Source organism: Haliaeetus leucocephalus, unplaced genomic scaffold (assembly GCF_000737465.1).
Source record: "Haliaeetus leucocephalus isolate CR32 unplaced genomic scaffold, Haliaeetus_leucocephalus-4.0 Scaffold229, whole genome shotgun sequence".
NCBI lineage: Eukaryota > Metazoa > Chordata > Aves > Accipitriformes > Accipitridae > Haliaeetus > Haliaeetus leucocephalus.
Genome location: NW_010972665.1, coordinates 7,087,846 through 7,159,220, shown reverse-complemented (window position 1 = coordinate 7,159,220; position 71,375 = coordinate 7,087,846). Strand labels below are relative to the sequence as shown.

General features: G+C 38.6%; 2 protein-coding genes across 2 annotated transcripts in view; one reads left to right on the top strand and one right to left on the bottom strand.

Moving 5' to 3' along the window:
* The first annotated feature begins 16,519 nt into the window (after positions 1-16,519).
* LOC104831998 (rap1 GTPase-GDP dissociation stimulator 1-like) lies at positions 16,520-39,441 on the top strand. The gene is given in 16 exon segments (XM_010567934.1): positions 16,520-16,559; positions 18,054-18,164; positions 19,012-19,134; positions 19,297-19,422; positions 21,689-21,817; positions 23,066-23,191; positions 23,838-23,981; positions 24,770-24,789; positions 24,791-24,860; positions 24,863-24,901; positions 27,922-28,056; positions 31,249-31,374; positions 35,727-35,866; positions 36,770-36,896; positions 37,937-38,065; positions 39,308-39,441. Coding segments are annotated over 16 exon segments (1,719 nt in total).
* A 5,265-nt stretch (positions 39,442-44,706) lies between these two features.
* The window catches only part of TSPAN14 (tetraspanin 14), a 39,832-nt gene continuing 13,163 nt past the window's right edge, over positions 44,707-71,375 (bottom strand). The window contains exons 2-9 of the mRNA XM_010567847.1: positions 68,950-69,047; positions 59,192-59,242; positions 53,616-53,762; positions 52,598-52,768; positions 49,736-49,861; positions 48,056-48,100; positions 47,400-47,519; positions 44,707-45,515 (exon numbers count right to left, since the gene is read on the bottom strand). Coding sequence (XP_010566149.1) covers positions 45,444-45,515; positions 47,400-47,519; positions 48,056-48,100; positions 49,736-49,861; positions 52,598-52,768; positions 53,616-53,762; positions 59,192-59,242; positions 68,950-69,030 — 813 coding nt within the window. The 5' untranslated portion in view covers positions 69,031-69,047 and the 3' untranslated portion in view covers positions 44,707-45,443. The remainder of the gene's footprint in view (positions 45,516-47,399; positions 47,520-48,055; positions 48,101-49,735; positions 49,862-52,597; positions 52,769-53,615; positions 53,763-59,191; positions 59,243-68,949; positions 69,048-71,375) is intronic.

Here is a 71,375-nt window from a genome sequence, read left to right as displayed (position 1 = left end):
AGTGTGGTGGGTTGACCCTGGCTGGATGCCAGGTGCCCACCAAAGCCGCTCTATCACTCCCCTCCTCAGCTGGACAGGGGGGAGAAAATATAACAAAAGGCTTGTGGGTCAAGATAAGGACAGTTTAATAAAGTGAAAGCAAAGGTCATGCGTGACAGCAAAGAAAAACAAATTATGTTATTCTCTACTTCCCATCAGCAGGCGATGTCTGGCCACTTCTCGGGAAGCAGGGCTTCAGTACGCGTAGTGGTTGCTCCAGAAGACAAAAATGCCCCCCCTTTCCTCTCCCTTTACTTAGCTTTTATATCTGAGCTGAAGTCATATGGTATGGAATATCTGTTTGTTTAGTTTATGTCCCCTCCCAAGATCTTGCCCTGCCCCAGCCTGCCATTGGGGGGGGACAAAAATGTTGGAGAGACAGCCTTGATGCTGTGCCAGCACTGCTCAGCAGTAGCCAAAACACTGGTGTGCTATCAACACCGTTCTAGCTACTGATGCAGAGCACAGCGCTATGAGGGCTGCTATGGGGAGTATTAACTCCATCTCAGCCAGACCCAATACTCTTTTGGGGCTTCACAGTTTACCATGTCTGCCCATAAAATGCTAACATTTACACCTCTTGCTTGTTTTTCAGAAATATCACAACCGCTGCCCATGCTGACAGCATGTGGCAATCCTGCTTAGGACTTGATCTGCACTGTAACCTCAATAAACAGCAGTACCTTTGATACCCAGAAGTGGTCAAGAACCAATTGATCTTGTCAATCCATGAACTGGCAAGGAAGGTCTCACCATATTGTGACATGCAGCTTAATCCACAACTGATCTTGGCCCCTTTTAAGCAAGCACACATGCTATATTTCTCCAGTATCTGCAGAGCACGTGTTTTGTGAATGTCACAACACAAACAATTGATATACCTATGTCCTGGTTTCAGCTGGGATAGAGTTAACTGTCTTCCTAGTAGCTGGTACAGTGCTATGTTTTGAGTTCAGTATGAGAAGAATGTTGATAACACTGATGTTTTCAGTTGTTGCTCAGTAGTGTTTAGACTAGAGTCAAGGATTTTTCAGCTTCTTATGCCCAGCCAGCGAGAAAGCTGGAGGGGCACAAGAAGTTGGCACAGGACACAGCCAGGGCACCTGACCCAAACTGGCCAACAGTGTATTCCATACCATGTGACGTCCCATCTAGTTTAGGAACTGGGAAGTGGGGGGCAGGGATTCGCCGCTCAGGGACTGGCTGGGTGTCGGTTGGCGGGTGGTGAGCAATTGCCCTGCGCATCATTTGTACATTCCAATCCTTTTATTATTGCTGTTGTCATTTTATTAGTGTTATCATTATCATTATTAGTTTCTTCTTTTCTGTTCTGTTAAACCGTTCTTATCTCAACCCACGAGTTTTACTTCTTTTTCCCAATTTTCTCCCCGAGCTCCTGGGGGGTGGGGGGAGTGAGTGAGCGGCACGTGGTGCTTAGTTGCTGGCTGGGGTTAAACCACGACAACATATAAGCAATTTCCCCCATTACAGGATGTAATGTAGCAATCTTTATCTTAGGACTTTTATTTTCCAATTAATTTGCAATTTTGCAAAACACACCATTACAATTTAAAAAAAAAAAAAAAATGCCAGAAAGTATTCAGTTCACCCTCCCTCTCCATCAGTCCAGCCAAAGGGACCAGCTTTTTAATTATCTAGCAAGAGAGTCAGTAAAACATCCCAACCTCCTTAACAGGATCCTCAGGCTCCAAACTCATTATCAGATTGCTTTTTATCTTTAAGAGCCAGCAACTTAAACTCCCTCCAGTGTTATAATCACCACAACAATTATGGCTCCACAGTGCAGCAAAGTTTTGGAATGCTACAGACATGGAGCCCACTGCTACTACCACAAACACCACAACACACAGCCACCGTCAGGCAGCACCACACTGGGGAGCTCAATCTGCTTACTGGAACAATCTTTAAATAGTATTAACTGGCAGACAGTGTTTCCTCTAACTCATAGTGCAGCAACACTAGGGGGTTGTAATGCATCCTGAATAGAACACAGCACATAACTCATAAGCCATCCTATAACTGGCTCTTATTTGTTATAGGTTCAACTCTCCAATAAAGTGGGCTGAAAAAGGCAAGAGGAAAAAAAAAGTACATTTTTGAAAGTATTGCTTGAAAGACAGCATTTTTTTTCATAACAATTACCAAAAAAAAAGGAGAATATTAAAAAAAAAAAACACATTCCACTTGATCAAAAATAGTAAGCCAGAGATGGCAGCTTCAGGCTCTAATGTTATCTTTATGGAAGAGAAAAGAATACTCCCATATGTTTCAGACACAAACTTGAAAGGTGAGTGAGAAGTGGAATAAGATTAGTTTGGAACACGTTTTCTCAAGCGCTTAGCACCCACCAGGTCAGATTCAGGCATTAATATAGTTTGGCTAGACTTTAGAAGTACCTTCCAGGAGCCAAACACTTTCCAAACCTGTCTGGTGTACCTAGATGTCAATGAGGGATCTGGTGTCTCTTGGAAATCTGTTCCTTATTAGATTGAATAATCACTCTTCTGAATGACAGTAGAGGGAAATTCAATATAAATTATTTTGAAGATCTGAAAGGTTCTCTCCCAGCATGATAATTACTGTGTTTCCATTTCTGTTAATGACATCTAAGAACTGGAAACACAAGCAGTGGCAGAGGATTAAGTAATTATGGAGTATTAGATACATTTGAAGAGCAGGGTCACAGACAAAGAAGGAGAAAAGAGAGTGAGCATGCTGTGGGCTGCTCATCAGCTTGAAAGCTATAAAATATCCCCCCTTATTCACAGCTTGCTAGCTGTAAAGGACAAAGGCTCACAGTACAGATCAGCTATTCTTCATTTTCCCCATTCTGGAGAGCTACTGCTTTTATGGGTAAGTAAAGCTCTTTAATTAGAGATCATATCTATCTATAGTTAACATGTGATTAATTTTCTCTCATATAGGAATTGCAAATATCTGTGATAGAAATAGAAAACTAATTTAGGATCATTTAAATATAGAAGTGTAGTTCTATGATAAATGCAGTACTATAGGTGACCTGAAATTCTTGTGTGTCCTATTTCAAACAATACTTAACACTTAACATCACATGAAAATTAAGGTTTGTTTAAAGAACACTAGCAAATTATGAGAAAGACAATGACAAATGAACTTAAAGCATTGACAAATTATGAGTTCTTATGAATTTAAGTATTTTGAAGGGAACTAAAATTCATTGCTCTCTATTGACAGTACAACATACATCAAAGCAAAGCTGCTCACATATGCCTCTGCATACTCATTCCACTTTGTCAAGCGCTACTGAAAAGACCGGAGCTGCATTTAAGTGGTCCAGCCTTTGAATATGTTTCGCTATGACTCAACTCTAAGCCTAGGTAAAGTTAGAGTGTAAGCCCTTAGCTATGATTGTTCCATGTGAAAGGAATGACGTTCATACTGGATTTAAAATACACCTTTGAGATTTTAACTTCCATTATTCTCCAGATCATTCAAAGGTACCAGGTAACTGGATCAAAGGGTTCAGCCTTCCATCTTCATTCACATGATGGTAACTTACTCCACAATTAGACCTCATGACATCAGTGGAACTAATTTTAGTATTACTCAAAATGTTTAAAGGGGAAATAATCTGTCTCTAAGTAGAGTATGACAACTGAGCAGCCATTTAGAGTAACTACCTTCCTAGTCAATTAAATAATTATTCAAGTGAAGTTAAACATCTCAGTAGTTTTGGGACACTGATAAAAAAGCAGGTGAAAATTTAATTTAAAAGCACCTTAAACAGAGAGAGACAGGTGGACTAAACCAGTATTACACAAGTATTGCTTCTAGCTAAACCAGCTATATTCATACAGAATTATTTCTGTGGGACTTCCTATTGCGATTCAGGTGGAGATAACTGAACTTGGTGGATTGTTTCTTCTCCTATTCCTACATTAGTTATGTGTACATGTCCTACTTTCCAAATGTTCTGTTCAGAAGGCTTATTCTTTTGAGGTATTTGCTGATCGTGGCTCAGAGTTTTTATTCACATTTTTTTGTTAGTGCTCTTTACAGCATGCATTTGGTCACACAGCACTGTTTCTGCTCCCCAAGTATGAAACTTTGGACAGGAGAATAATAAATGACAAACCAACCCATACACTTCTACATATAAATTTGTCAAACTTTGCTTTTCAAAAGAAACATTCATTCATGTAAACCCATGTAATAATTCAGGCAATTTTTAGATGTAAGCTGTGCTACCTTCCTTACAACTAAAAATATTAAAAACAACCTAGACAATATTACAAATTCCTTGTGTGCACGGTTCTCAACTTTCTCCACCATCTTGCCATTTGCTTCAAAAGCATTATAAACTTAATACATCAATACCATAGGGAAATCCCACAGCTGCTGCTTTTACTTCAAGCTTTTTTTTTTCTTATAGATTTTTAAAGCATTGTGTCAGATGCACTTAAATAAATTGGAGTCAACAAAGCTTGTTGCTTTCCAGTACCTAATGGAAATTCAGCCACTTTTGTTCTGTAGGATTAGAATCTAGACTGCAAAGTCAATAAAGCTATCCTGACCTACATGGGCCGAAGAAGGGGAGACAGGGTCCCAACTCCTCAAAGTCTCTCAGCACCATTTCAGCTAGATGTTCTTTGTGAAACAAAGCTCTTGCACTTGAGGAAAGACAGTTAGTGAAGTGCTACTGGGTATGGGCCTTCAACATCTGTGTTTCCATCTTTCCTTCTTTGTTTCTAAACATTTGTTTGTGTCACAAGGTCACCAACAATCTGAAAAAAACATCTTTTTGCTTTGTGACAACCCAAGTAACTTTTAATACATGCTCACCTAAAACCATTGTTCCTGTGCTTTGGGATCCCCCTACCTTCATTAAAAAAAGCTTAAATTAAGTAAATAAAATATAGTGCCATTTGGAAAGAGCTGAATTATCTTTTCACTATTCTAATATCAAAATCCAATTTTATGGGGAGCTTTTTTTCTAATGAAGAGCTGATTTAAAATAAAATCTATACAGAAAAAGTACTTAATTCAGGACTCAGTCCTGCAAAAGTATACTGACAGTATATTCCTATTTATGACTGGTATATTGACTTTGCTAGGGTCCTTTGTAGATTAGAGTGTAAAATTACCATCCTGTTTAGTCTAAAAATATTTGTGGATAAAAGCTGCTCAGCTTTACTGAAGACCTCTAGAAACTCCTTCAAAGACACCAGTGCCAGAAAAAAAAAGTAAATGGTTATCCATTTAAGAGAAATTAGCCCATGTTACAAATAAAAGAATATTTTACTTTTAAGATGCTAAGAAATACCACAAATAAGTATTTGGAATCAGCACTGTTCAACCTATTTGTTGAAACATTGAGCACTCCAAAACTATTTCATCAAAAGCATTTTATCGTTCTTTAACTTATCTATGCAAGAAAAGTAGAATAGGAAGAAATCTAGTTACAAAGCACTTAGACCAAAATGTACAAGTTCACCACAGCAAAAGAATCTTATGACTTGTTCACAGACACTTCCTTCCCCCCTTGATTGTTTCCTTTTTTTTCCTTTCTCCAAATCCCCTCCCATACACTTTGATATATGTTTAGATATTAAAAGACTGACTTATATAATTTCTAATGATTGTAAGCATTTCTTCCAGGCAAATAAAAGTGAGAGAACCTGCAAAGACTTTTGAACCTGATAGTTCTAGGTACTCTCAAAAAAGCTTGTAGAGCATTACGTAAACACAAGGTTGCGCATGAAAACCTTACTGTGATATGCAGCCCAGGAAAAAATACCCAAGATAGAAGTTATTCATGTTATCTTGCATAGGCTGGAGCTATTGTAGACATGAACGCTATCTAAAATGCTTTACAATTGAATGTGTGCTAACTGCTTTAGTGAATTTATTTCATTAATACAACCAGGGTTTTCTCAAGTTGTCAATCTGTATAAGCCTGCTCCCAGTACTGTTTGGTATAATCACCCTCTTACATTGGCAGCAGAGAACAACTACTGGGAGGTCCCAGAAGCAAGTCCTCTGCAGAGCTCAGGCTGCATTCCAGTTCTCCCTGCGTGCTCCCCCTTCAATGCCCAGGCAACGCCAACCCACTTGTGCAGCAGACCTCAAACCTATTTGTACAGCACAGGTAGCATTCGGTCAACATAATTAAGTTAAAACAAAAAATAAATTACCCAAAACAAATTTTCAAAAATGTTAGGACACCTGTGCCTGTCTACATACCTTTAAAATCTGATCTTTCTTGCTCGACTGGGAACAAGCACAGAAGTAACACTTCATAAGTATCAATGAAGTGATGTACCAATAAGCAGATTCTGCTGAGCAACTCAAGTTTTGGAGCAGAGCTCTAAAATATAGGTCATATATTACAGCAGCATGATACTTGCATTAAGCACTAGCAGATCTTGTAAGGCCGTAATTTTTAAAATGTGTGTGTGACCTCAGAATGATCCTTTTTTCAGTATGAGGTATCTTATACTGCATAAAAATAGACAAACACACACCCCCGCTAACTAGGAAAAAATATCTCTAGCATGTCCGTTATGCAATCAACTTTGAGGATATCTTCCAAGGATCTTCTTCACAGCCCTACGAAGTTATAAAATGGGTCAAATATGTGTCAGGATTATAATACTGTAATACTGAGCACTACAAAAGCTTTGGACAGTGCCCACAGAAAAATTGCCAGAATTCATGCAAGTTCCCACTGCAGTCTGCTTTATTCTTGAAAGCTCTAAGATTAATAAGGAGCCTCGCTAACTGCACCATAGATCAGTGGCTTTTTCCAGGTCTTGGGTGGAGTCATACAAGCAATTAGTAAGGACAAGACAGGTGCCAGTAGAGGATGAGTTGCCGACAAAAGCTGTGTCCTTTCCAGAATTACAGAAATACACTTGGTGGGGGGGGGGGGCATTGTACCAGGGAAGTAGAAAAGAAAGGAATGTCCTTTCAAGTGTGGCAACATAGCTTTGTACTATAGCCTCCCAAATCTACACAATACACCCATCTCAAACAGCATCTGTCACACACAGGTGGAACAGACAAATGCTCAGGCCTATGAGTTCCCTTGCACAGACAACAAACATTAATTAAACCCCAGAATTTCACGAGTGTTAGTCTGGACTGTGGGACCTTTGTGCTGTGCCTATTTAGGCGGAGTCCAGGCACAAAAGGCCAATAATTGCATTTGCCTCATTACTTGTCATCTGTCCATGTAGCTCCCACACTACTGGGCTCCCTGGTGGGGCCTCCTTGCTCTGTCAGCCATGCCACACGGCTGGTTTCCCAGCGCAGCCAGTCCTGTTCTGCACCTGCTGATGCTCTCTTTACTGCCGACACACATTCTGGCTTCAGTTGTGCATCGCCATGCTCCAGCAATACCTGTACACCAACCAGAACGCCTACAACCAACCAGATGGCTTTGCAACAAGTCCCTGAGAAGAACCAGATTACATACACTGCCATGGCCAGGGATGAGACTTCTCTGCTTCACTGCAGAGGCTGCAGACAGCTGGAAGTCAGGGATGGCACATCTTCCCAGCTCTCCAGCCCACCATTCGGTGGTCTACCTCCAACTCCTGTCAACAACTTTTCTTATGACAACACATGCTGGGGTCTGGACACCACCAGCTTTATTGTCACTGTCTATAGTCTCTAACATCCACCTACACTCCCAACAGACTGTCTAGCAGGGATAGTTGAGGACTGGGCTGATGCTTTGATATCACAGTGCAAAGGCTTATTTTTTCACAGCTGTTCTTTCACTTGGCTGAAAAAAACCTTGTAGGAGTTGTCAGCCAAAGGAAATTAGTGTTTTCTCTGCTATGGAGTCTAATTGGTTTTTCCTCCACTGACAGCTCTTCAAGCTAAATTTAGGGAGCCAGGGAAATTAGACTGAATGCTACTTGGCTGAGACTACGGCCTACTTCCCATACACACATGACCAAATGGAAGGGTTCCTTTAATTTACCTTGTGCTGCAAAACTACAGAATGTGAGCAAATAGCAAGCCCATCATATAAAAGATAACTACTTAAGATGTATATTAACTGTGTGATCAAAGGTACCTTTAGAGACCAACATCACTCAACAAATGGAGGAAACGAGATATCCAGTAAGCAAGCAAGAAAGACAGAGGCATTTCATTCATTTCCATAAATGAAGTCAGTCAATTTATACCCAGCTGTCACAATTTGTCCAATTGGTTATCTGCTCACATTGTTGTAGTCAGCATGTAGCTTCGCCAGCTCTGATGATTTACCCCTGTGTTTCACAATACTTGCTGAAATCAACACCTCCTAGAACTAAACAACTATGGAAAAAGCCGAACTTTGATTTAAACCAGCAAGTTTCCTGACCTCTTGTTTACAAAGAAAAACCTGAAAATATGACCCAAACACAAACTGTTCATGGAGGAAGACAGTAATTTTTAGGTGCGTTACTCATTGCTTTTGAGCATAGTACCTCTGTTGCTATTCTTGCAAGTCTGACTTCTAAACCCAAAACCTGGTGTTCCCCTTACCTTCTGTGAGGAGTTAAAAGCACCTGGGACCTCAGGCTCAGCATTAGCCTATGAAGCTGGAATATGTCAAACAGACCTATTCCATAAGCACTGGGCGTCAGAGTTAAATTATCAGGCACGTAAAAAGGTGCATATTTGTACACGAATTTACAACATTGATTCCTTTACATTAAAGTGAATTTTATTCCTATTCTCCATCCCTCAAAAGAGAAGTAAGTTTAGCAGAGTACAATTAAGCAGCTTTTCATGCTATGGGTCATCTCTTCAGCACATACACTCTCCCTGACAGCACTTGCTGGCTTTCTTCTGACTTATCTCACTGACCTGTTTTAGGTTATCCTAGTATAATCATATTTTTCCTCTTATGTTTTCAGTCAGGGTTCTGCAGCCATTTTTCTTATTGACTCTACAGGGCACAGCATCAGCTACAGGCCAGTAGGATCTGCTTTCTACCCTTAGCTTTACACACACACACACACACTCTTTCCTGTATTCCCTCCGTTGTGGAATTCAGGTATCCAAAAATAATGTCGTGGTTTAACCCCAGCCAGCAACTAGAGCACCACGCAGCCGCTCACTCACTCCCCCCCATCCAGCGGGATGGGGGAGAAAATCGGGAAAAGAAGTAAAACTCGTGGGTTGAGATAAGAACGGTTTAATAGAACAGAAAAGAAGAAACTAATAATGATAATGATAACGCTAATAAAATGACAACAGCAATAATGAAAGGATTGGAATGTACAAATGATGCGCAGGGCAATTGCTCACCACCCGCCAACTGACACCCAGCCAGTCCCCGAGCGGCGATCCCCCGCCCCCACTCCCCCCAGTTCCTATACTGGATGTGACGTCCCATGGTATGGAATATCCCTTTGGCCAGTTTGGGTCAGGTGCCCTGGCTGTGTCCTGTGCCAACTTCTTGTGCCCCTCCAGCTTTCTCGCTGGCTGGGCATGAGAAGCTGAAAAATCCTTGACTTTAGACCAAACACTACTGAGCAACAACTGAAAACATCAGTGTGTTATCAACATTCTTCTCGTACTGAACTCAAAACATAGCACTGTACCAGCTACTAGGAAGACAATTAACTCTATCCCAGCTGAAACCAGGACAAATGATTTGCCAAAAAAAAAAGTTGTTCTCCCCCTCCCAATCTCCATTTCACAATCAATTGCTATTTTTCTCACTAGTGACAATGTATCAATTTGTGTTACCACAACGAATATCAGTATCACCTTTTTCCAAGACCACCTCTTCTGAGCCTGAATTTCTCTACTAGTTTTCTGCAAGTATCATCTTCTGATCATGTGAAGCATAGCTGAGTCTCTTACCGTTAACAACAAAAAAAGTCTTTGTTCACGCACTTACAGCTTTGTACTTCAGTCATTGCACTGTGGAACTCTAAGCTTCAGCCATGTAATTCCCACCCAAATAATGCAACATTTCTACATCTCCCTTAACTGCTTACATTTTCAACTTCTTCACTCATGTTTTGCTCAAGTTAAAACTATGCACAGGTTCTCAAAGGATAAATGTTATCGAATAAAACACCCTCCTGCATCAGCACACTCTCTTCTTTTTAAATCAGCCATATAACAAAGTTGTCCTTCACCACTCAGGGCATTCATATAGTTAGTAGAACTCTTGCTCAGAAGCCAACCACCCTGACCCCCCATCTGTTCTCTGATACCCACTCTGAATATGCCTGGAAAGAAGCCTTGGCATCAAAGGCCAAAGAAGAACTATGCTTTCTGAAACGAACTGCAGGCCAAACAGCAGATGAATGGTAGGAAACCCTTCAGAAGTAAAGGCAAAGTGGTGGTGATCAACAGCTGAGAGATTAAGGAATAGTCCAAGGCCAGCTGATGGACATATTGTAGACATACGAACACCACAGTAAACTCCCTCTAACACTTTCTGCTCCCCACCCCCTTGTAGTGCTCTTCTGTCTAATGGTTGGTGTTCAGGCATTAAAAATTCAACACTCGGTATCCAGCCATGGCAACCAGATGCTGACCCATTTGTGTTCTGTATCTGTTTTCTTTTTCTAGTTTACTGCTAGGTGGTTCCTGTTATTCTTTACCTCATTTTTTGACAAAAATTAATGCCATACATGACACCACATCAAAGAATGAGTATTTGTGGCTGTCCTGGCTGATCTATGACAATTAAGATAATTTTAGACATGGATTAGAGAAAGTTTTCTTAAATGCCTGCAATTAATAGGAGAACATTAATGTAAGTACTAACCAGTCAGGTTTAAATTCCTGTTTTCATCATCCTTTCAACCTGCAGCTCAGGCGAAACAGTAAAAATCTCCTTAAAAACCCGCTGCATTCTCATGTTCTTTGAACAGTAAAATGTTCAAAGGTGCATCCCACAGGATCATAGGCACTGAACAATGCTCTAAAGAGTTCAGAATGGGTCAGTGCAATCCAGAAAGGCTGCAAAAGCAATGGGCAAAGGCTAGTTTTTGTGGACAACACAGTGGGCTTTCCTCTACTTTCCAGTTCTTGGCAACAGGCGTTTTTAAAGCATGCTTAGAAACTGTACGCATTTGGCCATTAACATTGAGAATATTTACCAGTAGTCTAGACCAGGAGAAAAGAATATTGAGGAAAGTATGGATGGTCCTTTTCAGACTCTGAAAGTGGGCGGAAGGAGAGATTTCAATTCCCAGATAATGATATGGCTCCAGCCTTCTAGGACAACCTATACTAGCCATCCATTCCTACTCCTTTCCTCCTTGAAGAGGGTTACTGAAGGATGCAGGGGCAAGAAGAATACAAAGGCTATATATGCCCACATGATCATAAACTACAGGACTGCCCAGGCTGAACTAATTCAGAGTAGTGTTGGGTACCATTCCAGACAACATCTTAGCATTCAACCCCATCCTGCCATAGACATTGGATCAAGCCTTAAGCTCAGTTCAGCTTAATAAAACCAAGGACATTCCAGTGAACATCCACCAAGAGAACTGCAAATTAAAATGCTGTCTCAAGGTTTCAAAAATGTTTCAAAATATTTCTTCCCCCTTTTCTAATTTTAATAAAGCAAATGTGTCCAGAAAGCAGAATTCATTTTTTGCCCACAGACATTTTCTGTCAAGTAACTTCCATGCAGAAAAAGTTAAAAAAAAAAAAAAACAGTCAAAGGAACCCTTAAAATTTACTTTTACTGTGAATTCTTTATGGCTACAGAATAGACATGAGTAATCTAAAACACTTTATAGAGAAACAAGAGCAAAAAAAAAATCAGGTGAGGAGCTGTTCATAATTATATCCTGTCATGCTTAGAATATTGGTTTTAAATTCTCTCCCCAGCTCCTTTTTAATCTAATGATTTTTCTCCTACATCTCATCACCCGAGTGCAGTGACAAAGACACAAAACATATCTTTTAACATGGCCGTAAGTGGCTTTTCATGGAGACATAGATAACAGCTTATCTGATTTATATGACAATTTTCTTGCCATGGGTTTGAAAGTCTGAAGAGATGGAGGATCTGTTCCTCCAATACTTTACTTCATGCACCAAGATAAGATAGTTCTATTGGAAAGAATATAAGTCAGCCCAGTCCCAAAACAGCTGCATGCCTTTCTAGAGATGGAATATAATAACTCACCACTGGAGAAATTCAAAAACCCTTCCTCAAATTGAATTGCACCTTTCTCCTCCTTTCCCTATGGGGCCACTGAAGTAACCAAGGGAAGCAAAAGCTATTTTTTTTGACAGCAAACCTGCTATAATCATATAGCTGTACCATTCACCGTCAGCAGGAATGTATTTGACCTTATGGGATTTATTGGCTCCTAACACACATACACTCACCAGCCCTTCTAGATTTCTCCATCTCCAATTAAATATAATATCACATTCCTAGACAAGGAGACCTGGAGCCTTACCTTCTACTACTATTACTAATTCTTCTACTTGGCATGCAGGCATATTTGTTCCCATAGGTTTATATGGGAGATGCAATAGACCAGGAATTATTTTTGTTATTTTAGGGAAGAGCATTAAAAAATACTGTGATCAAATGGAGGCTTACAGCTACATGATTTTGCAGGCAGCCACATGAATAAGAATGCAGGTCAACTTTTCATTTTTTTTATTATTAAATTGCTAGACAGACCCAACAGCTATTTTCCAGTATTATGACTTGAAATTTTAGTTTTTTTCAGGACTCTTCTTATGTCTTTCAGTTACTCTTGACCTATAGAACTCTAGCAGCTTATCAACATGGACTCTTATCTCTCAGCTGTTACACAGGATGCATTTAATAGAGACTTATGTTCCCCGCCCTGGTGATGACTACAACAAGAGAAAACAAGAATGCATTATTTTCTCTCTCAACCCAAAATTACTTTGTGGAATTCATCACCAGTCTATGTTCTGGAAGCTAAATTACAAACAAGTTCAAAATAAATAGTTTCATGAATTTAAGTGCAATTAAACAAGATGAAACTTCCGGCAAAGAAAATCCCTAAGGAGTTGATTACTAAAAGTTGAGAAAGTAGAAAAGTTGGTAAAGGATACATAATGTCTTCTTTTACTGTTCTTTAATGATCTATTACGAGAGATATTACACTGAGCAAAATGGACCTCTACTGCAAACAATTACCACATCTTTATGTTCTGGAAAAACACATTAACTTGTTTTCCAGCTTTGAATAATAATCATCATCATCATCAAAGTCGATGGAAGTATACTAAAGGTAAATGGCAGAAGAATAAGTTTAGTAAGTGAAATTACTGAAGGAAGAGGAAGCAGCAGACACACAAGGCTACACATTCGACTGGAATGAGTTGTTTCAAGCCCTCAAACAAATTTGATCATACTGACTTCACACTGCTCAGGATCCACACAGTAATAAATAATACCAAATGTAGCATTTGGTATTGCAAGATAGGATCTATATTTCCTCTAGAAAAAATAGAATATAGTTCCTACACATGTGAAAGGCTATAAAATGAGGAAAAAAAAAATCAGATAAGGCATTGCCATTTTGGGGGGGGGGACGGGACACACGACATATCAGTCACTCAAAAATATAGAGATGTGTGGGACTACTTCTTTCTCACTCCCCGAGGGCTTTATAGGTCAAAACTTGTGCTGGGAATTGACACAGCAATGGTCCAAGGGATCCAAAGAGCTCACACCTCATGGCTCTTTCCCCACTGCAGAAAAGACAGATGAAATCTCCATGGTGCAGCCTGTTTTCTGCATTATTATTTCTGCTCTCATCAGGATGATCAAAAAACAACTCCCACAGCAACAGTCTGGTTCCTATGCCTCTACGCGGTACCTTATGCACAGATTTATGCGTGAATTAATAATCTAGCCCTTCAGCTCAGGAGAAAAGCCTTTTGTACTTCAATCTCCAGAGATTTCTAAATTCAGACCCTGCAGGTAATCAGTGAGAAAGTAAAATTAGAGCTTTCCAGACCAGAGAGCCCAAGTCCATTTCCCCTACTTCTACAGTGAATTACTAAAGCTGATCAACAATATTCTGATAAAAATGCTGATTCAAGAGAACGAAAAATATTCCTCGAGAATGTGTTTATTCTGCTAAAACCCCCCTTAGAAGCCAGGCGGGCAGGCACTCCTCGCTGTCCAACCAGCTGGGTAGCCTGGCTGGCTTCTTTCCAGCTTGCCTACCAGCCAGCTGGGCAGCAGGCCAGTGTGCCAGGCAGCCCCCAGCTGGGGAAGAACCACATTTGCAAAAAAACTGAAACAAATTGTTCTGTTTTGCCTGAAGTTCCACCACATCTCGGTTCTGTTCCAGCATGGGATACAACAAAATATCAACAACCCAGAATTTTCCATAGAACAGAAATACCATTTTCCAGCCAATTCTAGTCACAATCTGTATGTGTGCTGTTATTATTGCCTCTCCACAAAAATAACTGTGTCTTACAATGTCTGCTTCAATTCCACTTCAAAAGCATAGACTTAAAGACAATGAGTAGTGAGGAATCAGTCCCATGTTGATTAATCAAGTTTTTATAAAAGAAGTACAACACAATAAAATTCTGAGTATTTGAGAAAAAGGTTCAGTATTTTAAGACTGTTACAGTTAAATACTGCCTTCTGCAAGATTTCTATAAAAATAGCTCTTTAGTCAGCTACTTGGTCAATTCTGCTGCTTATAGTACTAATTCCACAACACTACAGACTGTAACCAGAGGGGTATTTTGCAAGGACTTTGTCATCATGCATATGGTGTTATTCTACTGATCTATTCCCTGGAGAAATAACAAAGCACCTGGATTTCTAATTACCACTATACCAACCTAATGAGTGACCAGTAATGTAGACTGTTCCCTGCTATTTGTAAAACAACCTCCTCCAACTTAAAAGATATGGTCACCTTTTCATCTTTCTATATATCCTAACCATATTAGAAACGTAGCTGCAAATATCACTATTGCTCTAATTAGAGGACAGAGTACTAGAAGTGAAATGCCATACCTCATGCCAACACATTTTGGGTCTTGATAAGGATGAAGTCAGAGTTCAATAGATAATTCATTCTCACAGGCTCCTAATTTATTTCATGTTGCTCTATCAGCAGTTGTAACCTTCTGCCCACTCCCACTAGATCTAGTTTAAGATCAAAGCTGATTCAACTGTCTGGCTGAATTTTTTCAGATGATTCCCCCCCCCCCAAGAAAATTGCATTCTACCTGTACTTCTTTCATAGAAAATCATTTATTCAGCAAATTGTGGCAGAAATGGACAGAAATGGAAACCAGACTAATGTTAATTTTTTAAAGCAGGTCAAAGGATTTCATTCTTGTACATCTATCTATTCCAGGAGTTTTCAGCCTGTTTTTATTAATAAGGTAACAAATCCAAAGTAATCTATTTTAAAAAAAGAAATCTCCTATCAATTTTATGCTTGTGCTCCCTTAGCACATGATTTTGAAGAGGCCATGAAAAGACAAGCACAAAGTCACTTTAAACTACAAAGCCTTTCCAAGAGACATCAATACATACAGCCTCAGTTTCTCACTCAGAATAAAAAATATTGAGGTTCCCCCATCTATATTTTTAACCTGATAGATCCAGCCATTTTTCTAAAGGTGACATCTTGTTTAAACCACAAAACCAAAATTGTTGTTGGTCTTACATACCAGCTTTTAATTTTTAAAGCCAAAGAATTTTTCTTCTCAAAGGATTATAACAGCCTTTAATTATGTTCTACTTCCCCTCCCTTTAATTCATCCTCTCTTCAAAACAGCTCAAGACACTTCTGGTTTCTCTGAAGTAAATTCCTTTATGCACTAAATTCATGCATTCTAATTTAAAAAAAAATAATCTCACAATAACTAATGGACACATTAAGGAAAGAGAAAATAGCGAATCCATCAAACAACAGAAATAAATGATGAATTATTAATCCTCGGCTGAAGAATTTCTAGGCCAAGACTCATGACTCATCTTTTTCAGTGAAATAGTTTTTCAGTGAAGTAGAAATGCTATTTTACTACAATTTTGGTAACACCTTAAGTTATATTCTGCTATAAGTTAAATACTTCAGCCATCAGTTTTCTGATGGCATTATTTCTTACATTCATTTTAACCACTTTAGATCTTTTTTGTTTTCAGGAAGTAGATGGAGAAACCTTCAGATTGAAAGAGCAGAGGATTTAGAACAAATCAATAAAATAAATGGTAACAATTGTCAGGACTAGATGTTATTCCCCAGAGTTTATAAGGAATTAAAGAAATGAATCATCAAATCATTATCTGTGACATGCAGAATGCCATTTAAATCAGCTACAGGATTAATAGAGTGGAAAGCAGTAAGAGTGGCATGAGTTTACAAAAACAGTTGCAAGGAATGCAGGGAATTAAAGTACAGCAGTCTGATCTGTGCATAGGTAAACTGTAAGATTATAGTAAAGCACAGAATTACTAAACATAGATACGATGAAAAAGGAGAGAGTCTATATGACTTCTGTGGAGGCAAGTAATGCTCAATCTCTCTCTCTTCAAATATATTTTTAAGGAGCAAGAAGGTGAATAAAGGAGATACTGTTAATGCATTTTGATTTCTACAAACCTTTCAATAAGGTTTATCATCTAAGCTATTTTGGGATATGAGAGAAGGTTATCTGATGAAGTCTGAAGAGCGGAATAAAGACTGCTTTCACAATCGAGAGCCATAATTATTAGAGGTTACCTTTGCTGGAACCTGTGTCATTCAATATATTCATAAACTATCTAGAAATGGCAGAATGGTAAAGAGTTTTGTGATTATCTGGAGTACTCAAAATTAAAACCAACTGTAGAGAGTTGCAGAAAAATCTTACCACCCTGTATGACTTGGGATAAAGAGGCACATCAAGTTCAGTGTCTGTAAATGTAGAACAACATACATGGGGAAAAGATGACCTAATTATGAATAATGGTGGGGTTTAAATTAATTCCCTCTGCCCAGAAGAGATAGAGTCATTTTGAGTAACTGCACAAAACACATTCTCAAATAGACAAACAATTAAAAGAGTAGAAAACAAAACATTACAATCTCTGTCTTAATCCCAGTCCACCTGCATCTTGAAAACACTTTCAAATTCTAGTTCCTCACCTAAAAAAAAAAATAAAAGTGAACAGGAAAAAGATTGAGACAAGTTACCAAAGCTTCTGTAGAGGAAATATTAAATGAATTGGCAGAAAAATTATGAAGGAGGGATATAATAAAAATCCGTCTAATCATGACAAGCATGGGAAGAGCAACTAGTGAAGGATCATTCCTTTCTCTTACTACAGAAACTCAAGGGCCATTAGCTTTGAGCTTTTTGGTAGATATTTTAAAACAAAGGGAAGTATCTTCCTCTTACAACAGAGAAACTGTGGAACTTAATGTCACAGTGTGCTGTGGAGATAAAAGGTATGAATTATCTTAAATAGGTAATTAAAAATTTTATAGAAGTCCATCAAAATGTATTAAATACATTGACATAAATATAAGGTATGTTTCTAAAGGCCAAGGTTGCCAGAAACTAAGGGAGAAATATGTTACCATATCTTTTCATTCTGCACTCTTTCAGTGCCTGCTACTGGCCACCATCAGAGTAGATACACAGCTAGCTGAACTGCAAGTACTAGCTTTATGATAAAGAGGTATTTAGAAATAACAGGCTTGATTTGGGTTCTCTAATTATTCCTCTCTCCTCCTCACCTCAAACTCTGCCACAGTTATTATACATTTATCTCTTTTTCCACATAGAATTTATCTCTGCATGTTTATGCCTGCACAAGAGCTATGTGCTGTCTGGGAAGTGGACCAAGCCTTTACCCTCGTGCTCTTGGATTAAATGAGTTATTTAATGAGCATATTTAGATCTGGACCCTTCAGGAGATGATCTCATGGTCAGCCATTGTCACTGAAAAGAAATACCAGCAAGAACTCAAAATATTTTCCATACTGGTTCACCACAGTTTTCTATCCCATTCTGTTTAGAAACTCTGAATCAGCACCTGGAGTACCTTCAGCTCTGGGGAGATGACACAGAAGCTGAAGATCAGATTCTTGAAAGTCTGAACGGGATTCTCCTGGCTCTTACTGAAGATAGCTAAGTATCACTCCAGATCACTATTTAACCATTTGCACAATCCAAAAGCATTCATTGGAGGTTTTTGTCTATTGTGATAATCCATATTACAGGAAGTGATTGCTGCTGGAACTATAGCTGTCCTGAGCCTGTTTTGTTGTTTTCCTTTCTCTTTATATACTTGCAAATCTACCTGTGACCAGATAAAGCTACTGGTCACTGAATCACCTGAAGCTGCAGAGAGATTCCATATTTAATATTCTATTTACTACAAACTCCTAGGATTAAATTGGGGTCAGGTCATGAATTTAAAAAAGTAATTCCCAGTCTCATAAGAAAGTCTTTAAGGTCTCTGCACGTGGCCCTGAAATGACATAAACCTGCTTTTATTTGAGTCTCCTGGCAGATGGTGATTTACTACCTTAAGGACAATTGGCCATATTTTTGATGGAAAAAAAGGCTAAGGGAATTTACTGTTCTAATTGCTAGTCTAATAAAAGATGTTATGCCTACCTACAAAATTAATTGCTAGGCCATACCTCAGGAATAGAATCTTAATCCCTGACTTCCCATGCCTTACGCAAGCATCCTTTTATAGTCAGAGAAGATGAATCTGCTTCCCCCTTCGCTTTGCCACCCGTGCTTCAATTCGGCATGAAGCAGAATAATCGGCTGCAACTATACTTACTGCAATTCAAGCAGATGACTGTTCCCATGTATTTAGACTGAGATAGCCTTTAAGTACCTTGTTAAATCAGAACCTTGGATCCCACAGATATCCACTCAGAACTCTACAAAACAAAGCAACATGTAAATAAAACAGTTGCAGACCTACTGCAGGTATTGTTAACACTCTTATCATTACAGAGCAGAGATCCTCCAGCCTATTCAGAGACAGTGGGATCTTCCTAACTTTGGCAAAAATCCTGAAGGGCAATCCACGATGTGCAGTGAAAGCAGCCCAGGTGCTTTCAGAGATAGCTAAGAATGGTACGTTGTACAAAAGTGTTACTACAAGGCATATTACAGCACATTATGTATGTTTCCACTCTTGAGTTTTGTTTCATGGCTACCAGCTATTGGTCTTGCAATTGCAATTGTTTTATTTCAACATGGCAAAAAAGCACAAGTCCCTCTCCTTTACCTACACAGAGGAAATGAAGAAACCATGTATTGAAGCAGATTTGGTTCTAACTTTGATACCTTTGCTGGAGAGCACAGACGAAGAAATGTTGCTTCATGCTGGGAGGGCTATTGGCCGTATCTGTTATGATAATCGTAAGTATCAACTTGAGAGAATCCTATTTTCCCTAGCTGTAAGGCATTATTTTGTAAGGCATTGTAACCTGTAACTAATAATAATTTTATGAGACCTGATCACACAATGCACTTCAGCCTCCAGCTAGATATACAATTCACACAGTTCACAGACACCAGGCTGAAAGCATCCCAAACACCTCCTAAACTCTGTGTTTCCCCCTTATTTTTGACTTCAAGGTGACACACCTTTGTCAGAACTGCTCTGCAAATACAAAAGTAGCAGAGCCTCGTACATATATCAATCAATTTTGCAGAACTGCCTTGGACCCAAATCCTGAATGGCTTTGCCTTCTTCCAAAGTAATAACAGCATCTATAAAGCAAAGCATATGTTTAAAAAGTATGTCAGAAAAAACATACTCTAAAAAATAAAAAATACCGAGATATTTATCTGTGCAAGGAATGGTCTTCTCTGAGGACCATTGCTTGCATATAGGAGATCTTTGTGCTCCAGATTTTTCCATAAAGTTAGTACGCTAGCTTGCCTGCTGGTCTCACAAATTAAAACCCTTTTCATTTACTTGCTCCAACAGTTTAAGATTTTTCTTTTACCTTTAATTCCCAGACTGACCAAAAATATTTAATGCATACTGAAGGCAACATGGAACTTTTCACCCAGCATCTTCTATCCATTTCCCTCTGCCTTCAACCCACCTTCTCTATTTTTTCTAGTGTGGACCTGTGTAGCTTTATCTAGAAATCTATGTGTTTGCCTCCCTGCATTGTTCCTATGAAATACAAGCAAAATAGGTACCTGATATAGATTCTACTAGCCCCCTGCAAATTATATGTATTTGCCAAGGAATGCCACATAATAGTTTAAAAAACACTTCTCCATATGATTACATGCAGGGCTCATGCAACTACTGTACAACATTACTACAGCATATGGCCATACTGCAAATCTGCTTCACTTCTGTCAGAACACAGGCCCAGCATAGATTTGACAAGATGACTGTGACTATAAGATACATGCTTTAATAATTCCTATTACTAACACAGCAATAAATACATCACAGAAAAGTTAATGTCAGTGATTTCCCAATTGAATTACAATTGTATATGCTACAATAGCACCCACTTTCTGGTGTCTGTCATATACGTTGTCATTCAAGTTGCAGCCTAGCCCTCAGCAAGATGCTACTGCAAAAGCAGTGTCATTGTACTGTTAAGCAATCATCCCTGTCCAACTTTGTATTTCATAGTTCTCGGCATTCTCAAAATCATTTTAGATATTCAGCTTTCATTCATTACAAGACAAACTACAAAAAGAAAAAAAGTTACCAGTGTTTTCCTCAGCAATTCTGCATGTGGATAGAGAAAACTTTAGTTAGTATATTAGAACTGGGACCAAATTAATTTTTCTACTTACTGTACTTTGTTGAATTCCCTTAAGTCACACAAATTCACACCTGCTTGAGAACCTTACTCAGCCTATAAAAATTCTAAAGATGCCTTGAATTCAAGCACTCTAAGACTCCCTACATGCTGAGCAACTAACATTCAAAAAAATGGAAGAGAATGAATCCCCCAGATCAACTTTAGAGCAGTCTGTCTCTCAGTGGTATCTTATAATAGCCCAGGTATTGGTAAAGTGTCTTGTTTTACAAAGAAGGTTTGTGGTTGGTTTGGTTGTTTTTTTTTTTTTTTTTTTAAAAAAAAAAGAATCATTATTTTAACATGCAAAAAGCAGACATACAGATATTTGCTATACGAGTCAGAATACTGCTGATCCCTGAAAGCAGATTCATCACTGGCCTATGCTTTATCTTCGGTTTCCAGTCCCTTCCATCTCCCTGCCCTTCAGAACAAAAGAAGCCATAGGATAATAAGGCTGAGATTCCCATTCCCTGAGAGAAATAAACCAACTCTCTGTTCCTCACTCAATTTTCAGATACATATGAAGAGATACAGTCCATCAGAACTCACTTTAGAAGCTGCACTAGTAGTAGAGATGCTCATGCAATTGCCCTTATATATTTTTACAGTGGCTTAATTCCTCAAGTCAAAGTAGAACCAGGAGGTTCAGCAAAACTCTGTCCTGAAACCTGCATTTCTCACACACAGACATTAGCCTGAAGCCACAGCACAAAATCTGTACAAATTCTAACAGTGTGAGAAAGGACCAGACTATCTTGCTGCAAAGCATCTCAGTTGAACATTTTTTACTGATTTAATTAGTCCCTATTTAATCACCTTTAACTTTTATGCTTACTATTAACCAGGGGATCTTCAGGAAGAGCTGGTGAAGGTAGGAATAATCACATCACTAGTCCGAATATTAACCGATTATGCAGAGAGTGAACCACTTGTCCATGTTGATTTATTAGCCTTATGCAATCTTGCAGACCTTGGTAAGTAATGTTTTCGTATCTTAGCAAAATATCATCTTCACACTGTCACTGCCTTTCCATGTACATGCACAACGACCACAAGTTTGGGGGGAGGGAGGGTTGTTTGGTTTGTTTTTTTTCTGGGGATTTGGTTTTGTTGGTTATGGGAAGGTGCTGGTTTGGGGGTGAGGCAGGGGGTTGTTTGGTTTGGGTTTTGTTTTTTAAACACTACTGATACCTAATCAGGGACTGGACACAGTATCTGTGTTGGAGAAGTAACTACTCTTTCCTGGAGTATCAGCAATTGCTGGTACTATATTAAAACAATGAAGATTCAATAGACAGCTTTTGACCCAGAAAAAAAGTATAGAGGGCATAACTTCATGTGGTAAATTGACAGTTTCAACTATTTCAGATGCGGTATATTAAGTACTCATTTATTTAAAATTTATTTTTATTTAATAAGTTTATATACCTTGATGAAACAGTTTCCCTTTTCATTTACACAATTTTCAAACCGAAGGCATCTCCACTGATTTAAATTACATCTGCCCTACTTTACACAAGTTGTTAAGTAGTGACAGAAGAAAAAGACCAAGGAGAAAATTAGTAACACACTTTGTATATGGTCTGACTACAGTTTGATCTACTGCTTCCTGCATTTAGGGGTAGAGGCAGGGAAGGGGGTATGGTATCACACACACTGTCACATCATCCTCTAGTGAGGTCTGTCCTTTATAGATCTCTCATATTACTTAATACCCTATTCCATTCTAGTTCTTTTATATTACTTAATTCCATTCAAATGTGTTCTATGTCAGACAGCAGGAAGCTTTAAAAAAAATCTGATCTTTGTTAACATGCATCTTGTAGATGTTTAGGATCCCAGCAAGACTAAAACCATCTAATCAAGGCAGAAAATACACTACAGCAAACTGGCATGTGCCAATTTGATATATTAAATAATCATACTACAGATGGATTCATAAGAGTCAGTGGAATTAAGCCAGGATTAATTTGACAGCTATTATAAGGTCATAGGTACAGGAATTAGACAAAAATAGTGTTAAAGAAAGAAGTAGCGGGGAGAAGGGGTGGAGCAGAGTTTTGCTGCCTCAGTGCTGTCCAAAGGGGCAGAAGCATCTATAAAAACAGAAAAAGCATTAAAATACAAAGTTGTGTCTAATCACTTCAGATTATAGGGAGATATGCTTTTAACATTTAATCCAATAAAGAACATTCAAAATCCTGACTTTACCATATACACAGATACAGCCAAGGAAGCTCTAAGCAAGACAAATGTTGCTGAACAGCTGGTGAAACAACTGAGAAGAGCAGAGAACCATGAGAGGCTAGAAATTGTCCTTGAGGTCCTGCAAGCACTTGCAGAAAATGGTAAGGCTCCTTTCAGCTTGGGGGAATGAGGAGAAACAGGGTACTGGTACTTAGCTTAAGCTCTGGGACCTGAGTTTGCCATGGGATCCTACTAATGGAACCAGCAATCCCTTCAGTGGAAATAAACCAGAACATATGAAATCCTGGCCTGAGCAAGATTTTGAAGCATAATAGGTGAGGCAACAAAGAAAGGAGGGAGAGAATAGCATTCCACTCTATTTCAGTAGATCCATAAGATAGCAGATTCAAACTCATATTCTCCATGGTGCGCAACAGGAAAGCAGACTAGACAGATTGGTCTTTTATTTTAAAAAATGACAGGCAAATATCATAGAAGATGTCTACTCTAAGCAGTGGTGTAACAAGCACCAACAAAAATCCCCCAAAAATATCTAGATACGTGATACAGATTTTAAAGAAATGAAAACTCATGAGAGGCAATACAAGAAATCTCAAAGCTCAATGCAGCAACTTTGCGCATTCTGTCTTGGTGTTATCCTAGCACCAGATGTCTGTTACAAACAAACCCAAAACAGTGACTGCACCTGAAAAAAAGACTGGCTGAAGTTTAAGGATTTAGCTTCCTTGTTTGAAATCTGCAAAGACCCAAGAAGCTTTTAGTGTGCTTTTACTATGATCTCTACAGATGCTCTGAAAGTGCAGCTGGTGGAGGCAGGTGTGCAAGAGGTGCTGTCCGAGATCCTGCTGAGGCTCCAGGCTAGTTCACAAGCTGAAGATACATGCATTGTGAAGGCTGCATCAGATCTCATTGTCTCTCTGCTTCTTGGAGGTAAAAAAAAGGAATACTGACAGTCCACATACATAAAGAAACAAGATCAAAATGTCCCCTTAGCAGAGGGGTTGCCATCTGTTCTGGTTTTTTATAGGAGCCTAGTGCTCACCTTGCCATGCTTCCCTTCAAGCATAGACATATGTTGCCTCAAGTCATCTAATACCACTGTGACTGCTCCTGTGCAGAATGCAAACGCGAGCACAAGAACTTCAAGGCCCCTGTAACTGTACCTGTGGTTGTCAATTCACACCCTGCTTCTATAACTTTCAAAGCTGGCCTAAGAGCCAGTTTTAAGTTTAAAGCTAACAGATTAAGTTCACATGATATTGAACTACTCAGGTTTCCTCATTCCGAACCTGTGTACATACTTTGAACATTTGGACTAACAAACGAAATGCAAGAACTTTCTTGTAATGTAAGTTCTGCATCTATTATTAGGAACAGACTACACACATTGCTGACCTAGATTTTTCTCTAAGTCTTTAAGCTGATTTCAGGAACAACAAGAAAAGGCTAATGACCTAACAGCAACTTAATTTAGGTGGCCTTGCTATGTTGTATTTTGGGCAACACAGATTAAAGAATAAAACATCAAGAACTGGACATCTATACTGCATCCCACCACCCCCAATCCCAAAGCAATCAACAATTTAAAGGCCTTAAATTATTAATTATAACAACAACCTAAGTAATCATTGATTTAAATCTCCCCAAAGACAGAACAGTTCACTTCAGGGCTAATTATAAACAGACATGAGATGTTCTCTCTATTTGTCATGCCACAGATAAGTACATGCAGAAGTTGTTTTGCTAAGGGATGTAGCATCATCTCCCAGAATGCTGCTATTTGCATCACATCCAAACACATGCAGCTACAGAGACAGGAGCAACGGCTATTGCTAATTTTACAAAAAATGGTAAGGTTGGTTATTCTCTACCTTTTGAAGATTGAAAGCCACTGTTTGTGAGTGGAGAGAAAAGCAACACTACTAAATTTCATTGCTCCCTGGCTCTGAAACAGTAACATTCTTGCTTTTCTGCAGACTGGAGACTTGCATACCTTTACGTTACACATGCTAATGACATCGAAGTAGTTTGAGGGACATAATTGTGAAAAATGGGGTGGTCAGGTATGCAAGCTTTCGCACTTTTTTTCCTAAATCGCACACTATTAGAGAGGAGACTCTGGAAATGTTTCATGGCAAATACATTTGTTAGAAATATAAAAAAATAACACACAATTATTGATGCTTTAGGTTTTAGTAACTTTTAGGAAGGTAGGGTTAGTCAGACTTACCAGAGGGGAAAAAGAAATCTCAAGATAAGTCATTTTATCTTTTGCACTTTCCTATTATAGAAAGCAATGAGCCTTAATACTATACAGAAATACAGAGAGTCTCTCATAAACAGACTCCTGGAATGCATGCTGTGTTGAATCAGTCAGCAGAAGATACCCCACCATGTTTTCTGTCCTTTCTCACTGATAGTTACTGTACTGGGTTCATACTCAATTAACAAAAAGGAGCTTTTTCAACATTGCTCAACTTTCTGCATTAATATGTGCTTAATTATCATAAAAGATTCCCTCATATCTGTCTGAATGTTTAGCTAGTCAGTCTCATCTGTTGGGTTTTTTTGTCTGTTTGTTTTTAAAGCAAGCCATCATACACACAAATCTCCACCTCTCCCCCACATCCTTTCTAGACTCCTTTTTTTGTTTTATACCTTGCTCTGAATTAGCCATTGTGCATCACAGTTCTACAAAGGCCACAGAAATGCCCTCGGTGCCTTTAAACTGGCTATCTTCAATTTATTCAGCTGAATGGCTTGCTTTGTCACTCGCTCTTCTCCCTCCATCTCCCCCGCAAGCCCATTAGATGTTTCATGTGGAAATAGCGAATAATCCCTCTCAGGCCCCAGTGTGTGCCACTGATGTATGCACAGCCTTTAATCTAAGAGAAGAAGAAAATCCTATGGAAATCTGATCTCAGCATCAAACGACTTCTGAGGCAGCGAAAAGATGACAGACAGCGTTTGCAGCTATGAAAATGGCTGTTCCTATAAGACTTTAACTATGAGCCATTAAATTGAAGGTTCTGCTGCTATCCAATCAAAAATCCATGGGAGAGAACACCAGTTTGGAGCTCAATGCAAGGCAACCACTAATGGGTTCTGCCTATTCGCAGAACATGAGAAAAAAATGCTCTACCATTCTTTGGTTTGCAAGGTGGGTGGAGGAGAGAAATTAAATTCAATTAAGGTTAGCCTATATGAAGATCAAAGTATTTTGCCTGTAGAATACTGGCAGACCAAAAGAGATGGTATATTCCTAGAGAACCTGTTCCTAGAGAGGACTGGGCAATTTTCCTCATATACTCTGATCTCCAAAGATTAGGCAAGAGAACATTTGAAGAATCACAAGCAAAAACATCAGCTTTAGAAAATGTATGTATAAATTGATATAAAAATATTTTTGCATGAGTAGAATTCAAAATATTTCACAGACTGACAGTCCTCTCATGAAAATATCCACTTACATTTTAAGCATTTGACAAATTCTTAACATATGTAGTAATACAGGGGAAAAATATGCTACTAACTGAAATGCTAAGAGATTAAAGGAACAGTAGGCATTGGTTGAAATCACAACATGGAGGAGTTTCTACTACTTCGGGGTAGAAATAACATTCAAACCAGAAAAGGTGTTAAAATTACTAGAGCCATTTTTAAGTGGTATACACACAAAAATTAGAAATCTGTACGTTTTAGGCATGCAGTTAGTACCATGAGAAGCACCTAAAGCTACTTTTGGCCAGATTCTGTATTTGCATGAAGTCTATAGTTCCATGGAAAATTGTTTACCCCAGGTGAAGACGTGGTCTTCCTATATAGTGTTCACACTGTTTTGCCACATTTTAACAAACAGCATTCTATAACAGCACCGCAGTAAGGAAATGCTGACTGGTGTCAAGAATATGCCTCTCAAGGTATAATAAACTGTCTAAAATAAAATACAGAAAAATATTTGCCAAATGGCATCTTCAAAACACTTCCTTCAGGAAGGATGCAGACCGTAATATGGAGGGTTTCCTTTTGCTCTTTAGGAGAACACTTTCTCATTTCCTATCAAGGTAAGCTAAGTAGCTTCTGATAATAAAAGGGCTGTCACCGCTGCAAAGCAAGTTCTCAAAGAGAGAAGGAGACATACAGACACAAACTGACAAAATATTGCAGAGCATGTACTGGGCAAAATGGCAGTTCTTTGGAATGTACATATCTGCTCTTTCACCAGCATTAAACAGATCAGAACTCTCTAGGTCAACTCATTTTTCCTAGCTCCATATGACTGCAACACAACTAGACTTCTCATTTCAGAAAGTGGGTTTCTCAAAAAAGGTAAGAAAAACCTAGGCCTGATTCTTTCAATGATTAGTTAATGACAAATTATTTGATTTAATACAGGGAGCAACAGCAGTACAAAACTAATAATCAGACTCACCATTGCTGGATAAGATCCCTGGTCTCACAATAACATCTTAAGCCAGTAGAATAGCAAAATTGGAGTATTAAAGCTATCCTGTAGAGAAATGGAAAATAGAGTATCCCACCACATATGTAGGGGAAAATAAAGCAATATTGAAAAAGAAATTGACTAGAGAACATATGATTTTGAATTTGACTATGACTGTCCCTAGAAAGCGCTCTCAAGCTAAGCTTTACTAGAGGGTGTCTCAGCATCCGTTCACAAGTGGCTGATGCCCACTTATCTCTAGAGAGTTGAAGGTTGTAAAAAACAACCCAAAAGCTATAGTCTCAATCTTATCAAGACAAGGAAGCAATCAAGGCAAAGACTCCCTGAATTCTCAATTTGCATGATTAATTTCTATCACTGTGTTTCTTATCTCTCTCACCTGCTTGGTTTTGCCTCTTTCTTCAGATGGCAACTGTGTACGAATGGTACAGCTGGGAGTCATACATCAGCTTCTGGATCTTTTGGAGAAACACGTAGAGAGTGGGGACGTCTCTGTTCAACATGCTGCACTCAGTGCACTTCGAAACCTTGCTATTCCAGGTACAGAGTTTGAAGACAATTGACGTACAGTGATTCTTTGTAAAGATGGGCCTCTTAATGGAGATCTGTGCAGCTCTGTCCAAGTCACCAATTCCACTCCCTTGTATACTGAGGGGCAATTAACCTTTCCACCCCTGCAGAGACATATATATTTGAATAATTCATCAGGACTTCTGATCTACATAAAGGGTCTAAATATAATAAAGTGTGATCTTATTGCCAGCTGCTGAAATGGTTTCATATTAAAAGCATACAGCAGTTCAAGACAAAAATGCAGAACATGGTTTATAGCTTAAAATAGAGAATATGGGGTGGAGCTATCGCATCACAGCTGGTAGGGATTTCATAAATCTGCTCCTCTTCTATAAAGCCAATATTCATTGCAAATTCAGCCTTTGTAACACACTTAACTACAATACTTAAAGGGGGCATATAAGAAAGATGGGGACAGACTTTTTAGTAGAGCCTGTTGTGATAGGACAAAGGGTAATCATTTTAAACTAAAAGAGGGTAGATTTAGATTAGATAAGGAAGAAATTTTTTTACAATGAGGGTGGTGCAACACTGGAACAAGTTGCCCAGAGAGGTGGTAGATGCCCCAACCCTGGAAACATTCCAGGTCAGGTTGGACGGGGCTCTGAGCAGCCTGACCTAGTTGAAGATGTCCCTGCTCATTGCAGGGGGGTTGGACTAGATGAGCTTTAAAGGTCCCTTCCAAGCCAAACGATTCTACTCTTGTGATCTTTTGTTAATACACATCACAAAATTGTGCTGCTTCTCATTTCAAATTTACTGCTTCCATGTGAAAGTGGAAAAAAAAAAAAGTTTTGCTAGAGACTTAACAGTACAGCACCCTGCAACACAGTTCTTACACTGCTATGCAGTACTCCAGAGAAGAGCACAATACCAACACTATTTTCTGAAAATAAAAGAACTTGAAGTTTTCTCCCAATTTTATTATGTAAGCAAGCCAGCATGTGTGGTTTAACAGTTTTATACATAATCATAGCTTTGAACAAGGGAGCCCCAGAATATACTAGTTGCTACTTTGCCTCCCCTACTTCCTTTTAAAGCCTAATACACTCTCATTTCTTCTTGCAGATAGCTCTCTTCTGAGCTTCACCTATTACTTTCAACTTGTTTTTTTATATGGTCTCAAGTAATTTATTTAGTTTGGCTTATAGTATTATCACACTCTCTGGATCATAATAGTGAGCCATGTCTGCCTATTCATATTTTAATAAATACAGCTCACACCATAAGCCCCTCACTGTTTCTATGTATATTTTATTTCTCTGTGAAGAGATTTTCTACCACCATTCACATCAGCAGAGGCCTGTGCAATTTGTGTTTTGGTGCTAACAAAGCATGCAGTATTTCGATCATGCATGCCAGCTACCTTAAATCAGTTACAACTTAACACAGAGCTATTAGAAGATAATCATAGAATCATGAAAAATCATAGTGAGCCATCCAGCTGTAATTAGGAGTGTAATTTAGTAGGCAAAATGTAACTATCTTTGAGAATTAAAAGGTAGATTTTTTTTTCTACAAGCCTTTTTCTATAGAGGTGTCCCATGCTTAGTTCTCATTGATTTCACTCTGCAATATGTACAATTTTAATTTAAAAATTAAGTAGTATTTAATCATTACAAGCAGAAAAGATACCAATTAATCTCATTTGAAAGACAGCAATTTTGATGTAGTTTCCCTTGACAACACAAATGATCACATTCTAACTCACAACAGAACCTGTTCCTTAACGAACACCAAGGCCCACTTTTTGCATTGCCAAGCCCACAGGCATTGCTTAGCAGTTCCTTAGCAAAGCAATGAACACAGCTGATCTTGCAAAGATTACAGGATCTAAAAATCCAGAAAAATGTGGTTACAACCTACAACTTCACCCCTCTATTACTGCCTGCTACACATAGTACCAGCAGATCTTAATGTTCTTTGCAGCTGTACTTTAAAAGGCTCAACTCTGAATTATAAAATAGACTCTGTATTGATATGTTGATATTTTGATTTCTGTTCTGTTCAAGTCTATTACATTTTAGAACTTTCCAAGTGTGTGGGCAATGCATAGCACTTAAAATGTACTACTACACTGTACTTTTCTTCTGCAAGACATTCCCTCACAATAATACATCACTTCCAGAAATACACAAACTCTATCACTTTCAACAATATAGTCTGATACCCAGGGAAAAAAAAACAACAAACCACCAAACAAAAAAAGATGATGAGTGCAAATCCAAATAAATCATAAAATAAAAATTAAGTCTGGGCTAACACTTGCAAATAGGCACAGGGGAAGTCTTAAATTCAAGCAATGATCTTAAAAGAGAACAGGTGTTTATAAAAAAAATTGCAAAAAGTCATTATGCTCTAGTGAATGGAGTCAGTCTGTGCCACTGAAAAACAAGGACATTAAGAGTAAGTGCTTAACAGTGTCTGCTTCTCAATTTGCCCAATAGAAGGAGAAAGATAGAAAACAGTTATCTCCCTAATTTCACTGTCCTGTCATTCCCCATCCCCCCCCAATAAAAAAAAAAAAGGGGGCACGCACAGGATGGGAAGAAAATTGCTCTGGAAGAAGCAGCTTTTGGTAGCACAGTTAAGGAGCATTAGGACTCCTTCCAGGCAAGCTTCTGATTATTACCAGGGATTACTGCACTAACGACTGAAGCAAAGACACAAGAATTGGGAAAGCACAGAAGCAAAGGCATGAACAACAGGGGATCAGTGAGCTCAAATACAAAAAGAAAATTCATTCTCAAGCAATATGGCTACGTAAATCACTTCTGCCACCCCGTTAAGATAAGCAAGCATAGGAAAGGCTTGCTCATGTCAGTGGGAGAGTGGATGGATAATCTATTACAACCAGAAAAAGGAAGAGAAACAACAATGCTGTGTTTATCCTCTTTTATGTACTTCATTCCAGGCAGGGCTGAGATCGAAAGTAACCAAAATATCATAACAGCAATTCCTAGGAATTTTTTAGCTCAAAAGAGAACCCTAAACAGCCAGGTAGTCCTGACTTCGTTTCTGAGTGCTCTAAGAAGTTGGACTTTTTGCTAAGAGCACAATGGAGCATAAAATTCAGAACAACAGTTACATCATATCTACATTTTCAGATGCTTGTGTAGTTACTGAGCTTCACATCAACATCTTTTTTCCATTTTCTAGTTGTTAACAAGATTCAAGTGCTGGAAGAAGGTGTGGCAGAACGGATTCAGGCACTTCTAAGGTCAGAGATGCCTCCTGTGCAGTTCAAACTTCTTGGAACACTACGCAAATTAGCAGATGGTCAAGGTAGGGAATTGCTAGTACTTACTCATGTCAGCTGTACACCCTTCTCCTCCCCTCCCCCTGCAAGACAATGGATATGCAAGGAGACTACAGGCTAAGTGTCCTGCTAACCTAATTCTGCTCAGTCTGGAGAGATTCCAACAGAGATGATTGCTGAAGGCTCCAATCAGCCTCAGAGGTAGATGAGAAATAAACCAAACAGAAGAATCTGCAGCAGTCAGTGAGAAATGGCAAAGGCCTAAAAGGAAGATGTTTTCCACCAAAGATATACCAGCAAGGCACAAGTATGATGGAAAAGCATCAGGCTAAGGATTTACAGTGCCAAATCACAGGAAAGCAAATCAATAGAAGAACTGGAGAACATAAAATGATCAAAGGGAGCTGGGGTGGAGAGAGGCAGGAGAAACAAGTTTCTACCAGTCACACAGTCTCTCTATGCATTTATTGCCAGGTTTATCTTGCTGGCGTAGCTCAAATGTTGAATTTAGTTTGCATGTTGAAATGTGGGATTATCTACTTGCACTTCATTCAGTTTTACAGAGGTGGATATGCAAAGGCAACAATACTCACCTGTGCATACAGTTGCATTTTGAGAAACATGCATAACGTCAGAATTGTGTTAAGATCCAACACAATATCTTAATTTATTTTTAGACTTACTAGCTTCTTACCAGAGTATAACACAAAAACAAGTGTTGTGAGGTTTGGGTTTTTGGGTGTTTTTTTTTAATGGTGTTGTAATTCTTTCATATCACCAGAGCAGCTGTTCTAGAACACTAATTAGTAGTGCCCACCTTGATGTGCAGGAATAACAAGAAATAGGTCAAAAACAGAATCAGAAGTGTTATGACCATTTTGCAATGGGAATTGACAGCTGGTATGGAACAATTACAATCACAAATTTAGTAGTTATATGGAAGGGGAAAAAACCTCACTCCTACATTTCATGCTGCACTCATTTTCATTTATACCACTGCAGACACCACTTTGATAGGGCAGCTACCTGCATCCTTTTCAAATTAATATGCATGACATAGAATTTACATCTAGCAATCATTAATTGATGATTAATACATCATAATCATTAATTGCACTGATTCCAGTCCAGTAAAAAGCTGCTTTCACCGATATTCCATCATGGTAGGAAACGGACATTGCAAGATATACAGAAACTTAACCTCTTCTTCTTCTCAGGCTTTGCAGGAAGTCATTAAAAGGTCATTTCTCCGAAGCTACATCGGAATTCCAACAGGGGAGACCATTTAACTTTTAAAGTTGAGACATCATAATAACACAGATCTAAATTATCAAACATATTATCTAGATTTTTTTTTTTTTTTTTACTCAATGCTATTTACCAGCGCTAGTATGAAGTCAGAATTTGGCACAAAATGGTACAACTTCCAAATCTGAAACAATACAGATATCAAAGTGTAAAGTAAAAAAAAAAAGATGTAGAAGATCATTCAATGTTTACTGATTTCTGCCTATGAACACACAATTCTCCCACCTTTACTTTCTATTCTGTTTACCCATGAGCCAACACTGTCCTTAATTAACTCAGCCTGAAACTCTTTGAATACACATCTACTAAGAAGTCCACACTAAATTAGTTAATTGCATTATCTAGTATAAATTCATTATTCTGATAATCACTGGGCATGCTGAGACCTACTGACTAGAAGAGTTAGGTTTCTTTCTAACTATAGAAAACTGCAGTCAGATCTGTCAGCTTCATTACACTAGAGATGTTAACATTAACTGGTTTTCACAGTTTTGCTTTTTTGCTTCAGAGGAGCAGAATTTCTGCACTTCAACAGCCAAAGGACTTTCAGCTCAAGTTAAAGTTCAGTCATACACACAATTTACTCAAATTTGGCATTTTGTAAGTTAAAATGTCCTCCTGTTCTGGTTAAGTATAACTAATTGGGTTTTATCTCAAAGAGCTCTATTGCTGGCAGACATCAGGAGGTCCCTGTCAAACTGTGTCAAGAACAACCTCTTTGAACAACCTCTTAAACTGGTTCCATTCACCACCCTCCTACCTCTTTCAGCTTTCTGTACTAAACTGGATTACCATGATCTCCTCAGACTAACATGTAACATCTGACCTAGAAGCAAAAGCCTTTCTCTTACAGAAGGTAATATGCAGGTGGTATGCAACGACAAATAACTATTACCTCAAAAAAAGTATGTTCAGCTAGACTAGAACCTCCCAGATTCCTTATGGGATTTTGCCCTGTGGATTATTCCTTAGTGTACTGGACAAATTAAAAAAATGAAGTGTCCATCCTTCCTCATCTCCCTCCCCAAAATAGAAAAGAGTATAGGTTGACTTACAGTTTCTGCAAAATATCCAGAGTAATCATGTGGTTTATTGACACTGACCTTCTGGTGCATACTCTACTTGACCCTTTCCAGAATATCTCAAAACAAATGCAACAAAGAAAGGGACAGGTAAAGAAACAGGAGTAGGGTGATGCCCCTGTCAGCCAAACCTATCCCTTCTGTTCTGGATGTTAGCATTGGTTCTTCCTCAAGTCTTTGCTTCAGCAAAGCTCCAAGAGACAAACGTCCCAGTATCTTAAAACCACACAGACTTTTCCCCACATTTTTCCCTTTCTGAATTTGCTTCCAAAGGAGAAGGGATCTCCGTGGTTACCTTCTTTCAGGCCTGGAACTATTTCAAAAGACTGGAAAAGCAGAAAAAGATCGGCAAAAAGCTCACAAACCCTTTATGGCCCTTCTTAGGGAATGTACACTTCCCATGAAGACCTTCACCGCATCTTTCCTTCTTCAGAGCACACAACGCACATTTCATGCCCATCTGCTCTGGTCCTCCAGCGTCGAGGGGTGGGGGACAGGCATGGGAGGACTCAATATAACCAAAATGAAGTCAACAAGAAAAACCCTTTATTAAAAATTAACTACACAAGACTCCTAAATTTGAATTAAATCTTATAACCACAGTGTATTTTTGCAAATAGAGTAATTCTACACCAAAAGTGAGCATCTGTCCTGTGACTACTCTTATCTCTCAGCTAATACATCTGGTGCCAAGCTGGAAGAAGTGCTGTGCATTTACATCCTCAGTTCACAATCAACTGGAACACATAGGAACAGCAGTTTGGCAGTTTACGAAAGAGCTCTTGTGTGCTCAAAGTCAAATGGGTGAGCACTCAATTCCTACAAAGAGGCAGCCTAAGTTGTGCACATTACTACTTTCTTATCTTTCTCCTGGAACCCTTCACTTAGAAGAAAATTCCAGTTGAACCAAGATGTAGAATTTCAATGTCTTAAGTACTGAACAGAATCAACTAACTGAAATTACTGAAGCAGTATTTACCAGGATGTCCTCAGGGCTGAACCCCTGCTTAACATACTTGGTTAAAATGGAGTATTTCGCAGTCCTCAGCACCCTTATATCTGCATTCTTCCTTTGCTTAGGAAATCACTTTCCACCAGTTAGTAATTTTTGATCCACAGCACTTTAAAGATGTGTTATTAAACTGCAGTAAGACTCATGTGGAACCATGTGTTAGACTGATGCAATATTGAAAGAGCATGAGTAAAGTTCTTTTTGCTGCTGAACTTCTAAGAGCTTTGGGAGTAGCCTCCCTTAGTGGCAACGAGTCTTAAACCACAGCATATCATTAGAGTTTCACTTCTTAGGAAGAGTTATCTAGTGAGGTTTTTTGCAAACGTCAACCACAGAGATAATACTGCTAGCATGTCTTGAGATAGGGTTCCTGAAACACAGGGGAACACAAATTAAAAGGCTCTTCCAAACTCTGGGGGAAGTTTTGGTGATGCCTAATACACAGTTCAACACACATTCTTAGAACTTGAGACATGCAATTACAGACATGCTGCAATTCTGTACTAAGACTTGGCTTCCCACATGCTACCAACAGTAATTATCACCATTACTAGGAGCACTGAAACAGCAAGAACAGACTCTGAAGAGCCCATGATTACATTTGTGCAGGACTCAAAGAGCAAGTGCAAGAAACCAAATCGGAAAGGGACAGCCCTCAGGAAGATTTCAGTATAGCAACAGAATATTTGCTTTCAAAGATACGAAGCTGCTCATTTTAAGCCCTGCTTCAGCAGCCTTTTAAAAAGGATAGGTCTATCAGAACAGCTTACTTTGTTCTTTACCTCCAAGAGTTGCCCTAACACAACCGGCATTCCTCAAGATTTCCAAGATCCCTTAAAAGCCCAGTGGTCTAGTTACAGCTTTTAAAGGATACCGAGCTCAGGCCTGTGGTCCTGGCTACTCCTGCATTCACACTTCTGTGACAGAAAGACTGTGAAGTCTGATTTTGAATGTCTCCTGATGCTTTTCTTTTCAGCTGATGCAGCCGAAATCTTGGGCCAAGACCCCGTGCTGCTCAACAGACTTGTACAGTGGTGCAATGCTAATGACCACACTGGCGTCCGTGGAGAAGCAAATCGGCTGCTAGCATCGATCTTGCATCACAACAGATCCCAAGTATGAGAGCTATTGTCCTGATATGTTTCTACTTTATCCTTCTCAAATATTTTTAAAGCTTGTCAATATAGCTGAGGGTTAAGTGTTAAAACAGCACATACAGCTTTATCATTAAAAACATGAAAGTTCACAGTAAAACCCCCTCTAGTCTGCCTCAATACCAATAAGGGTGTGAGCAGGAAAGCAGTGCTCTCCGTAGCCACACATACTGCACAGAAATGAGCAACACAGCTATTTACTGTCATTTGTCAACTTTTACCCTGCTTGAGTAAGGCTTGACAAATAGTAAGTAAAGCATTTATATTTCCATAAATATTAGTTTCTAATTAAAATGGCAAAGATAACCCAGAGCTGTTCCAAACATCAGTCCTCCAGAAGCTCCAAAGAGCCCACTTATCTACCTAGTGATGGATGAATCTGGTGTGATCTGTATCTGCTGGCATATTAGAACAGGCTTCTGTTTCTTGTAAATTATGCTATTATACACAGGCATCCCAACCATGCTTTACTCTGAGGTAGTGATAAAAAAAAAGTAGATACTATCTGCACAGGCTTTGATAAAAGTAAAACTAATCTTTGCTAGTCTGAAGGTTTGAAATGAAAAATCAGAATAAGGTCAAACTAAAACTCGAGACAAAATATATGTATTTTTATCTTATAGATACGCATATACATAATTGTAAGTATTGATATTCCAAGTAAATTAGACCAGCCCTAAACAAACACATACGATCAGTGCCAAAAGCAATGTTATCTCTAATCTTCAAATATCAGTTTGCATTGCAGCAGGCAAATCATTTCCATCTATTCAGAGGCTGAAGAGTGCAACCTCATTTCTCTCTTCATTCCACTTTATTCATAAGTCAGATTTCTATCTGTGATATTTTACCTTTGCTTTAACAGGAAGTGGTCAAAGCCATCCAGGAGGCACAAGGAGTGAAGCATCTGGTTTCCATGACAACAAGCAAACATGCTGCCATGCAGAATGAGGCTCTGAATGCCTTGGCAATAGCATCTGCAATCGATTTAGGTATTTTTCTCCTAAAAGCATTTACCTGTGCAAGATCCTCAATTATTAAGAAACAGTGTCATGCTGTTAATTCTACATAACATGTACAAAAAAGCATGTTTCTTGTCTAGATTTAGCTCTTCAGCATGAAATAAAGTCAGCCATCCAAAAGATCACAAAAGCAACAGGCTTCAGGAACTGCCCAAAGATTTTTTTGTTTAGGGTGGTGTCAGATGATTAGGTTGTGTGAACTGGCATAATCTGTTGAGTAGCATGGTATGATGCTAGAAACTTGTATAAAAAAACAGAAGGAAAGTAAAGGTAATGAAGACTAAAGAAAAAGATGATAAAGTCTAAATGAAGATAAAATTAAGGAAAAATTATGGACTAGAATGGTCAATGAAGACTATAAATTGAGGAAATAATCTTCAGCAGATATTTGAATGCAGGCGAGAATAAAGTAGAAGCATAGACAAAAGGGCCTTGTAGAAGTTGCAAATTAAACAAGTGAGAAAACTGGTTCTAACTACTTTTACTGAGCTCATTTTCAGAGAGGTTGAGTATATTTTTTCCAGGTATTTCCTGTATGACTGATCACATTTGAAAATGAGACTCAATTTATTACAATAAAGACAGTCACCACAGAAATCTACATACATCAAGAGATAAACTGAAAAGTAATAGTCAACTTGAAATTTTGAATTTTGTATGCCAACAAGCAAGACAGTAAAGAGCCAATTCTACTGCTTGGTCCACCATTAAGGCTCTCAAACTCAACCGGGAAACTAACATGAATCAACATTCCTAGCACTGATCATTGCAAATTTTAATCTATGATGAAGTTATTTTATACAATCTATAGTATACATGTTCTGTCTTCCATAATGAGGCAAGTGAAGAAAATACAGAAATTTTCCAGTACAGAAAACAGATGCCCAAGACATCCCTGTATAGCCAATTTGAAATTAAGCCAGTCAGGATTTTATTTTTAAAAAGCAAGCATGTTCACTTTCTAGCTTCTTTTCAGGTACATCTCAGGTATTTGTTTACTTATTTTTCAGAAACGCTTGAAGAATCATTTAAGGAATCACAGCTAGTTCAAAGCTTACACAAACTTCTACAAGATGATAATACCAGTCCTGAGGTGATATATAATTCAATGGGTCTTTTGTGCAGTCTTCTTAATTCAGGTAACTTCATTTTAAGTTGTCTGTGATGAAAGAACAGATGTTTGTGATGAAAACACAAGTGTCTTCTGTTACTGAAATGTGCTGCTTGTAATGTTAGTCAGTGAGTAGTAAAGGATATTAAAGAGGTTCATTCTTTATTGATCACCAAAAATCCCAGTAAAGTAGCTTCTTTCTTTATGAAAAGTGGATTAAACCATCAGTTGAATGAAAAAAGGCTTTATTCCAGTGAGTCAGTGGCATAAAGTCCTGAACTAGCAAAATTAGAGCCCTGGAATAAAGGCATCTTTGTCCAAATTCACCATGCACAAATGTCTGACAATCCCAGGTCCTGTACGTACCACAGCATTTTTGTGTTCAAAAATAGTCTGTATCATCTTCCACAGGCAAGCATACATTTATTCTGCCTATGCTGTACGCAAACCAGAAGCTGAGAGAAAACAGCAATTTTAGCAATGCTGCCTTTGCACAGCAACTTTTAGTAAAACATGTGAAGGATATGATTTCAGTTTCTCTCACTCTGTGGTTAGGGAAGACTTAAAATACTTTGAGCAAGATCAGACTCATCCTGGATGTGTGGCACTAACTGAAAACCACCACCTTGAAACCAGGAGTCCAAAGATCTTGTGCCAGTTTCTCACATCTTCATACATAAATCATGTAAATTGAAAATAATGATTGTGCCCAGGCAAGATCTGCCACAAGGGGAGCTGCCTTTCAAATCGTGGAGTCACCCTATATTGGCAGCCAAGTTGGATTTTGCAGTAGAGTATTTTTTACCTGTAGCCACACAGTTATTGGAATAGGGATCAACATTTGCATCCTTCAGTGCTACTACAGAGTACTGACACAACAGATGTGACCTATAAGACTTTTTTCCAGAGGTGTATGTACTTAGCACTTTATAGATTAACTGTAACACTAAGGGTTGAGTCTTACTAATATGAAAGGCTAAAAAAAAGCTCACAGGCAAAATAATGCTAGAACTTGTCCTCTATTATACTTTCAACAAAGTACTTTTCTCCTATTCAATCAGTTCTTGGAAGTCAAACAGGAGAGAGAAAAAAAAAATCTTAACCTGTTCAATACTTTTCAATAGCTGAAATGGTATCTATTGAGAGAAATGTATTTAAATTAAAGCAGCTCATTTTAAACAGCCAATACTTCAAACTTTTATCTTACAACTGTCGGGAGCCACTATGCCATGGCATGTCACTAAAAGTCAGCATTTCATCTCTCATTCAGGTGATCTGAGACAAGAAATAGAAGAGAATAAGATTAAAGAAACCATCGAACAACTCTGTAGTCACAGCGATGCAAATGTGGTCAAGGAAGCTGTCACAACATTACAGGTTTTGAGAGGAGAGACACCCCACTAGCCTCCTTCTTCCCCATAGCAACCCTGCACTGCTGCTGAGGCAAATGCAATACAATGCCAGCTTTGCCAACATTGCCTTGCATTTGTCATGCTGCCGCATAACCAACACTACTAAGTCCAGGTACAGCTCCTGCTTTCAAAGCTGTACATACAAAAAAAAAATACTCATTTGCTCATCTATTTGGCCCACAGATACCTGCCTCACTGCTGCTCTTCACTGAGTTACTTAACAGCAGTAGGAATAAGGCCTGTCAAGCAAGTGGTCTTAGAAAACATCACATGAGAAGCATCAGGCAATTACCACTTCCGCAATACATTTTTAAGCTACTTGGTTTTGTCAAATCAGGATATCACTTGCAACTTTTTCTTGTATCAATAGGACTTTAAAATCATTATCAAAAAAATGTCAAGCTTATATCGTGCAACCTGAAACAATGGGCGTTTAGATTAGACGAGAGCTGTAGCTTAAACAATGCAAAGGGCTAATTGGCACCAATTCAACCTCTGCACATTGTGAATCGACCTGCGAGCCCACCTGTTAACTGAATATGTTAAAATCACGACAAAACTGTACCTTTAAACCAAATCCCTCTTCAATTTCCAATTCAAAAGCTCATCCCTGAGGTTTTACCTGCTAGTGTCACAAGCTGTATTCCTAACTATCTGAGGTCACACTCATCCTAATTTCAGAGTTGCAGCTACTGTAACCTGGAATGAGACTCAGTAGTTCACAAGAAACTACAGTCAATGTCCATACAGTGGTTGGACAAGATACAAATTAAAGCTAGTTAGAAATTACAAGTGGTCATGTGTGAAGATTTTAAGACAGCTGGCATTTCATTAAATTATCTCCAGTAGGAGAACCTCGGTTTAACTTTAGTTTATGAAAAACTGTAGTAAAACAAATGTCTCTGAACATTTCTACAGAAACCTGTCATATTTTAAAATGGTCACTTGATTAAAAAAAAGGTAACAGGATCTATTGCACAACTTGTTCTTATGGAGCTTTTTGAAGCAGTTGCGAGTATGTTGCAGAGGCACATTGCCAAGACCTAGGAGATCAAATTCAAAATGCTGTAGCAGTAGATACTGAAGAGCTAGAGAACAATGGTGGGGTTATTTTAGCCAGCAGTAGAAGCTATTGAGAAAAAAACCCCAGAAGAGTACTGACCTTTAAAAAGTTGTTATAAACCAGGTAATGTTTAAAAGTCAACAAGGCCTCCTGTTGTCAAACAATTCAAGTATAACTGTCTTGCATCTGTGAACAAACATTACAGCTTTGTTCCTGCAAAAGCTTTCCCACTTGCAAAACTTGTTAACACTATTTAGCCCACTACATTCACCACCAAATATCACTTTCAGGAGTACTCTTGAGAAAGGGAATTTCATAAAACCACCCCAGACAAGTTGCTTGGCAACACACAAGCAGGTTTTGACCACGTAGTAGGAGAAAAGATAAACAAGAGCTGAACCATGTGCAGTTTCCTCTAGCTTAAAGCACACAGTGATATGAGCATCCTATACATTTCCAATGTCAAAATGAGAAATAGCTTCAGACTCGCAACTTCAGAGTAAGATCTGCCTAAACCAGGCATTAGTATGAGATATATCAGGATCTATTACAAGTTCTATATATACACACATCAAATAGCCACATTGAAGTTAAGTCATTCTTATTAGAAGTGATCCAACCTTAATATTCTAGAGTGTCTAATTTCCAGATACTGTGTTATTCTAATATAGTCACTACCTATTGGCTAGATGTTTCTCTGACCTTATTAAAACTAAAATTAGGTTTTAATGCATTAAAGAAACACTGAAATGGTCAAAAAAGCATACACAAACCTATTTCTGCAAGCCTCATCTTCAAACCTGGAAGTTACTTCACTTCTGCACTCTTAATAGTTTCAGGAACATTGCTCAGACATGACAAACCATAGACTGTGCAAATCACAGTAGCGATAACTGTGGATAATGGCAAAGTGCAAACAGCAGTTAGAGATTTAATTTCTCTACACCATTCTACAGCTCTTCACTTGTTCATGGCTTTGCATTAACAATAGAGAGAAAAGCACCAGTGTTACCTATTATTCAGCAGCCCAGACTGAAAAAAAAAAAAAATCAGGAGAGTTTCAGCAAAATATACACACAAACACCAGCTGGCTTTTACCATTTCTGTAGTTATTCACAAACTGCAGTCTCAGTAGCTGTCTAAACCTTAGAGAGGGAAATACTAGTGACTGGAAGCAAAAAAAATCTTAGAAATCAAACTCCAGGAGTACAAAACATTAAATTTTATTTAATCAAATTTAAGGCTTGAGGAAAAAAAATATACTGAAAGTCACTCAGAAAAACCACCTCAGAAGAAGAGACAGAACCTCCCCTTCCAGTGGCTAAACAACATTCAAGCTGCCTGATAACCCACAGGCAGTAGGAAGAAGGAAGAAGAAAGGATGGAATGGGAAGACAAAAAAAACCCAAGGCAATTCTACATATAAGCCAATTGGCACATCAGCCTCAATGGACTGGAGGTACAAGTCTATCCACATGGCACTGTATGAGGGTCACCAAACTAAAGACCCTTCAGGAAGAAATATTCAGGTTTTCAGGAGGCAACCGAAGCTCCTTTTGTCACTGCACTTTTTTCAGTACTTATATTCATCCTCCTCTTCACATGCAGGGAAACTGTGTCCAAATGCAGGTATAATAATAGAAACAAAAGGGCAGCTGCACTGTCAAACATACAGGCAAATAAATACATTGCTTCACAGAAATAAATTGTGCCCATTTCTGAGAAATAAAAGTGATCAGACTGAAAAGTTTCCTTCTCTCAGTCTAGTTATTCAAGTCTGATCTCATATTTGACATCTTCATTAAAAACCTTGTCTCCATTGTAGTGTTTGTGGAGTTGTTCCAAATCCAACCACTGAAATCTCAACATCAACAATTTATAAAGCCTCTCTTGTTGTGAGATCATTGAATTGCTTCTCCTTCAAGGCTTTAGAGGCAGGCTCACACCTAACTGCTTTTGATGACAAGACTTTTTAAACCATAACCTATATGTTTAGCCATGAAGTCGCTGCAGGTCCACAGAAAAGGTGCTAAATATAACTAAGTAGAAAGTGGTAAGAAAGTATTCCCATTCCAAGTCTGAAATTACACTAGCCATGCATACCACCAATAGGGGTGCACTTCAAAATGTCTAGGGGTAAACCAGCCTAGAGCCCCAGAGTTTTAAAAGTGATACTGAATAAGTACAGAGAAGTTTATCCACAGTGAAAACAAATCAATCCATGAATTTAAAGATCCTCAAATAGGTTGAATTTGATGTCTTGAATTCAGTTCCAAATAACTGGAGCATTGATACAAAGCTGGTGTTAAAAAGGCCAAAGCCAATCAGAATAAACCGTGGAAAGACAACACTTCAATTAAATTCTATTTTACATACAAACAGTAGTTCAAAAAGAAACCAAGTATTCATTTGTCTTCAGGTAACTTGGCAAGATTTGCAGACACTGGAATCCTGCTCCATGACACTGGCTCTTGTCAGCAGCTAGTTTCAGTGCACGAACTCCACAGATATCTTTGATACCATGATGACTTTCACCAACTGCTGAAATTACTTCGCAGCATTAGGAGCTTTCTGTGTCAAAAAGCTGCAAAGGGAAACATACTCCCTAGATACAATTCTCAATGCAATGTTTTATGAATAAAAAGTTACAAGTAGAAAGCATCCTTCTCCAATTTTTCATACATCAGATTATTACACATAACCTTAACAGAGTAAGTTGGTTGATGAGGCATTGTAAAGTTTCAAGCACCAGAGTTTAAAGCAAATGTTGCTGGACACTGCTTTGCTGCTTGCAAAACAGCAGTAACAGCAGTAAATTTTTGGCTGCTCCTAATGGACTAGAGTCAACAAATAAGTAATACAGACCTCAGATTCAAGGGTCTACAGAAGAAATGCCTCTTTCTCTCCCCTCAATGGTCTACTGCTATTGTTTTCTTTGCTGTATATCAAAGCTAAAAAAATAAAAAAATTTAAAAAAAAAAATCACAGTGCACTTCTAGCAATTTTACTTTCAGGTTTTCAGATGAGTAATAGCAGACTGTTCTCTGCTCCTGTAAGGAAGTCAGCCATCCTTAGACAAGCTTCCTTTTCCTGTAGTGTCTCAATCACTGGCCAGAAAAAGAACTATGAAAGCTGAAGTGAAGTACACATGAGAAGTACATCATTGTCTGTGAAGTGCTTCACAGATTAAAAGCTAGAAGGATGTCTGGACAATCAATAGAGATACAAAGATTCTTACTGTTGATCAGCTTTTGCCAGTGAAATGTTCGTTAATACATGCACAATAGAAAAAAAGGACATTAGAGAGATTTAAGTTTGGCTTCCTAAGAAAGCCATATACTTTGGAAATACAAGTATTAAATCCTTCAGGCAGACTACATGTAGTAAAATATCATTATAAAAATATATACTTTTCTAAAATTTACACTATGTTAGGCACTGTAAATAAACCTGCTCTCCCTGAAAAAACTGGTGTCACTGGAAGCAGTAAACAATGTTAGTTATATGGCCCACAGTAAAACTGACAGCTACAGCTACTTCCAAGAAGTTCAGTCACATACTTCTGTCTTAAAGCTAAAAATACTATGCCAAAGTCTTTTAGAGAAGACTGGAACTCTTACTGAACTACAGATCCATTTACTGAACCCCAGGAGGGGAAGACAGGAAGAAGAGAGTTTAGTTTTCTTCTGATAAAAATAAAATTAATTCAGCAGGAGTAGTTCTGTTTGATGCAGAAAATTGCTGTGAAGAAATCATTCTGGTTCACCATATTGTGACTGGCATTTGAACCACGTATCAGAATACAAGCAGAACTGATGATTCAACAGCTTTACAGAAGATTTAAAAATTCAACAACTTGAATCTTTCATTAGATGTGTATTTCCTCATTAAAAAAACAGATTTCAGTAGGCATCAATACTGAATTTAAATGTTTTTCATCAGTCCTGATATTAGCAGTTGGGACTTGTGAAGTTCAATATAGCAGTTGAGAGAGAAACTGGAGGAAAGGCAAAAACCATCAACAGCTAACATAGTATGCTTGCTACCTACTTAAACAAGCTGTATTTTGAAATTTCTGCAGACAGCACTTTTTAAAGATATTACTGATAATAAAAAGCTAAGCATTTTTAAAGAGTTTTTTCTTCTATAAATAAAGAATATTTACATTTTTTTCAGACAGGAAACAGCATCAGGGATTCACACTCCCTTGCCCGAAATGGAGATTTCTAACATATAATGCTACAGATAGTCAGACTTTTCCCCTCTTGAGAAAAGGCTTGCATTTTGAAACATGGGTTACTCAAGCTCTGATGCTGAGCACAAGTTCCTGCTCCCGAGACATCTACATTATTCCCAGTCAAACAAATATCCCTACTTCTGCACAACTGAAAATCAATTAAAGAACTAGACAATTTATGACTTTTTCCCAATTTCCAATACCATGACGATTATGGTTGCTGGGTATTTTGCCAAAAAATGACTGCACACGTCTACTGTAGAGATTAAAAACATTTCAAGATTCTGAAGCAATCAGCACGCCTTCTGAAAAGATTACATTTTGAGACTGGTGACAGTTGGGAGTGAAAATAGAACAGTCTTCACAGTAATCCTTCAAGGAAAGTTTACAGCAGTTTCATCTCTCCTTGCTACGATCTTTAAAATCTGTTCTGCTGTCTTGGGAAATCCCATTTCTTCCTCAGAGATCAATGCTGGTGCACCGAGTTGTCTTGTTAGAAAAAAGGTAGACAGGTGTGTGTTCGGAGGGTTTGGTTTTTTTTTTGTACCAGCTTCTAACAAAAAGCATGAGCAGGGTAAAATCCACATAAGGCTTTTAATAACAGGAGTATTTCATAGTCTGTTCATTTCTTCCACCTTCACGTCCAACCAATAACCGTAAAACATACTTTTTTGCAACACGTCTGCTTTTATATTCAGAAGGCATTACCTGCCTTTACAGCTTCAATATCAGAAATCAATGTCCTGGCTAGGAAAATCCCAAAAATCTAAAAAGACAAAAACACAAACGATTTGTGAGATGAAAAGCTTGTAATGTACTAGTCTGCAAGATGTTTCTAAAAATTAGAGCCTATTATGATGAGTTATTATTGCAGAATGGGAACCTACTTCTTCTGTGTCCCTATTACACTGTACTGATGTCAGTGCAACTACTCGTGAATAAAGACACGCATTCATAAAGTGTTTGCATGTTCACGTACCATTCCATAGCCAGGATCATCCATCAAAGCATGGCTATTACTAAAAAGTAATAAAGGCAGCAGAATCTTGCAAGAAATAAAACTCATGAGAAAAAGATGTTTTCATGTAACACTTCAGAAGCATTCAAAATAATAAGCTTCTAGATGCCCTAGAGCTGGAAGAAATCCACTTAGCCACGTTTGAGTCTTATAACACTCACCCTTACCTATTGCTAAAGTTACAAATCAGGCATTTTCATTCATTCCACAACTTTGGATAATCCAGCCAATTTTCTCATCAATTTTTTAAAATACACATAGAATGTACAATTACCTGTACTAAAATGAAATTCTTGTCACAAACAGTGGTGAGAAAAGTCCCAGACTATTCCAAGACATTTAAATTTGAAATTTTAACATTTACTCAAGTTCTCAGGGAAATCTTCCCTTGCAAACTGAAGATAAATTCATAACTCAGCACATTTCCTGAAACATTCTTAGGAAAAAAACCAGAAGACTGGGGTGAAGTTTTGGAAAAGCTGAAAGATTTGTTTTAGAAGTAGTCAGATTATGTCTAACTCTGTCCCACCATGAAATAGTTTAATGCACAAGACTGACACAATTTGAAAAAACAAGTGACTCTGAAAGTGGTTTCACAGATACTCAAGACATGAATAAGAACAAAAACATCAAGTTATTGTCGGTCAACACACTGCCAAAAGATTAGACTTCCTATCTTGAACATCCTCCTAACTGAAGGTGTTGTCCTCAGGGACAGCATCTCTCAAAGCCACGGAAGCACTATCATTAGATGGTGATAAAATATCAAAACCCAAGCAACATAGGGCAGTCTTGCCATGGCTGGGAAAAGGTATTTTGCCAGCACTCTATGCTCAACTATTTTTCAGTTAAATGGTAGTAGATTTAAAAGTCTGTTATTTCCCACTGAAGTGAAGCAGTACCATAGTGAAGAAATTTAGGTAAGTGTAAACAACTGCCACAGTGAAAGTAGGATCCACCTCGAAAGAAGTAATCTGATATGTTTTCCTGAGAATTTGGGTTCTTTTTCTTTGATGTACAAAGTACTGACAAAGTACCGGAAGAAGTCACACCAACTCCTTCACCTGTTTCTGCTAATATCACATTCGCAACCTGTTCACCAATTTCCCTGCTCTTCCGTTCTCAACTTTTTTTGAGCAGTATGCTACATGTCACTTACAGCCAGCTGAGCGATAATCTTAACATGAGGACAGAATTGTATTTTAGTCATTTCACATTTGTGATAGAAGGCTGTAGTTTAGATCTACTGGAGTAGATGACCAGAAGATCTCCCCGCCCTCACAGCACATTGAAATGTAAGAAATATTATTGTATCACATTATTTTATATAATAATAATATATGTAACAATATATATCACAATCATCATATACTGTATGTATTATAATTCTAGTGTATTTTTATAATGACCTTCATGGCTTTGAGGAACAATTTCAAGAGAATTAAATTAGTTGATACCAGATATTTTCATTCTAAGTCTTCATCCCCATATTTTTTTTCCCCTATTATTCTCATACCTGAAAAAATCCAGTGTCAAAATATTTACCTCTCTCTATAACTACTTGTACCTTCAGCAGGTCTATATCTGCAAACTTGAAACTTTATTTGAAGTAGCATAACAAAAACAGCTAACCTGGAGCAGTGAGATAGCTATGAAGACACCTGCAACAATGTAGATATTTCGGGGTAACCAAGCTTCCAGAGCAAGAATACATCCTTTGACAAAAATCTGATCATCCCATTGACTCTTGCTCTGAAAGTGGAGAGGAAGAATAAGAGTATTACTTTTCTGCTCAAGTTTATTTTAAGATCAGTCAACCACATGGTATAGCTAAATTAATGATTTGTCACTTATGCAGTAATGTTTTTAACCAGATTCCAGAAATAACATATATGCCCAGATTAAATCAGGGAACATCAGACACCGATGTTAGTATCTTCCTGCAAATCCTGTTACTACAATACATTAGAATTAGCAGATAATAGGATTCAGAGTTAGACTATTATAACTAATAATTGACATGCACACTTGAAATGCAAGTCCTACCCCTTTTTGAAACACACCTTTCCCTTTCCCTGTTCCATCACTTGTTTCCTCCACCCTCCCACAGTACAAGTTTACTTTAAACAAAGGAAAATCTCTACCACTCTCTACTTGTAGTATGACTTAGCACAGCTGATTAGTTCCCAGAATTTTAACCTGACATATCTATGAGCATTTCCACTGTTTTTATAGTTTTGCCTATGCAAGCACAGATTATGACAGACAGCAAGATCCCAGCACCTTACCTTCTTTCTGACATCATAGCCACACTGTGTATTCACAACTTTTTGCTGCAAAGCAAAAAAGATTTAAAATAAATCAATTGAATTCTACTCACTTCTGTTCACAGGAAGTTTTTCTGGTTTTTAGATCAGACAAACAAATCAGGATTGTCAGAACCAGCCATTTTAAGAAGCATTTTTAGTGAAAATGAGCAAAGCACTAGCAGAACACAAGAAAAGTAATGACAAAGCAGAGGTGTATACTACCAGGAAAACATCCTCCCTGAGAAATCCCAGCTTCTTCTATCACTTGGCTTTGAACTAGGAAGGACTTTTTAACATGAAGCACAGCAACTGTACTGCCAGCATACCAATAAGACATCTGGATTTCATGATAGCTATTTCACATAACACTGATGTAACAAGAAAGGTACCAGGGTGATTTATTTACACCTGCAGTGGAGAAATATGCCTTAAAACTCCATCATTTCAAGTGGTATACAACTTGCTATCCCAATCAGTTAAAAGAAGTAGCTGCAAGCTACTTGAGACCCCTCAGTTGATAGTTCAAAGTCTCACACATAACACAGCTCCAAGATACACCTAGTCGTGAATACAAAACACTCCAGCTGCAGGTCCCAAGTAGGAGGATGATAAATACCTTCCAGATCACAACCCCACACAACCCAATGAAAGTATTTATCTCGAAAGATGCAAAGACATTCCTTTTAAGACATTTTTTGTTTTCTCTGTATAAGACTTATGAAAACAGATGTATTACACAATTATAGCATAATTGACACAATGCATAGTGTTATAAATTGAAATATTAGGAACAGAATCTCATATCAAAAAGATTTAAACATACTTATGCCTCCTTAAATGCAGCAACAGAAAGAGTTGCAGTGGAATAGTACTGCTCCAAATTGAAATAGAAAATAATTACTGCGGAATCTGAACATGGAATATTTCCCTGACAGTCTTTCCTTGGCTGATTTTCAAGACAAAAGTATAACCTGCTAATGGCTATCTGCTCTGCACAAGGATTGCTGGACTGACTTTGAGCTGTAACTACTCCGACTAATGCTATGAAAAATTATATGTTAGTTCCTACCTCCACATTTTCACTTCCACTGAAAGGGTCAGATTCCTCAAGTTTAGTAAACAGATCTAACCAATAAGCACCTAAATCTTGCCAAAACCAAAGAACTGATTCAAATGCTTTAAACTGAGTTTGTACATGAGCACTTTACTAGTTGCTGATAAACAATCAGCAAATGGAGTTACTCCTACTTGTCTGGTGGAGGGGTGGTGCAACATTAATTCTAACTGGGACAAACACACAGCTTAGACAGTGCTCTCGGGTCCTTACAAGCTAGATAACAGATGCCAGAAATTCAAGGAAACGGTGTACTGGGAATAAAAAAAAAAATCATCAGGCACCAATACTTGCGGACTCAAGCCATACAAAAATAGCTTGAATTCCTGGTGACAATACATTTTCAGCTGTATAACAGGTTGCCACATTTGGAATCTTAAAAAGGATGGAACAGAAACATGAAAAGAGTTTATCTGCACAAGAGTAATTTTTTGATCATTTAGAATACCTTTTAAAGTCCTAGTCATCACACCTCATTCAGGAAGTACTTCCTTTCATACCTCTCCAACAACATCAGAGCAATACAAAGCCAGGAAACAACTTACAGCAGGATCAGGTATACAACAGGAAAAAGGAACACCGCACTTCTCACGACTTTTGCTTTCACTGCTGCAGTTAAAGTATATGTTAAAGTCCCAGTCATCTGGACCTTGGGCACCACAGCAATGGTTCTACAACAGATAAACAAACAGTTAGCATTTAGGGGTATTTTAGAGACAATTTATCCACTGAATTTACTTTCTGGAATAACATTTGTTCATCATCTTCACTTTCTCTAAGGCTGTGCAGAATCAATGGCAACATCAGAGTAAAAAAAAAATGAGTAATCAATACCATGGCTCTATGAAATCAAAGCAATACATTCGGCATACTGCTCCTGGAAATAGGTGTCAGTGTGACAAGCAAAATCATAAAAATTATCACTTTAGATGCAATTGCTAGATGCAATCAGTGCATATCCATAAATGGTGCAACAAAATAGTTTATACAAATGCTTTGTACCCTGTTATTTCCAAAACTAGAAAAACTATGATAAATTTGTGACTTCATCCTTAAATCTTCATGAATCAACAAGTTTTCTTCTCCTTGTTTACAGTAAAAAGTGGATCCAAACATTTGTGACTCTACTTCCTTTGTTTTAAATAAGAAGGTTTCCATACCCAAACTGGTAAAGTCTCACTAGCTCAAAGATCACTCAACTCTAGAAGTATTTCACAGAAGTGTCTTCACCTGAACAGTGTAATGTAATTACCATAATTGCAGGTTTGTGAAAACCCAACATTTCAAACAATGTTCAATTCCTGGAAGTAATGAAAGCTAGTTTCTTATTAATTTATGTTTTGCAGTTTACTGGCCTGGATATTTAAGGGCACATATCTCTCTCTGTAATTTAGTACTTGAAATGCTATACCATCACACAGATTTTCCTGGTACCTCATGAAGTTCCATCCTCTTGGGATATCTCTAACATCTCTCCTCTGCCCACTGCCCATCTTCACAAAACTTGTATTAACCTAACTACTGTCTGCAAGACCACTGAAACTCAAAGTCAGTAAATGGATTCAGAAGTTATCAAGTTGTGACAGACACTGATGTGAACAGAGCAGAATTGTTTACAATACAGTTTTCACAGAAAATATGACTAAAGAGCTGAACAGAATAGTCAGAATAGAAAAAACACCAAGAAAAAATTATTTTAGGTCACCAATACATTTACCATGAAGAAAGCAAGAGAACCTCTTATTTGTCTTTCTAGTCCTTTCTCCCTCACACTTCTACAGCTTTGCAAAAAGCCATACAACCACTAAACATGCTAATCTACCTTAGTAAGGTAGAGACTATAAGGTCACTTACAGGCCTGAAAGTAACATAATTAGCCAGAGCAAGGAGCTGCCTACAAAAAGCTATCTGGGTCCCAAGGCACACACTGAGAACAGAGCAAGTCAGCATAAGGAGCATGGCTCCTTAGAAGATGGGCTTCAGAAAGGCATTTGAACACGGTGCTGCACCTTGTTGTTCAACCCTTGAAAAACTACACTTGCTAATCCAGATTGTATCCACTTCCCCTCCTTCCACAGTATTTTCAGGTATGGATCAATGACAGGCTGCTTCAGAGATTTTTCTGGTCTTTCCTTTTTCATGTTTATTAACTTGTTAATCTGGCTAGTGAAGTCCTTTTAGTAAGCTCAGCCTTTTCTTTTCATTGAAAAATATTTAACTGGAGTTCAACTGTAAATCAGCTTAGTGTATTAACCAGGCTGACTGCACTGAAACTAGATAAACAGAAAGAACAACAACAGAGTGGACAACACTGAGACAATTACTGGTGTTGGTCATGGCCAGCAGTCATCCTACCTTACAAAAAAGGTACCCTTAGCACCAAAAGCTAAAGCAAAACAGCACTGAAATCCATCCAGGCAGCTTAGTCAGAGGATGCTTCCATACCAATGCACACAAGAGTGAATGAAAATAATGGGATGGGTAAGCTGCTGGTAATACACAGCTGACCAAACTGGTATCCACTCTAAAACGTCGTTTGCTATCACACTGAGCTGTAAGCACAGATTTCTAAACATGATCTTCTAAAAGATGGAAGACAGACAAAACGAACCTTCTTTCATATAGGGAGGGATGGGGGAGGGGGAATAAAGGAGACAACCATTTTACCTCTTCATGAAGTACTCAAATACATACTCTGTTTCTCTCCATATATATATTTTTTTTTAACCACACACAAATAAGTAAAAATCAGAAAAGTCACCCTCACTGGTTGTTTCCTGGGCATGATTACAAAAGCAGCTGATTGAATGAAAGTCACCAGGCCCTTACTAGCATAGGTCTCGTCATCTCCCGGTGTACATCACTGTCTTCTGGTAACTGAAGATTTTAGGACCACAGGAGCGTAAAATTGTTTCAACCTTCCTTGACAACTGCCTGCTTAGAGACTAGCCTTTCCCAGTTAATAAAAACCCTCATTTGCTTCAAGATGAGGTGCATCTCAGAAGACCAAAGGCCCTGTGCTGCATCCCTGTACAAGACTGGAGCACCTCCTAATATAAGAGTGCAGACTAGCAGTTGCATTGCACAATTTTTTCAAGATAAAAAGTTTTTTTGTTGCTCACTTCTCACTTAAACTGGTGCAACACTGATCAGAACAGGGGAACAAGTCAAGAGGATCAAAAGACAGATGGATGCTTGGCAGAGCTTCCACATTCACAGTTAGAACAGCACTGTATCTCAGAATATCTTGCCTCCCTGATGCTTTCAATGCAGAAAGAACAAAACAGCACATCTGTAACATGGCACTATTAGCTACAGAATATGATAAATCTGTAACAAAAAGGAAAACTTCCAAATCTACATATTCTCCTAGAACACATGAAAGAAGTGACAGGATATGAACTTACAATTTTTTGTAGCGAATCAATGAGGTTCTGGAGGTCAATATCGTCTCGGTAGGATTTAATGTTATTCTCAAAGAATTCCTTGACCCTGTCCCTCACCCAGTCCTGGAACAGAAAAGCCAGAACTGCCACTGCCAGCTCCAGCAGGAATATAAACACAATTGCTCCACAGAACTGTAAAAAATAATAATAAAAAAAGTCCCAAATTAGAAAATATCCATTCACTTTGAATGCATCCCTACTCTAACTCCACCAGAAGCAGACACAGAGAATTAGCTTAAAATTATCATTCAGTACAGATACCGTGAGAACACAGCCTGTTAAATGAGAATACAATGTAAAGAAACCCCAAGAGATAGAGTTATCTTTTTGTTTTGGTCACCTGAACTTGACAGTAAAATCAGCACCATACCACAGTCATTACACACAGCAGTGAAAATATTAATAAATCTGAATCTGCAAAACACAGGGCTAAAGTAGTCTTGATGTTACTTCTTGAATTGTTTCCAGTTTTATAATTCTTTTGTCCAGCTTAACTGTTTACAGATCTAAAGCAAAGAAGAAGCCTCAGTATAAAAGCAACTGTTTAACAGATTTCACATCAGTCTCTGAAGTCCCAAAGTTTTGTCCACCAAACATTTAGAAGAAGTTTTTAAGGAATTTTGTTCTCCCTAAGCCACTACACCATCTCCTCTCAGTAATTCCTATCTGACTAAATATGTTCCAAAACATCTTGTTTTGTGATATTACATACACAATGTTAGATTCTGGTATACATTCTAGAAAATCACTGTATAGCAGAATAAGGGAAGAAACGTTTTCCAGGAAGGGGAAAAATATACATAGGTTTGAGCCTACACTGCTTTTAATACCTTTACTCAGTCAGGGGAGTAAGTTTACCATATACATTGTAACAAACCAAATTCTATAAACTAATTATCTGGGTTTGCTACTAGTTCTTCACCCATCATTCCCAGCTTTCAAATGCATAATAATCCACTCATATAATGATGTTACTTACAAACTTCAGAAGGCAGATGTTTTCTCTCAGTGCTCCTACACAACCAGCAAATCCCAAAGTAAACATCACTATTCCCACCACTAAGACAAGCACCACTGGGTCCAGACCATGAAGACCAGTCACCTTCGTCAGATCAGACAATACACCCTGAAAGAGAAAAACAGGATAACAGAAAAAGGTGACAACTATAAGCATGTTTTTCATTTAAAATTCCTTCTGGATGTCCATGATTCCACATGATGCCAAATGAATTGGTTACAAACCCCTGAGTTTGCCAACAGCAACCCACATGGAAAAGTCTTGCTGTAAAATGGTTACTGACAATACCAATTTTCTTCACCCAAATGCAAAGGCATAGCTATTCATTCTTTTAATAAGTAAAATCCAATGCAGTCAACTTCTCGGATTACATTCTCGTAGGTCTATTTGCCAAACAAGCTTCCACAAGATGGTGCCAAAAGCTCAATACTATCACTGACTATTCACTTAGTTTCAAGGAAGAGACTTTTAACGACAAAGCAGGTTGGGGTGACATTTTAAGGGAGGGGAACAAAATCTTGCTTTGGTTTTCAAGGGAAGCAGATTTTTCCTCTCAACATTTTAGTTGTACCCCTCCTAGTGCTGAATAGTCTTACAAATGCTCCTCCAAAATCTTGTAAAAATACAGAAGTATAGTCTAAATATTCTCCTTTCAGCCCAGATAAAATTCTTACACCAAAGGAAGTTAATTATTCCACACAAGATACTTCCAATTTGCCTAATTTAGCAGCAATACTTTCTTTTTTGTTAACCATCCAGAGGTACAACTTACCTTGACAATAATCTTACCTATTAAGCCTGTCTGCCTAGATCTTAGGAGAGAATTTCTAAGTCTATGTAAATGTAATGCTAACACAGTGAAGTCCTTATCATTTCTAGATTAGGTTTTAAAGAAATCAAGTTTATGTACCTGCTACCATTAAAATTCCATCAAGTACATGTAACACAAGCTTCTCATGTAATGCATAAGAAAAAGATGCAACGTGCATAAGACAGAAAGGACCAACAGCTGAAACTCTTAAAGTTAGCAAGACCAATTTGTAGGGACATCCAGGCAGCCTTGCGATAGTCTGAGTGTTCATCAAACACTCACCAGCAATACACAGAACATTTTAATAAGGAAATATTTTCGATTTGAAACAGAGAAAAATCAACACAGTACAATATCCCATAATTACATGTTTACTATATCTTGGTTTTTTCTTTATAAAGTATATTCTCAAGCTAACTACATTTAGTGTAAGAGAAACATATCAGAGAGACTCGTAAAGTAATTCATATAAGGAGTCTAATTCTGTCACAGGAATGTAAATTCTCATCTTGCTACTCAAGTGTTTGTGCTAGAGTTAAGTACAAAGAATATACATCCTAAGAGGACACCTTGGAAAAATCGGTATCACTTCGTATTTAAATGCTTACTTAACAAAAATATCTTCAAAATACAAAATTAGAAGAAAATGTGCACATGAAAAAACTTCATCAGCTGCTGAAAAGACACTGATTAACAATACTATAGTGATACACAGGAGTTCATCATCTTTCATGTGTTCCATAACAGATCTTTTTAGAGCTGTTAATTTGGCAACAGCAATAGAGTTGTTTTTGCCAAAACTGGTTGAAGGGATGAAAAGAAAAAAAATAATTGAAATGTAGAACTCGGAATTGCCTTGCAATAGCTGGTGACTAACAGTTGAAACAGCCTATTAAAAAGTGGTCACAGTTCATAGATTTCCAAGCTTTCAGAAAGTCTTGGGAAGCAAAGACTTTTCTAGTTTAGTGTCACCAGTGACGCATTTCCATTCTTACAAACTGTAAGACCTCATATCTATCAAATTTGGTCTACTGGGTTAATTATGAGAGTCCCACCTAATCAAACCTTGGCTCAGACCCCACAATCAAGGAAGACATGCCAAGATCAGCTAGGCTAATTCAGTGTCTTTATAGAAGCAATACACTATGAAACCAAACACTGTGTGACCAGGATGTTGAAACTTTCACAACTATTTCCAGCCATCTCCTTCCCACACCCTAACTCAAGCTTTTTTTCAGACAATCTCACTTGCTCAAGCAACATCTTTTGGAAGAAAACGTCCTCTGATCAAAGCATGTTATGAAGAAAAGTTGGCAGGAATTGGGTTCTATTATTCACCCTCAGATGTTGCTGGTTCACAACAGTTTCTTCACATTCACATTTGATGTTTACAGTGTTCTCTTTTGATAAGAAGGTTGTAGGGGTTTTTTTGCCTAACAAAAGGTGTTAAGTGAAAAATCCTGAAGGAAGGATGCAAACAAGCATTAATTCAGGGGACTACCTCATTCTACCTTACTCATCTCTCTAAGGATTCTTCTGCTTGTACCATCTGCAGGATGGTAGTAAAAGCTCTTTGAAGCACAGGCTGCCCTTTACAAGAGCACCTAGATTCTCTACAGGTATACAGAAATGAAGTCCGATACCTGAAGTCAGTGTCACAAAATCCAAGAATAAAACTCAGCCTTTAAGTTTTTCTTTCAGTCACTTAGAACAGTGAATTAAGAGTTCAACTGTACATGCTTAACTTGTTTTCCACTTTCTTTTAATGTTTGTAAGCATTATGTCACCATCTCAACTGAAGTGTTGGCAGAGGGCAAACATGGATTGTCTTTAAAAAAATCTCTAATACCACCCATTAACAAGTGCCAAACCAGTTACTGTTTTGAGATGCACTACTATGGAAACTACAAAATACATGTGACAAGGACAGAGTTGATTTCTTACAATCAAGTTCTGTAAACTGGATGTTGATTGTCACAATATCACACTGCCACTGATTATAACACAAGTTATATGCACATACCTTTAGACAGTTTACATACCTCTGTGTACACACACAAACAAATATCAGCAGACTAAGGAATAAGTACACTTAATCATAGAATAAGTTAAAGTTGGAAAAGACCTGTCTGACAGAGTGAGCCCCAAACTGGACATGGTACTCCAGATACAGCCTCAAGTGTGATGAATATTGTTGGAAGAAGCTCCTCCCCTCAACCACTGGCCACATTGGTGCTAATATAGCCCAGTATGCTGTTGGCCTTGACATGAGGGCACACCTGAAACTCAACTTACTGATCAACAGGTGCCTAAGGTTTTACCTCACAAACCTGCTTTCTAGCCATTCAACCCCAAGCCCATATTGATGCATGGGGTTACTCCATCTCATGCACAGGATTTTGCCTTTGCCTTTTTTTTTTTTAAATAAACTTTCATAACATTCCTGTCAACCCATTTCTCCATGCTCTTGAAGTCCCTCTAAGTAACAGTCCTGCTTTGAAGTATACTGCTCCCTCTCCGTTTGTGATTAGCCATGAACTTGCTAGAATGAAGTTAGGCTGACTAGCCTCTAGTTTCCCAGATCTTCTTTTGTGTCCTTCTTGAAATGGTTTTACCAATAAAAACTGCCTTCCTGATGAGAGGGCTTAGTGTTATTCACCTTGCTTCTATTAACAGTTTATTACAATTCACTTTCTCTTAGTGATTTCTGCAATATCTCTTGGGTGACAGATATTAACATCTATCCATTTTTTATTGTATAGACTTTTAAAATTTTATGCAATTTAACTTTTACATGACTGTTCAGCATAACAAAACCCACTTAAAAGATCTAAGTATAGGCCAATTAGACATGCCAGTTAAAGACTGGATTTGACTCAAAAAGGTAACACAAATCAGGATGGGTATCATTTTTACATATAGTATTTTCAACATTTCTCACAAATCAACATTCTCATTTCGATATATTATCAGCTAGAAGATGCACAGAATTTATATCCAGGAAAAAAAAACACTGCTTAGGAATCAATCTGAAGTGTAGTCCTAGTAGAAAAAGACAAGAAAAAACAAAGAACTTAAAGGGACCCAATGTACTTCACATTGCACTTAGAGAGGATGTTCAAAACTCTTCCACCACCTGTACTTTATCTTTGGGTTTACCACTGCAGCACAGTTTCTGGAATGTTTTTTTCTTACTTCCTATCTATTGTTCACCAAGATGTTTATCTGGTAACAGACAGATCCATACAGGCACTATGGCTGAAAAATGGCACTAGTATGAAAGACTGTCCACATAGCACAGAACAACAGACATGAAAAATAACATACAGTTATTTTGAGCTATGAGCCATTCAGAAGTTCAAAACCACAGGAAAAGCTTTGAAGCACTTACTTGCAAGATAGTAGAGAAAGCAGAAATAGTGCAGGCAAAATTTAAGAAATAAAGACAGAAAGAGTCTGTCTTTGCTTTTTAGTAACTTCAGTGTACCACAAAGTCCATTTGGCAAATGGAGGTAGTCATGACCTAGTCATTTCCAACCACGCAGATCCTATGTGCTTCTTTACAGAACAGAAGATAATGTCTGAACATAAAAGAATACAAATTCAAGACAAGTTGAACACTCTCCCTAAAGGGCTGGGAAAAAATCCTTTTATAACAACAGAATAGGAGGTAAATGCATTTGGTGTGTGGAGGTAGGCTGCTTACTATATATCAGTGATATCACTAATCTAGTTGTGAGAATGTGAACATGCACATAGGGAACAGGGAAGAGAATAAATACCTCAGCATTAAGATCATCATAAAACTCTTTTGCTTCCAAAAAGTGGAGGAATCCCAGAACCAATCTGTATGTGGGTAGCTGCTGCATACAAGCACTCTGATTAACAAAATGTTACACTATGATGGCAATTAAAGTGTTCCTACTCAGCAGCACAACTGAACCTGCCCTCCACTGTTAGTTAAGATGCAGATCAGTAAATCTATAGTAATTGTCACTTTTTCCTACTGCTTGCAGTCCTCTTAAAGCCGTGCTTTTAGATTCATTACAAGGGTCTGCACCATTCATTTCCATACCTATACCATCTCTTCTCTTGTAACAGGAGAACTCTGTAGGTACAAGTCTGCACAGACTTCCTCTAAGGAAGTTATTCAGCCAGAAGAAACCTTTGCCAAAAATACCAGTGTTATTCAGCTAGATTATGTTCTCTAATTTCGTTCCTCTACATGAAGACACAATCACTTAAGCAACTCCATGGGGAGTAAAGTGGAAGACAACAGATGCCCTGAAGATTGGAATACTTCAGAAAGATGGTCCCAAAGACCCATGTTTTTGCGTTTGTTGGTTTGGTTTGGGTTTTTTTATATAAAGAGATATCTTTCACATTCCTCCCAAAAGCTTCTTGTTTTTAACAAAAAGAGGTGGGTGGATAAATGCATGTCAGAAAACATGCTTTCAAAAGAGAACCAGTTCATAAAGACCATTCATAAAGATTAAATTCTCCCTAGCACCCTGTTCTTATAAGTTTACTAAAAATGTCAAGGGCCACAGCTTAACACCTGATCAGGGACAAGAATGAAACTCCAACTGAACTCAGTTTAGATCATTTGAACATTGTCCTGAGCTCAGACGCTACGTTTAACCTTTGCTGCTTCCTGAGGAAGTAGTTTTACTAGGGCTGGGGGCAGGAGGGCAGCCAAAGTAAGACCAGTCATTTCTACCCTTACCTTTTCACTCCATGCCCACAGACCAGCTGCAAGGAAGGCCACCCCAGCTAGCTAAAACAAAAAGAAAAGATGAATTAGATATACTAATCAACACATTCTCAAACACTTAGCCAGTAGCACTGTTGCTCAAGTAGAACAGATATTGTCTGCAACCTCAGACAACAGTAATGGGACATTCCTCCCCATGAGTCAATCTCTTGCGAAAAGGATTTAGAGTGCTTTTATTCCATAGTATTCTTGCATTTTATAAGCTACTTTTTAAAAGTATTTCAATTTGATTATTATTACTCTAGAAGCACATAGCACTAAATTAACAATTCCACCCAGTAGCAACAAGTGGGAGTTATCCTTGTCCCAATGACTTGCTCTAAACCTTTTGCCAAACTAATGAAGATTTCAGAATATTTAATGCATTTTGAGGTTATTCCCTATTTAGTCATTTTACCATACCACCCCCAGACAGTAGCCATGCCTGACTCTTCATAACTTCTCAGTGTCAAGGCTTATTATATTAGCCTGTGCTCTAATTAGATACAGTGTATCTTCTGAATCCTTACCTTGTTTAAGCCCTTTTGAATTAAGCTGAAGTAATGGTCCATCCACTTACTTTCAATAAGCAACAAATCTAATTGACAATGTACAAACCCTACACCAATTCATATGCTTGTGTAATAAATATTTCTGAATTATATTCATCCAAATGAACAAGAGATCCTTGTTCTAGTCTTTTACTCCCTTTCTTCATTCTCAGGCAGTTCATCTTTAATACCCAATTTCAATAACCAAACTAAAGTGACCTCTCTACAAACTGAGGGCAGCTCCCCCTCATTACTTAAAATGGCATTCTACCCTGCTATGTCCATGTAACCTTAAAAGACATTGAGGTGCTAGAGCATGTCCAAAGAGGAGCAACAAAGCTCATGAAGGGTCTAGAGAACAAGTCCTAAGAGGAGGAGCTGATGAAACTGGTGTTGTCTAGCCCAGAGAAAAGGAGGCTGAGGGGAGACCTTATCGCTCTCTACAACTACCTGAAAGGAGGTTGTAGTGAGGTGGGTCCTGGTCTCTTCTGTCAAGTAACTAGCGATAGGATGAGAGGAAATGGCCTCAAGTTGCACCAGGGGAGGTTTAGATTTGATATTAGAAAAAATTTCTTCACCAAAAGAGTTATCAAGCATTGGAACAGGCTGCCCAGGGAAGTGGTGGAGTCACCATCCCTGAAGGTATTTAAAAGACATGTAGATGTGGCACTTAGGGGCATGTTAGTAGTGGACTTGGCAGTGTTAGATTTATGGTTGGACTTGATGATCTTATAAAGGACTAATGTTCCCCCCCGCCCCAAGCCTTACACACATTGACAAGTAAATCCGAACAACTGAAAATATGCCTTGAAAAAGGAGCCATTTCCTTCTAGGGAATGCAACACCTCCCATGAACTAAATGGGCATCACAGGCAATTCCCCACAGCACAGGCAAGAAGTAAAAATGAGATCCTCTTACAGTCACACAGGAAAATATATGCATAGATTTTAAGTACTGCTGGGTTCACTGCCTGCTGACCCTAAACTGCACTCAGGGCAAATGAAGTTATAGAATCATTTAGGTTGGAAAAGACCTTCAAGATCATCGAGTCCAACCATCATCCATGCCCACTAAACCATGTTCTGAAGTGCTTTGTCTACGCGCTTTTTGAATAACTCCAAGGATGGTGACTCAACCACTTCCCTGGGCAACCTGTTCCAATACCCCACAACCCTTTCAGTAAAGAAATTTTTCCTAATATCCAACCTAAATCTCCCCTGCCACAACTTGAGGCCATTTCCTCTTATCCTATCTCCAGCCACCTGACAGAAGAGACCAGCACCCACAAGGTGTTCTGGGTTTACTCTACTGGGGAGTGGGGGAATGGAAAGCCACAAAGGGCTGCCAAGTGTCATTCATGTCATTCTGTACTCAAATGATGTTAGACATTTGTCTCTAGGCATGAAGTATTATATGGCATATTTTAGGGCTTAAGCACACAGATTAACCAACCAAATCCACTACTAATACATAGAAAAAGTTACAACTGGACAAAGCAGTACTAAATAAGTTAAATTTCCCAATGTTGCTTAATAAGCAACAGCACTATGACTACTTATCTCAGGCTCTGAATAAGCTAAGAACATTTAAAGTGATGATTTGGATCAAAGTACAACTTGAAAAATACTATTAAAAACCACATGGATATAAACAGAATATTGACCCAGATTACCCCTAAATCTTAACCCAGTGATTTTCAGACGAAGAAGCAAAATGGGGGGGTGGGAATCAGTCAAACTTGTATGTCATGAAGTTACCCAGGGCATGCAATTGATGCATCCTTCACCCTTTCTCATTCCAAATGTTCCAGGAATGCTGGGAGACAGGTGAAGACAGCTGGTATAATTTCAAGTAATCAGGGTAAATTACACAGTACATACAGCTGGATCTTTGGGAACTTTTTCTAAAGAAATAAGAAGGACAAAAAAAAAAGAATTGGGAAGACACACATCTTCCACACTCTGCATATAAACTAATGTTAGTGTAACACTAATACTGTGCTATTGAATATACAAACAGGGTGTCCACTGGCAGCCTTTCATTATAATTACCATCTTAAATTGTAATAGATTCTTGATTAAGTAGATTTTTCACTAGTATGCTTCATTCTCACCTCTGAACACTAACATTACTCATGTTTTTATAAAGCGTTCAGTTTCACAAAATTACACTATTTTTGCAAAGTTATTTCCATCAGCACCTATGCAAACTATCTACAAGTAAAACAGAGTTAATTAGCAGAAAAATAAACCTAGTCTCATAGAATCAACATAGATAAATCTAAAACTTAATTCAGCTAAGACAAGTGGTTCATAATTCTCACTAGAAGCAGCCAAACCACACACATTAGGTTTCTTTAACAAAAACAAGTGAAGTATGATGTACTTGCAGAAGAAACAAAGCCATCAGCCACTACATTTACAGGCACAATAACCAAGACAACCAATTTGCAAGGAAGTAAAAAGATCTATTTGCTTTAAATACCATGTGCAAGATTCTTTAAAGTATCTCACTGAAAACTATTGTAAAACACACCACAGTGATAAAACTAACTCAGAAGTTAGCGTGATTGATACCCAATACAGAGTTCTAGAGAGAATTAGCACCAGGAAAATACCCTCTCTTTACCACTCTTGCACAGAGGCATTCAAGTTGACTGCTATGAGGCAGACCAGGGAGCTGATCCAGCCTGAATTGAAAGAACAGTTTTAACCTTCATCAGCTCACTGAACTAACTGACCACATGAATGGGAGAACAGGCAGCTGAGAAGTAGCAGTGCTAACTGAAAGTGTTCCCAGGGTGAGAGTGAGCAAGCTAGCTATTTCAAGAGAGGCATTTTGAACTTCACCTTTCACCAGAATCTGGATGATGTGTAAGCAAGAACAAACCGGACTACCCAATTCACTCCTATGCCGTAGAGTCATTTCAGCCATATACTGCATGAAAGGTTAGATGGAAACATACACGAAGCAGCCCAACTGTATCCCTTTGAACAGGAAACTAAAACTAGTAATCAGCATTTGGTCATTTCCTGCTTTAGAACTGAAAAATCCACATTATTAACACATTGCATCAAGCTGTAAACTCCGCTCAGGAGACATACAATACTGACGCCAACTTACAGACACTGCACAAGACCACTTAGCTTAAGCATTATCTGTTCCTAACCACACTTCGAATTCCTTTGACTATGCTATTAGAATCAGCCTACTAACTGAGAAAACAGGTCTAATTTGTTTCTCAAATCTAGGTTGCAGCTAAACATAATTCTTGCAAGACAACCCTTGCACACAAACTAATTTTGGGTCAGCCTGCCTCAATGTCTGATTAAAGGCAATGGGAATGCGTTTCTATTGTGCTCGCTTTTTGTAAGCACAAAATGTTACCCTTACAGAGAACACTTTCTACCCCCTGGACAACCCTATTTTACATTGTAGCTCCACCCATGCTGGAGCAATCAGCACCCTACAGCCCTTCCTTCCTACCCTTGTCTCTTCCCAGACTTTTCTTCTCAGGGTCAGGAAAACACCTGGTGGTGGATTCTTCCTCTTCCTGGCACAGCCTTGCTGTTTTAGATGTTCCTGAAACACAACATACGCTGCAAAAGCCAAGAAAATCTTATGCTAGCCTGGGTCTTCTCTTACTTTTCAAAAATGAGATCAAAATTCTTTTCCAGAACTTAAGAGAATTTTTGCCTTTCATCATCATGTTCAGGGCAAAAATGTCACATCTTCTATAGCATGACTGAAAAGTTTTATTTTTCCTCCAAAACCCCTTAAGAGTCACACACAAAACTACAGAGCATTAGAAGATAAATCAAGATGACAGCAGCTAAAAGCTATTTTACCCTCTCTTCTCAATTAATCTGAGAGACAGTGAGCTCACATGCAACCTAAAAGGCTTTGGCAGATCACACATGCTATCTTTCACTTCACTGAAACAGCCATGTCCTGGCTGAGGTGAAATTCTTGGACTACTCAAAAAAATCGTTCAACTGGCAACAAAGGAGCAAGCAAGCGCCCAGAGACAGGTGATTGAGGCACTGCCTTTTATTCCCTGGGCCTTCCCAAATGCAGGCTGGAAGGCACAGAGCAGTGCTGCATCACAAGACAGGGCACCCCTGCCTCCTCCCTCCACTGAGGCTTTCACAGATGGCTCGCTCAGTCGCAAAATGACTTGGAACAGAAAGGTGCCAGAATCAAGCTCTTCACCTTGTATTACTGCAGTCTTTTAATTTCATTATGACAAATGAAGCTATTTGGAGGAGAAAAAAAGAGAAAAAAAAAAGCTTTAAAACTCAAAGGGAGGTCCAGCCTTGCTGTAATAGGGTAATTTCACTTAAACTTCTGAGCACTCCCTGCAGGGCTATCTTAACGGTTGCAATACTGCCTCATCACTAGTTATTAAAACAAGTGTACTTGGAGAAGTTAAATCTTACTAGCATGCTTAAAAAGCAAGATGAAAAAAAGTAATCCCACATTAAAATTATGTCTAGGAAGACAGAGCCTTCCTATGACCTCCATTCCCTTTCTTACAAGGGAAGGCCAATCACAAAGAATAGAGAAGTGATTTCACAAGCCAGTCGTACACAACTAACTCAAAGCCATCAAAACTGAACCTTCTATTGCCAAGTTGCCCATCTGAAAAAAAAAAACCCAACCAACAACCAAAAACCTTCCAAAGAATGAAGATTTACAGATTTCTAGAGGCTGATTAAACTATGAGCTCGCCATTAAGAGAGTTACATTTGTCCTCTTTGAGTTCAATATTTTGTTCCACACCAATGTGAACTGTATTTGAAACATGACACAAACTGAAAAGTAAACACCCACTAAAAAGTTTAAATATTCTGTAAACTACTCACTAAGTCACCATATGCTTTAACTTTAAAGTTTATACAGTCACTGATACTATTTTTAGAGCTACAACAGGGAAGTCTACATGCGTCTTTAGTAAGCATAACAGAAGAACAAATGCAACTCTATTTACATGCAAATTACCTGGCTTGTGAATAAACTGTATCATGAGTTGAGACACAGCTGAGCTACTACCATACCTCCAGTAACAGCTTAAGTGGGCAAAAGGCTGTCCGCACACCTATCTAAATACCATCCCTCGTGCCCATTATATAGTAGCCAGCCTCACTAATACAAACACTCACAAAACAAGCTCCCACAAGCACCTGTCCTGCAAGCCAAGAAAGATTAATCAAGACTAACATTCCCTCCTTAAATGCTGCTTTTTAGAGTCATGGTTACATTTCCCTTCTGATTTTGTAGCCCTTCGGTTCTTTTAAGGCACATAGAAAATTTACTTTGTTCTACACACGATGGATTTGTCCAATTAAAGAGATTGTTAGACTAGGCATCCCAGCCAGCAGGATGTCATAGGCTCCTGAATCACTGTGTCAGCTAAATGATTCATGCATTGCCTATAGGAGTGTCTACCCTCCCACTCAACATTTACATAGCTTGTTCTACAACTAAAGGTGCTGAACTCTTATCAAAAGAGCTGTAGTTACACATAATTTACCAGGTCAGCCTGATAATAACTTCTCAGCAGAAGCCTCAGACCATTTGTTGAGCGAGGTACTACCTGTTCAGAAAACCAACTCCTCCAGCCAACAGATGAGCTGAAGCACACAAACTGTATTTCAAATTCTCCTCAATTTTTCTGCATCTCTTCTTTAAGATGATTCTTTAAGAAAAATCATTGGATCTTCATCATCAATTTCAAGAGAATACAATAAAAAAAGAAATTTGAAAAACTGAAATGTAATGACTCTGCAGGGAATGAAAAAGAAAATAGACACAAAATTAATTCTTGTGAAAAAGCAGAGGCAAATTCTTGAGTCTTCCCAGTAAACACAAAAAATTTCAGTTTTTCAAAGGTTGTTTACCCATCAAAAGCAGTAACAGACTCACTTCATTAGACACTCAAAAGAAAGAAAGATGACTAGAACAATCCTAATATATTCATGAAAAAAAGAATGTCAGTTTCTCACATACTGCCACACTATCTGCTGAAGAGCATCCACCCAGTTAAAGTGATTTTTATGAAAACCAGAACAGCTTGACAAAAATCACTTCTCATTGTACCACACTCTACTACAGGTACATGGGAGTTGTACTATATGGAAGAATAAAAATAACTACAGAGCTGGTGGCCTTTGAGCACCTACATGTTGACACGAGGCCATAATAGGAACTGTCAATTGCTAGAGGCAAAAAAATCATCACTAACAAGCATTTGCACTATGGCAATATTGTGGCCAATTAACCCTTACTGGAAAAAAGTTTCTACACAAACCACACACATCTTTTCTGCCCTGTTACCCACACAAGGATAAACTCCCCTGTGGCTTAATAGTACAGTATCATGTTGAAACATTGCACTAATAAACAAGAGCTGGGAACAGCAGCAAAAAGTTCTGCGGTTTTCAAGGATACCCAAACATTGCAGTCTCAATATGACCTAGCCTTCTAACATTTTTATTAGGCTGAAGACAGCAGAAAATTGATGAGTAATAAACTCAGAAGACTCCCAGCTCTTCCCTTTGAGCAGTGTTTTTCTACCCTAAAAGGGTCTTGCTTTCAACAGAAAATTGGGCCTGATGACCTCCAGAAGTTCCATCAAACCTAGACTGTTCTATGATTCTAAATTAATTCAGAGTTTTGTCCATCATACATGCAGCTTTCAAAAAAGCTTATTTTCTACCTTAAATACTGCCAAAGCAGCTGAAATGGGCACAAACACCAACCTAGTTTACCAGAAGTTTATGTGGGTTAATCAAGCAAAATACCAAGTTATTACTGACAAGTACGAACAAGATTCTACAGCCTGTAACTTATGTTCAGACACAAAACCCCTTTTTTTACTGAAATTAAATACAGATTTGGGTAATAATTCTGTGTATCTTAAGTTTTAGGTAATAAAAAGTTTACATGGTTTAAGGAACCCAGTAAACAAATGGAATATAGTCTTTTCTAGCATGTCTACTGATCTCAGACAAGTCGGGATCAGGAGGATCAATTTTTACCCTTAAATAAGTAGCTTCAACCACATACCATATCTTCATTCTAACTATCTGATCCTTTCAGCTTTGAAAAGATCTAAACATCTTTAGAAGTGGCTATCCGTACTAAGAAATATTTCAACTCTGAATCAGAACATTAACACAAGCTACTAGCACAAGGCAAGACACTGTATCTGCACTTCTCCATGACTACCCCATCTTTCTATCTAGGACTACAGTTTCCACGACTTCAGGTGCAAACTCCTAACATTTGACCTGTAAGTTCTGAAAAGAATTATCAAGTTTATCTGAACTGCATCCTTAGCTTCACCTTCCCCTCACAGACATGTTAACTACTTCTAATGCAATGCTACGCACTAACCTTTGAATAGCCTTTTTTTCCCAAGGTAGTTAGGTGCTTCAGTGATCTTGACCATCATCTAAAACCACACACTTGTTTTTGCACCCTTTTCACATTCACAATTCTAAACAAACATCATAGGCAGGCTAGTCCCTAGCTAAGTATTTCAAGACAGTATCAGACAATTTTGCTGCAAACAGAGCATGACATTTAAGATCTTGACTATGCCAGCTGGGACACATCTTTGCGGCAGTTCTTTTCTTCTCTTCTGCATAGTGTATTTACAGCTACACCACCCCAACATAGATATCAAAGATGATCTGGAAGGAGATATTAGAAGAGACTTCTCTTAACAGGGAAGCAACTTAACATACCACTTAAGTGCACTCAGAGGTAGCTTTAACCTTTGCCCAAACGCAACCAGCATTTAATGGCCTCCATCACTCAAAAGACAGAGGCCTTGTCAGCAACAGCAGAGACTGTACTATTTTCTTTTGACAAATCCTTCAAGCAGATCTTTCCTTTCTCCATTAAAAACAAACAAACTAGAAAACCAGCTTTATCTGCTTCACCCCTTTATCTTCGCTCAGAAGGTAAGATAGGAGTAAGTGACCAGGAAGGGAAAGATTGTGAGGAATCAGTATCCGTATAATTTTCAATAAGAATTACTTTCTCACATGGGATAGGCTTCTTCAATTCCGAAACACTTGGGACATACCATACATCAGCTTCCTGCTTTCAGGTAAATATTTCAGCCTGTCCTCTCAAACAGAGGAAGTTAGTTAATAAAACTGAGTGGTTTGGGTTTGTGTGGTGGGGTTTTTTGGTAGCAGGGGAAGGGCTGCAGGGGTGGCTCCTGTGAGAAGCTGCTAGAAGCTTCCCCAGCTCCAAGCCAGACCCGCCGCTGGCCAGGGCCGAGCCCGTCGGTGACGGTGGTATCACCTCCGGGATAACGACTTTAAGAAGGGAGCCTGCAGTGAGTAGTGGGATCGGAACGTGAGAGGAACCCCTGTGCAAATACTGAGGTCAGTGCAGAAGGAGGGGGAGGAGGTGCGCCGCAGGAGGGGCTGCCCCTGCAGCCCATGGTGAGACCAGACGGCAGGCTGTCCCCCCCCAGCCCACGGAGGGGAGCGGGGGAGCAGACGACACCTGCAGCCCGGGGAGAGAGGAGCCCACGCCAGAGCAGGGGGATGGATGCCCCCCAAGATGGCCGTGACTCCATGGGAAAGCCCGCGCTGGAGCAGGCTGTGCCTGAAGGACTGCAGCCTGTGGGAGGGACCCACGCTGGAGAAGTTTGTGAAGGACTGTCTCCCGTGGGAGGGACCCCACGCTGGAGCAGAGGACGAGCGAGGAGTTCTGCCCCTGAGGAGGAAGTAGCGGCAGAGACAACGCGTGACGCACTGACCCCAACCCCCATTCCCCGTCCTGCTGCACTGCTGGGGGCGAGGAGGTAGAGAAATCGGGAACAGAGTTGAGCCGGGACGGAGGGAGGGGTGGGGGGAAGGTGTTTCAAGGTTTGGTTTTACTTCTCAGTATCCTTGTTTTGATTTGATTGGTAGGAAAAAACAAAATCAATTTAATTTACCCCAAGTTGAGCCCGTCTCCTGCTCATGACCATAAGTGGTGAGTGATCCCTCCCTGTCCTTGTCTCGACCCACGAGCCTTTCGTTGTATTTTCTCCTCATCCCACGATGGCCGGCGGGAGTGAGCGAGTGGCTTCGTGGTGCTTTTTTATCGGCTGGGCTTAAACCATGACACTGAGGTATGCCTAAGCTACTTCAGTCTCTACATTTTATACTCACCCAGAAGACAATGTTGTAGCTGAAGAGCAGGTATTTGTACCAACAGCTGACTTCTGCATTAGAATATCGATAATAGTGCATCTTCTATAGCAGAGCGTCTGTGCAAAAAAGAAAGAATGAGAAGAATTAGGCAGTGAAATATTTTAAGAATAAAGAATTTCTTTCCAGATCTTTTGCTCTGTTGAGAATGAGACTACAGTAACCTGTACCGTATGCCATTCAGAGGCATGTTCAAAGTCAGCTCAGAAATTTCTGCTGACCCTAAACTCCCTCCAAGTATCTGTTGCTTAATAATCCTTATCTTCTTTAAGCACCCTTATGTGGTAACAGGGAGGGACACCCAAAAAGGAAACTAGCTATACAGTTAGCCTAGGAAGATCTGCATCAGCAAGCTGACATTCATCCGCTTTCTCACTCCTTTAAAACCATTTTACTTGTACAGATGGCTGCTTGGACTTACACAAAAGTTTAAACACACCCTGTGGATTGCACATCCAACTCAGCTAGCAAGATGTTAGAAGTGGTTACCAGGAAAATCTCAATGTCTACAGACTGCTAAATAAAATGGGCAGTTGTACTCTGTCTTCTCCATACTTCAGTGTTTCTTTACCAAATCAATACCCTGTAAAAGGTTTTATTCTCAAGAACAAAAGCCCCACCATTAAACAGCTGATCTGCTCTGCAGATTTCGGTTTCCTTGCTTCCTTACATACACTAGAGATAAGGTTCAACTGCAACTGTTGCTCAAATATTTCAGAGAACTACAGCTCTTCAGAGTACCATAACTAAACCACCTCTGCAGAAATGCCATGCATAGGAAAAAAAAAACCAGAGGACAAGCTGTTAAAGCGAGAGCCGGAGCGGGAAAGACAAAGCACTCGCATAGCCCCCACATTCTAGAGGGCTGACTGCACAAGTGCTGCTTATGATAGTCAAGAAGCAGTTCCACGTTTCAACCCTCCGCTCGCTTGAGGCAAATGTTTTCCTCCCATAAGATGTCAGTGAAAGGCTTGTAACAGGGATGCAAACACAGAGAATTTTCAAACACCTCATAACTAAGGAAAAAACTTCAAGGACTATGCTGACCTGGACATTCACAGACAGCATGCAAAAACCAAGACTACCCAGCAAAGTCTGAAACCAAGCACCATGGAACAGAGAACTGAAGATCTCCACGACATCCACAGCTATGAGAAGGGAAACTAATTTATTTTTTTTTTAGAAGGCAATCCGCACCTGGTTGTAAAAACCATTCCCACTGAAAGAAGGAACAGAATCAAACACTTGTCAGCAGAGAATCCCATTCAATACAATAAACAGCTTGCTTTAGCTTTTAAGTAAAATACCCATTATTCTCCAGGACAGTTATGGAGTACTACCATCAGTGTCTCACTGGAGGAGCTTATTTTTTTGAAATCTCAACACAAATATTTCATGCCTTGCCTTAAATTTTTTTTCCCCTGAAGCTAAAACTACACACACACAAACAGATCAAGGAGAAACAATGGGCATCTCCAGCCCATAAGACTATGGACAGAGATCCCAAACAGACTTTTATTTTTCTTCCATAGGTCTCCCCATGCCAGGCTTGGCTTCCATCCGGAAGCAGACTGAGAATCCCTCCTTGGTCCAGACACATCCCCTGTCCCTCTTCAAGCCCAGCCAGGAAGTTTCTTTGCTGCACAACCAAATGGAAATAGTTTTCAGAAATGCAGAAACCATGTAGAAAAATCTAATGAGGGTACATTTTGGTAGAATACTCCATAGCTTTAAGCAGTTATGGAAAAAACAATTGCAAAATCACATGACTTGGCATACTGAGGTAAGACTGCAAGACTTGTGAACAGAGAATAATTTGGTTTTTTTTCAAGCTAAGATGGCCTGCATGCGCCTAAAAGGAATTTTCAGATCCTACTGAAAGTTGGTAGGTATTAGGCAACTCTAGATTACCACATCTGGACAGACACAGTAGCAATAGAAAAATCAGTAAAAGGAATTAATCCTCCTGATTCCATATGAGATGGAGTAAAAAAATCCATGAGAGAGTAAAACTGAGTTAAGTCAGAACTAAAACTTTTTTTCCTCAATAGCCCCAGTAAAGGGACTGAACACACAGAATGAACTACTTAGCTGGTTTCAGAGAAATGGCAGAGTCTGGAGAAAGATTAAAGGATATACTGCACATTCTTATAGAAACAATACCTGCAAAATTTGTGAGGCTAGAGAGCATAAACATTCACCATTAACACCCGACCTTGATATTTCCACAGTTCAGGTGTTGATTTCCACACAGTTTTAAACAAACACTGAAAACAAGTTTTTTTGCCTTCCAAAACCTCACCTTATAACTAGGTTCTAATGCTCACAGTTCAGTTATAGCAAAAAGCACTTAACCTTTGCTAAAACAAAGAAAATTGTACTTTATG